Source organism: Choloepus didactylus, chromosome X (assembly GCF_015220235.1).
Source record: "Choloepus didactylus isolate mChoDid1 chromosome X, mChoDid1.pri, whole genome shotgun sequence".
Taxonomy (NCBI): Eukaryota; Metazoa; Chordata; class Mammalia; order Pilosa; family Megalonychidae; genus Choloepus; species Choloepus didactylus.
The window spans coordinates 101,830,056-101,902,144 of NC_051334.1; the positions used below are offsets into that span (position 1 = coordinate 101,830,056).

A 72,089-nucleotide genomic window follows, 5' to 3' on the forward strand; every position below is an offset into this window, starting at 1 on the left:
TTTTAAATCTGTGAATGAAACCAATGCAGGATAAAAATGGTTTGGGGATCTTAAGGTAACAACATGAACTACTTAATTATTCTGCATATTAAGTACACTAATAAAGTATTAAGGATAATGAATTTTTCATTATTTTGTATGTTTCCTAATTTTGAACAAATTCCATGAACTATTGCTAGAATTATATGTTTCCTTTCTTTTTGTGTTTGGAAATGAATCAAATAGGGTATATATACCTGAATGCACAGAGGTGAAATGATTAAATATTGGATTAAAAAAAACATCAGAAACATGATTTCTGACTTTTGCAAATACTTAAACATTGTGACTTGGTCTATTGTGTGACATTATGAAAAGTTAAATCCCTGAAAATATTATATTAGAAACTTTACAGAATATCAACACCTTTTTTGAGGCAACAAAAGGGCTTCTCAAGTTGAAAGCAATATGCAGCTCAGTGGTAGTCAACCTTCTGTCCTTCATCCATATACAACTCTGAAAGTAAACTTAAACTGCACCATTTATTTCTGTGAATAGGTCAGTTTGTAGAAAAGAACAATCTGAAGTCATGCATTCTGTAGTGCTATTCCTCAGCTATTGAAAATTATGCTGTGGTTGCCTGCTTTTTGCCATTGCCATTGTGGACTGGCTCACAACATCAGAAAGTGCTGACTTTATTAAGTAAAGTTTTTTAGCGAGTGAGGGAGGAGGAAATTCTGGTTTGTCAAACTTAATAATTATCTAATACGCTATCATTTGATGATCATTTTTTCAAAGCATTATACACAATATAGAGTAGTTGACAATAAAGCTATAGCAACTATAATTTAAACTCTTACTTAATCATACAGAAGTTCCATATGGATCTCATTGATTGAAGGGAATCATTATGGATATCAATTATCCCTCTTCTGACAAAGTGGGGAAATTGTGTCAATAGAGATTTGCAGTAGATAGAATTATATGCAGGTAGTATTTAAAAAATTCACCCAAAAGTTTGGCAAATATCTCTTCCTTTATTCTATTTTTCAATTCTGAGGGAAAAGCAGGCAGCAAAGCTTTGTTGTGGAAAAAGATAGTAGTATTTCAGTCATACAAAAGCTAGAAATGGAAAGTACCCTTTTTTCACATTCTAAACCTGAAATCCAGGAAAGAGTTTCTTCTTACATAATGAAACATATTATGTTTTATGAAAAGAAAATCTCTTTTTTTTCCTATAATTTCAATCAATCCATTCAAGACACCTATGTTGGTTTGGAGCTTTTTGTACCCCATAGAAACATGTTCTTAAATTTAATACATTACTGTGGGTTTGAACTCATGGTAAGTAAGACATTTTGATGACATTACTTCAGTTAAGGTGTGGGCCAGCCAAATCAGGATGGATCTTAATCCTGTTACTGGAGTTGAGTGAAATTCAGACAGAGGAAGAAAAAGCCCCAGGAAGCAAGAAGCTGAACATCAACAGAACATAGAAGAGAAGAAAGAGACCAGGAGACACTGCTATGTGCCTTCCCATGTGACAGGCTAAGAACCAAAGGTCACCAGCAGCCAGCCTCAGAATGCAACAGTCTTCAGAAGGAAAGAAAGCATTGCCTTGATGATATCTTGATTTGGACTTTTCCCAGCATCAAACCTTGAACAAACAAATTCCCGTTTTTCAACCTGATCTATTCCATGGTGTTTGCTTTAGTAGTCTAGAAAACTAAAACAATCTCCTTCCCCACCACTACCCTTTCCCATTCCCTTCCCTCCGTCTCAGGTTGGGAATGTGAGAAATGAAGGATGATATCAACTTTTGTCTTTTTTAAACAATTTTTGTTGCAAAATATAATATGTATGAAGATAATTTATAAATTTCAAAGTACATTTTAACAAGAAGTTTTATAGCAAATTTCAAAGAATAGTATGTTACATTTCCACCATTTCTTGTATTTCCTTTTATCTGTTCTTATACACTAGAAACTAAAAGAAATATCTATATAATGATACAGTAGTCATAATCATTTTTAAAATCCTATCCAATCTGTTACAACTCCTCCCTCTCATTTGATCATTGGATCAATCTTAAGAGATATTTGGGCAATGACCATTATAACTTCTTCATGTTGAAAAAGGGTGTCAAGATTATGGAGTAGGGGGATGTAACCTGGTTGATATCCTTGGAGAAACTGGTACCACTGGGTTTCAGGGCTTATCTGGCATAGGGACTATCTGGAGCTTTTATGTTTCTGCAAAATAAACTAATGAGTGAAACTTTTCATAGAATCTCAGATGGGGACCTGCATATTCTTTAGGACTTTCAGGAATACTATTGACTGGGGCTTGACATACCACAGTAATTTGCAATATCTAGCTGAAGTGTGCATAAGAGTAACTTCCAGAATAGCCTTGTGACCCTATTTGAACTCTCTTAACCACTGAACCATTATTTTGTTACACCTATTTTCCCCCTTTTGTTCAAGGAGGCATTGCCAATCCCAAGATGCCAGGGGAATGCTCATTCCTGGGAGTAATGTCTCACATTACCTGGGAGACTTAAACCCCTGGGAGTCATGTCCAATGTAGGGGGAAGGGTACTGAGTTTATTTGCAGAGTTTGGTTTAGAGAGAGAGAGGCCACATCTGAGCAACAAAAGTTTTCTGGCAGTGGCTTGTTAGGCCTAATTATAGGTAGGCTGACTTCCCCATTCCAGAAATAAGTTTCATAAGAGCAAATGGTGAGATCATGGGCTTGACTTATTAAATTGGGAGTCCCTAATTCTTGAGACAGTATCAAGGATTTCCCAGGTGGGAAGTTTAATGGTTCCATATTTTTTAATCCATTGCCTCAAGGGATTTTGCTAATATATATTTATATATTATATATATTTATATATATATATTTATTATCTGCCCAACATGCTCTGGAATGTATCAGGGTATTATATTATGCTATACAGAATTACAAAATTCCATTCCTTATTCTGGGCTTCATGTGTTTAGGTTATTTAAATGAACTGGCCAAACGCGTTAAGTTAGATTGTGTACTATAAAAAAATTAAATTTTGGAAAAATTAAGCATGTCTTTGGTCTCACACAGAAGGTGAAGTTTTAAATTACAGACAATATCATCCTTTACCCTATATGCTGATTTACCTTGGTCCCAATCAGATCTGCTTCACTCATATCTGCATTTGAAGTCTCATCCCTCTGCAGCTTCTTTAACAATTGCTCTGTGGAGTAATGCTTACTTTCAGGGCTGCAGCACTCTTACTCTGAGTCTGAGGTGTCAGCTGGTGCCCATTGATCCAGGAAACTACCTGGTTACATACAAAGAGCACAACATCTCAAAGTTTAGAAATAGCACTTAAAACTCAGGAAAAAATGTGACTGCTCTAACAGCTTACCATCTAGGCCCTAATAGTCTTATAAGCATTTTCTAAATAAGACTGTGCAATATTTGTCCTTTTGTTTCTGGCTTATTTCACTCAACTTAATGTCCTCAAGGCTCATTCACCTTGTTGCATGCCTCACAACTTCATTCCTTTCATTAGCCATACAGTATTCCATCATACTTATATACCACAGTTCACCCTTCTGCTCATTAATTGATGTACTCTTCAGCCACCTCCATTAATCGGCTATCATGTATAATGCCACCATAAACATTGGCAAGAAAATGTCTATTCAAGCCCCAGCTTTCAGTTCTTCTGATATATTCCTAGTAACATGATTGATTAATCATATGGTGACCCTATATTTAGCCTCCTGTGGATCTGCTGTTTAACCATCCAAAGTGGCTGCACCAATCTGCTGCCTTTCCAACATTGACTAGGTATAATTATCTCTCCACATTGGTTCTAGAACATGAATCTATCTGTTTATTGTTTTTTGAATCTGCAGATCTTGTGATATTTTCATACAGCATAGATTCCAAAATAAACAACTGATATCCATAGTATCCTCACTTAGTTTTACAATCTTCATTACTTTCAATTTTAGGCAATTTTCATTGCTCTAAAGAGAAAAATAACAGATAGACACAACGAAACCTAAGGGAAAATAGAAAATACCCTATAAATCATATTGTCCCCCAATTATTTACCCTTAGGATTGGTGTAGAATGAGTGAGGTATTTCTGTTAAATACAGTCCAGATTATGTAATAGGTAATTTTAACCATTTACCAATCTATAATTAACTCTTTGTACAAGTGTAATATCTTTGAAGTAGTTCATGCAAGAACATATTTATATTTCTAGAGCTAATCAGTGAGATACATGACTGTAAACAACCTGCTTCAATCTTATTCACCTTAAATGCAGTACTATTACTTAAAACCCCAATAATGAACTACCATCACTTCTATCAATTCCCATACATTTAAGTTCAACCTCATTAAGAAGGCTGTACATATTAAGTAACAACTCCCTCTTCTCTAGCTTCTGTCTATATCTAGGTCCCCTATGTTCTACAATTTAAGACTCTAAGTTGATATTTTCTAGCTGGTTCATATTAGTTCATATATCTATGTTATATGAATATCATGCAATATTTGCCCTTTTGTGTCTGGCATATTTCACTCAGCATTATGTCATCAAGGTTCATCAATATTGTTGCATGCATCAGTACATCATTCTTTCCTACTGCTGCATAATATTCCATCATAACCATATACCACATTTTGTTTATCCACTCCTCTGTTGATAGGCACTTAGACTGTTTCCATCTTTTAGCAATTGTCAATAATGCTGCTATGAACATTGGTGTGCAAATGTCTATACATGTCACTGCTTTCAGATCTTCTGGGTTTATAACAAGTAGTGGACTTTTCAGGTCATAGGACAACTCAATATTTAGTTTTTTGAGGAAACACCAAACTGTCCTCTGCATTGGCCATAACAATAAACATTCCCACAGGCACTGAATAATTGTTCCAATTTCTCCACATCCTTTCCAACATTTTTAGTTTCCTGTTTGTTTAATGGAAGCCATCCTTATAGGTGTTAGATGATACCTCATTCTGGTTTTGATCTGCATTTCCCTAATATCTTTTATCCTTTTGTATTTCCTCACAGGAAAAATGTCTATTCATATAATTTGCCCATTTTATAATTGGGTTGTTTGTTGTTTGGTCATTGAGTTGTAGGATTTTTTTTTTATGTACTGGATATCAAACCCTTATCAGATATATGGTTTCCAAATATTCTCTCCCATTGAATTGTCTGCCTCTTCACCTTTTTGACAAAATCCTTTGAGGCACAGAAGCATTTGGTTTTGAGGAGTTCCCATTTATCTATTTTTTTTTCATTGCATGTGCTTTGGGTGTAAGATCCAAGAAGAATCCTCCTATTACTAAGTCTTGAAGATGTTTCCCTATATTTTTCTTTAGGAGTTTTATTGTACTGGTTCTTATATTTAGGTCTTTGATACACTTTGAGTTAATTTTTGTACAGGATTTGATGTAGTGGTTCTCTTCCATTCTTTTGGATATGGATATACAATTCCCCCAGTCCCATTTATTGAAGAGAGTATTCTGACCCAGTTCTGGGATTTGGAAGCCTTGTCAAAAATCAATTGAACATAGATTTGAGGGTCTATTTCTGAACTCTCTATTTGATTCCATTGATCAATAGCCTATCTTTGTGTCAGTACCATGTAGTTTTGACCACTGTGGCTTTATAATAAGCTTTGAAGTCAGAAAGTTAAGTCCTCCAACTTAATTTCTCAATTTTAGAATTTTTTGGAAATTTTAGGTCTCTTTCCCTTCCAAAAAACTTGAGAGCCAGGCTTTTCAAGTCTGCTAAGTAGGTTGTATGATATTTTATTGGGCTTTTGTTGAATCTTTAGATAAATTTGGGTAGAATTTACATCTTAACAACATTTAGCTTCCCTAGCCATGAACATGGAATATCTTTCAACTTTCTTAGGTCTCTTTGATTTCTTTTGGTAACATTTTGTAGTTTTTGGTGTAGAGGTCCTTTGCATACTTGGTTAAGTTTATTCCTAGACAACAACTCTTCTAGTTGTTATTGTGAATGGACATTTTTTCTTAATTGCCTCCTTTGTTAGGTCATTAATAGTGTATAGAAACATTTCTGACTTCTGTGCATTAATCTTGTATCCCACCTGTTCTGGTTTGTTAATGCTGCCATTATGCAAAATACCAGAAATGGATTGGCTTTTATAAAGGGGTTATATTTGTTTACAAATTTACAGCTCCACAGCCATAAATGGTCCAAACCAAGGCATAAACATGAGTAAACCTTCACTGGAGAAAAGACATTTGCATCTGGAAATCCTCTGTTAGCTTGGAAGGCACATGGCTGGTGTCTACTTGCTACCAGGTTGCATTTCAAAATGACACTCCAAAATGTCTCTAGGCTTAAGTTCTTGGGGCAAACTCTGGGCTAGCATTACCAAAGCATCAGCAAAATTCTGCTTTCAACAGCCACCCCCAAAATGTCTCTCTAAGTTGCAGCACTGAGCTCCTTCTGTTTGTGAACTCTTTTATAGGACTCCAGTGATTAAATGAAGACCCAAGCTGAATGGGCAGGCCACATCCCCATGGAAACAATCTAATAAAAGGTATTACCCACAACTGGGTGGATCACATCTCCATGGAAACAACCTATTTGAAAGATTCCAACCTGATCAACACTAGTACATATGAAATCACAAGAATAAATTAAAGAACATGGCATTTTGGGGGACATAATACATCCAAGCTAGCTCATTGCCACTTTGCAGTATTTGTTTACTAGCTCAGTACCTTTGAAATGCATTTCTCAAGGTTTTCCAAATATAAGATCATGCCATCTGCAAATAATGAGAGTTTTACTTTGTTCTTTCTGATTATGATGCCTTTTCTTTTTTCTTGCCTAATTGCTCTAGCTAGAAATCCTAGAACAATGCTGAATAATAGTGGTAACAGTGGGCATCCTTATCTCATTCCTGATCTTAGGGGGAAAGCTTTCAGTCTCTCCCCTTTGTATATAAAGCTGGTTGTAGATTTTTCATATATCATCTTTAACATATTGAGGAAGCTTCCTTCAATTCCTGCCTCTTTGTGATTTTTTGTGTGTTCTTCTCAATTTTATTGAGATATATTCATATACCATACAATCATCAAAAGTGTACAATTAATTGTTCACAGTACCATCATATAGTTGTTCATTCATTACCCCAATCTATTTTTTTGAACATTTTACTTGTACCAGAAAAAGTGAAAGTAAGAATAAAAAATAAAAGTAAAGAAGATCCAAAACACTCCCTTCCCACCCTATTTTTCATTTAGTTTTTGTCCCCATTTTTCTACTCATCCATCCATACACTGAATAAAGGGAGTGTGATCCATAAGGCTTTCACAATCACACTGTCACCTCTTGTAAGCTACATTGCTATTTAATCATCTTCAAGAGTCAAGGCTACTGGGTTGCAGTGTGATTGTTTCAGGTATTTACTTCTAGCTATTCCAATTCATTACAACCTAAAAAGGGTTATCTACATAGTGCATAAGAATGCCCAACAGAGTGACTTCTCAACTCCATTTGGAATGTCTCAGCCACTGACTCTTTTGTTTCATTTTGCATCCCCTTTTTGGTCAAGAAGATGTTCTCCATCCCATGATGTTGGGTCCAGATTCATCCCTGAGAGTCATATCCCATGTTGCCAGGGAGATTTACACCCTTGGGAGTCAGATCCCACATGGGGAGGGGGGGAAGGCAGTGAGTTAACCTGCCGAGTTGGCTTAGCTAGAGATAATGCCACATGTGAGCAAAAAAGAGGTACTCAGGGGAAGAATTTTAGGCGCAATTATAAGCAGGTTTAGCCTCTCCTTGGCAGTGACAAGATTCATAAGGGCAAGTCCTGTGACAGAGGGCTTGGCACATCAAACCGCCAGTCTTCAATGTGAGAACATCAGCAACAATCCAGGCGAGGAAACCCAACACCTCTGCATTTTCCTCCAGCTCCTCAGGGAAGCCCTGCATATATATTTTTATTCTCTGTCCAAATTACTTTGGGATGTGTCACTATTTCACACTAACCTATGCAAATCTACCAGGTCTTACTTCCTATTAAAAGTTTCATATAATTATGGTATTTGAATGAACTGTGTGAGTTAAATTGTTTAGGCAATATAGATCTTGCACCAACTAAACATCTCTTCCCTTGGATTCACATGGAATTTGAAGTTTTAGAATGCATTCAGTATTGTCCTTTACCCTTTGGCCTAGTCCTAACCACATCTGCTTTATTCATATATCTAGTTGAAGTCTGGATTCTGTTTCAGCTTTTGGAACAGTTGCTATATGTGCTAATACTGACACTCAAATCTGCCAAGTTCTAGCTCTGAGTATCAGGAGTCACACAAATACCCAAATTTCCAGCGATCAATCAGGGTATACAAAAAGGGATCAGCATCTTGCAATGGATAGCCATTACAATTAAGGAATAGATGTGACTGCTGCAAGAGGTTACACTCTAGGGACTGTTAAAATAAGCATTCCCCTGATAAGCTGTACTCTTAAGTTTCAATTCTGAGTTTATACATTGTAGTTAGTCAATATTGGTGAGGCATTATAGTGTTGGCCTTTGTTTCTGGCATAGTTCACTCAAAATACTGTCTACAGGTTCCACTCACATCTTCACAGCTTCAGTCCTTCTTGCAGTAGCTCAATATTTCCTTGTATGCACACACCACAGTTCGCCGTTCTGTTCTTCAGTTGATGTACACTTAGGCCACCTCCACTCATTGCAAATCATGTATACTAACTCCATAAACACCAGTGAGAAAATGTCCATTCATGCCCCTGCTCTCAGATCCTCCAAGTAAATGACCACTAATGAGGTTGCAGGACCATATGACAGCCACATACTTAGCTTCATGTAGAACCACCCCACTGTCCTCCAGAAAGTCTACCATTCTGATTCCTAACCAAAAGAAGTAAATATATACATCCCTTGTTCCATGTTTTCTCAAGCACTTTTATCCCTGTTTATAGTTTTCCATACAATTTTATAGAGCTATATTCACATACAATATAATTATCCACAGTATACAATCAGTTGTTCATAGTATAATAATAAATTTGTGCATTTATCACCACAGTCAGCACTTGAAAATATTGATTACTACAAAAAGTTTTTAAAAGAAATAATAAAAAGAAAAATAACATATCATACAATACATTATAATAGTAGGGTAAGACAACAACACCACTTCCAAGAAACCCATATCCCTCTCTTATATCGCACTCTCATACTTGTTTAGCTTTGGTATATTGACTTTGTTACATTTAATGGAAGCATATTACAATGTTACTGTTGACCATAGACTCCAGTTTGCATTGATTGCATTTTTCCCCACTACCATCCCCTTTCCAAAACTCTGAATGGTGAAATTCATTTGTTCTTCCACATGCAAGAACAGTTTTATATTTGTACATTTACTCACAATCATTGATCACTCCAGTTTTTGCTAAGTTAAACAGTCTGAGTCTTTATCTTCTATATTTACCTCAGGTGTCATGCATGTTCCTAGCCCACCTCTTTCAGCTTTATTGATGGACATATTTGTTCAGTGTAGTTGCAATATTGTGCTACTGTCACACATTATTATGCTATCTATTTCTGGATCTATTCAATCAATCCTGCTGAATATTCTGTGGTCCTTCTGCATCAAATGCCCAATCCCTACCCTCCTTCTATCTCCTGGTAGCCCATGTTATCAGCTTTTAACTCCCAAACTTTGATCATTAATGTTAGTTCATATTAGTGAGACCCTATAGTATTTGTTCTTTTGTTTCTGGCTACCTTCATTAAATAAAATTCCTCAAGGTTCATTCACATTATTATATGTTCCATGTCTTTGTTCTGTCTTACAGCTACATAATATTCCATCATGTGTATATACCACAGTTTGTTTATCCACTCATCCACTGATGGGCATTTGGGCTGTTTCCATGTCTTGGCAATCATGAATAATACTGCAATAAACATCAGTACACAAATGTCCATTTGTGTGTATAATTTTCAGTTCTTGTGAGTATATATCTAGCAATGGAATAGCTGGGTTATTTGACAAATCTATACTTAGCTTCCTGAGGAACATCCACAATGCCTTCCAGAATGGTTGCACCATTCTACATTCTCACTGTGTTAGCTATGGTTCTCTAGGGAAACAGAATCAATGAGAGGTGTCTCTGACTATCAGATTTTTAAAAGTGACTCACACAACTGTAGGTATGCATGAGTCCAAATACTGTAGAGCAGTCAGCAAACTGTCAACTCCAAGGAAGATGTCCAATGAACTCCTCAGGAAACAAACCAGCAACTTCGATGAACTCCTCAGGAAATGAACTTGGACCTTCAATGAACGTGTTCGATGAACTCCTCAGGAAATGAACAGGCAACTTCGAAGAACTCCTCAGGAAGTGCTTCACTGGGCAGCCGAAGAAGAAGTGAAGGTCCTCTAACTGTCATGCTTATAAGTCTTCAACTGATTAATTGGATTAAATCCAGCCAATTGCATTCTCTCATTGTGGAAGACATGCCCTTGGTGAGTCATCAGTCACAGCTGCAGTCAATTGACTGATGATTTAATAAACCAGCCTGTTGGTTTATTAACCAGCCACAAATGTCCTCACAGCAATTGTTAGGCCAGTGTTTGCTTGACCAGACAGCTGGGTACTATCATCTGGCCAAGTTGACACATGAACCGAACCATCACAGTCCACCCCTTGTCATCTTGGCAGTTATACACATCACCTAAAACCATACTTTATCTCTCAGTAGATAACAATAACAGATATATATTTTGCCTAACAATACTCTGCTGTGCAGCATACAACTGGAAATGCACTAAATCTCTCCAGAATAGGGTGCAAGTCCTTGAGTGACATTAGCTTTTAAAATTCATTTCCTTTAGCTTAAATACAGCAAAATGAACAGTATGGGTTATGCCATATGATAAGGGGATAAGAGAGAAGAAAGCAAAGATATTTGCTTTACAGACAAATACAACCATAATCATAATAAAACAAGGAGAAAAGATTCATGCCATCATAGTCCTCATTTCTGTAACTGGTCACATGGCTGTAGTTCATATTTATCACTACCTTCTTCCACTACCCATTCCATGCTCCCTTTACCCTCAGCAAGCACTTCAGCTAGCCGTGGTTCTTTGCCTGGTGGGGTGACCCAAACCTTCATTCCTGAAGTTTCTTGGCCATTGGTAGTCCTGCCTAGATTGGGTTGCTGCAGGTTTCCATTGACTTTAATCACAGGGCATTGTAATACTAAGAGACACCCAAGGGGATCTCCTGTATTCCAGGAATACTCTTCTTTACTTCCATTGTGTAGTTGCAGTTCTATTTCCCCTTGATAGGATCACCACCCCAGCCAGTACAGTAATCCCCTTCCTTGCCTGTTGATGCAAAGGCATAAGAAGGCCAAAGTGGCCAGGCGGCAGTCTTAACTTCCAGTTCAATGGGATTATTGTTGTGTTTCCTGGTGGAAACACTCCTCCTTTTGGAACCAAGACCTGTAGACCAGAAGGGCTTAAGCTTGCAGGGACAGGAAGAAAAAAATTACCTAGTGGATCACTAGGAGTGATAGTGAGTGGTGCCACTCCTGTTTCCACCCCTTGATTCCTGGACCCATGAATCCTGGCTATGGGAGAAACAGCACCATAAAGTGGATGCTGATTCAGAGAGTACACAGCTTCCTGGAGAACACTGCACCATCCCTGCAAGGTACTGCCATCTAATTGGCACCATAATTGAGTCTTCAATAGGCCATTCCACTGTTCCATCAACCCAGCTGCCTTTGGATGATGGGGAACATGGTAAGACCAGAGAATTCCATGAGCATGTGCCTATTCCCTCACTTCATTTGCTGTAATATGGGTTCCTTGGTCTGAAGCAATGCTGTGTGGAATACCATGATGGTGGATAAGGCATTCTGTAAGTCCATGGATTGTAGTTTTGGCAGAAGCTTGTTGTGCAGGGAAGGCAAACCCATATCCAGAGTATGTGTCCATTCCAGTAAGAACAAATTGCTGCCTCTTCCATGATGGAAGTGGTCCAATGTAATCAACCTGCCACCAGGAAGCAGACTGATCACCTCAGGGAATTGTGCCATATTGGGGACTGAGTGTGGGTCTCTGCTGTGAGCAGATTGAGTACTCAGCAGTGGCTGTAGCCAGGTCAGCCTTGGTGAGTGGAAGTCCATGTTGCTGAGTCCATGCATAACCTCCATCCATACCACCATGACCACTTTGTTCATAAGCCCATTGGACAATGACAGGAGTGACTGGGGAAAGAGGCTGATGAGTATCCACCAAATGGCTCATTTTATCCACTTGGTTATTAAAATCTTCTGCTGAAGTCATCCTCTGGTGGGCATTCACATGGGACACAGATATCTTCATGTTGTTTGCCCAGTCAGAAAAATCTATCCAAATACCCCTTCCCCAGACTTCTTTGTCACCAATCTTCTAATCATGTTCCTTCCAAGTCCCTGAACTTCCAGCCAAACCATTAGCAACAGCCCATGAATCAGTATACAAATGCACCTCTGGCCAGTTCTCTTTCCAAGCAAAGTGAACAACCAGGTGCACCGTTCAAATTTATGCCCACTGGGAGGATTTCCCCTCACCACTCTCCTTCAAGGACATCCCAGAAAGGGGCTGCAGTGCTACATCTTTCCACTTATGGGTAGTGCCTGCATATCATGCAGAACTGTCTGTAAACCAGGCCCAAGTTTTCTCTTCCTCAGTCAACTGATTGTAGGGAACTCCCCAAGATGCCATAAATGTGGGCTGGAAAATAGAAGGTATTGTGGCAGGAGTGGGGGCCATGGGCATTTGGGCAACTTCCTCATGGAACTAACTTATGCCTTCAGGACCTGCTTGAGCTCTATCTCATATATACCATTTCCATTTTATGATGGAGTGCTGCTGTGCACACCCAACTTTATGACTTGGTGGGTCAGGCAATACCCAGCACATGATAGGTAACTCAGGTCTCATGGTAACTTGGTGGCCCATGGTTAAGCATTCTGTCTCTACTATAACCCAGTAGCAGGCCAACAGCTGTTTCTCAAATGGAGAGTAGTTATCTGCAGAGGATGGTAAAGCTTTACTCGAAAATCCTAAGGGCCTGCATTGTGATTCTCCTATAGGAGCTTGCCAAAGGCTTCAAACAAACACCATCTCTATTTGCCATTGACACTTCCAGCACCATTGGGTCAGCTGGATCATATGGTCCAAGTGACAGAACAGCTTGCACAGCAGCCTGGACCTGTTGCAGAGCCTCATCTTCTTCTGGTCCCCACTGAAAACTAGAAGCTTTCTTGGTCACTCAGTAAATGGGCCAGAGTAGCACAACTAAATGAGGAATATGTTGTTGCCAAAATCCAAAGAGGCCAACTAAGCATTGTGCCTCTTTTTTGGTCATAGGAGGGGCCAGATGCAGCAGCTTATCCTTCACCTTAGAAGGAATATCTTGACAGGCCCCACACCACTGGACACCTAGAAATTTTACTGAGGTGGAAGGCCCCTGTATTTTTGTTGGATTTATCTCCCATCCTCTGCCACACAAATACCTTACCAACAAATCTAGAGTAGTTGCTACTTCTTGCTCACTAGGTCCAATCAACATGATATCATCAATATAATGGACCAGTGTGATGTCTTGTGGGAGAAGAAATGGTCAAGATCCCTGCAGACAATATTATGGCATAGGGCTGGAGGGTTGATATAACCCTGAGGTAGCACAGTGAATGTAAACTGCTGGCCTTGCCAGCTGAATGCAAACTGTTTCTGGTGGTCCTTACTGACAGCAATTGAGAAAAAAGCATTTGCCAGATCAATAGTTGCATACCAGGTACCAGGGGAAGTGTTTATTTGCTCAAGCAATGATACCACATCTGGAACAGTAGCTGCAATTGGAGTCACCACCTGGTTAAGCTTATGATAATCCACAGTCATCCTCCAAGACCCATCTGTTTTCTGCAAAATAGGAGAGTTGAAAGGGGATGTGGTGGGAATCACCACCCCTGCATCCTTCAAGTCCTTAAGAGTGATATTAATCTCTGCAATCCCTCCAGGAATCTGGTATTGCTTCTGGTTCACTATTTTGCTACGCAGGGGCAGTTCTAGTGGCTTCCACTTGGCCTTTCCCACCTTATATTCCTTCCACCATTATCCCACACCCTTAATATCTATTCCCACACATATTCCCCTAGTTTCTGTCTGTATAAGTTGGAAAACTCATAGAGTTCCTTTGGAGTATAGCATACCTCTTCATAGGTCACACTTTGTATCTCACCCTTTGGGGCCTGTTGGGACTTTAGCCTAGTTATAGGTCTTGAAGCAAAGATTGGTGGTGGGGGTGGGTCATGAAAAGAGTTAGAATTATCCCTCAAGCCATTTACCTCAGGACTTTCTGTTGCATTTTCATCTCTTAAAACAGGATTAATCTCTCCAGATAGAGGAGTGAGGGCTGCTTCCTCAGGGGAGGTGATTACAGGATTAGTAGGCACTGAAGGGTTAATCTCTTTAGGTGGGGGTTGGGTGGCAGGCTCCTTAGGACAGACTGAAGGTGGGGAAGCCATTTCCTCAGGGCATCCCTCTACAGGTAAATCTAACAATGACTCAGCAGAATCCAGGTTTCCAATGTCCTCACTGCCATTATTATCAATCCATATGTCCCCATCCCAAGTTTCCAGATCCCATTCTTTTCCAATCAATGCCTTTATTTTAATAGCAGACACCCTGGGAGGTTGAGATTTTAGTTTATATTGTAAATCTGCTACTCACACAATGAGAGTCTGTGTCTGGTTTTCAGAAACTTCCAGTCTGCAGGCACAGGAAATAAGATTTTCTTTAAGGGCACACATAGAAACCTTTACATCTGTCATATGGCATTTAAGTTTTGAATTTGAAACCTTTAGCTCATCCCTTTCTCTTACAACTTTATCCAAAGTATCTAAGAGCAGCCAGCCAACATCATTATACCTCTTAATACAGCAAAACTCTGTGAAGGTGCCAAAAACACTGTCACCCAGAGACTTGCTTCATACTAGAGTATGATTAGGAGAATCAAATGGTGCTATTTTGCTTATCTCCTTTGCCAACTCATGCCATGGACTGTCAGTGCCCTCTTGATTTTTAGAAATAGAGTCATTAGTGCCTTTGAATCTAATCAGGGTAGAAAACAAATTATAAAAGCCCATTTTAAGATTCTGTTTCTCAAGAACCACTCCCAGTACCAAGTTGTATTAGTTAGGGTTCTGTAGGGAAACAGAATCAATGAGAGGTGTCTCTGACTATCAGATTTGTAAAAGTGACTCACACAACTGTAGGTATGCATGAGTCCAAATTCTGTAGAGCATTCAGCAAACTGTCAACTCCAAGGAAGATGTCTGATGAACTCCTCAGGAAATGAACCAGCAACTTTGATGAACTCCTCAGGAAACAAACTGGCAACTTCAATGAACTCCTCAGGAAATGCTTCACTGGGCCGCTGAAGAAGAAGTGAAGGTCCTCTATCTGTCTCACTTATAAGTCTTCAACTGATTAATTGGATTAAATCCAGCAAATTGCATTCTCTCATTGTGGAAGACATGCCCTTTGATGAGTCATCAGTCACAGCTGCAGTCAATTGACTGATGATTTAATAAACCAGCCTGTTGGTTTATTAACCAGCCACAAACATCCTGGCAGCAATTGTTAGGCCAGTGTTTGCTTGATCAGACAGCTGGGTACTATCACTTGACAAAGTTGACACATTAACCTAACCATCATACCCACCAACAATGAATAACTGTGCCACTTTCTCCACATCCTCTCCAGCACTTGTAATTTCCTGTTTTTTTGAATGATGGCCATTCTGGTATTTATGAGATGATATCCCATTTTGGTTTTGATTTGCATTTCTCTAATAACCAGTGAAGTTGAGCATTTTTTCACATGTTTTTGAGCCATTTGTATTTACTCTTCAGGAAAGTGTCTGCCCATGACTTTTGCCCTTTGTTAAATTGGATTGTCTTTCTGTTGTTGAGTTGTAGGAACCATTTATATATTCAGGATATTAAACCCTTATCTGATATGAGGTTTCCAAATATCATCTCCCATTATGTAGGCTTCCTTTTTAATTTTCTGACAAAGTCATTTGATGTACCAAGTGTTTAATTTTCAGGAGATTCCATATGTCTATGTGTTCTTTGGTTGTAGGCACCTTAGATGTGGGGTCTAGTACACCACTTCCTATCAAAAGATCTTTAAGAAATTGCCCTACATTTTCTTCTAAGAGTCTTGTGGTCTTAGCAATAATGTTTAGGTCCCTGACCCATTTCAAGTTAATTTTTGTATAAGGTGTGAGATATGAGTCCTCTTTCATTCTTTTGGAAATGGATATCCAGTTCTCCAAACACCATTTATTGAAGAGGCTGCTCTGTCCCAGTTGCTTTGGCTTGACAGCCTTATCAAAAATCAATTGTAGATGTGACGGTCTATTTCTGGATATTCAATTTGATTCCATTGGTCAGTATGTCTGTCCTTATGCCAGTACAATGCTGTTTTGAGCAATGTAGCTTTGTAATATGCTTCAAAGTCAGGTAGTGTTAGACCTTCCACTTTGTTCCTCTTTCTCATGATATTTTTGGCTACACAGGGCAACTTGCCCTTCCAAATAAATGTGGTTATTGTTTTTACTATTTCTGAAAAGTAATTTTTTGGGATTTTAATTTGTATTTCATTGAATCTATAAATCAGATTAGGTAAAATTGCCCTCTTAATTGTATTTAGTCTTCCAATCCATGAACATGTTCTTCCATTTTTTAAGGTCCTGTTCAATTTCTTTTAGCAGTTTCTTGTAGTTCTCTGTGTAATGTTCTTTTGTGTCATTGGTTGAGTTTATTCCTAAATATTTGACTCTTTTGGTTGCTATTGTAAATGGAAATTTTTTCTTGATTTCCTCCTCTTTTTGCACATTCCACGTGTATAGGAACACTACAGATTTTTGTGTGTTGATCTTGTAGCCTGACACTTTGCTGTATTCATTGACTAGTTCTAGTAGCTTGGCTGTAGATTTTTCTGGATTTTCTACATATAAAATCATGTCATCTGTAAACAGTGAAAGTTTTACTTCTTCCTTTCCAATTTTGATATATTTTATTTCTTTTTCTTGCCTAATTGCTCTAACTAGCACTTCCAGTACAATGTTCAATAACAATGGTGACAGTGGGCATCCCTGTCTTGTTCCTGATCTTAGAGGGAAAGCTCTCAGTCTTTTCCCATTGAGTATGATGTTTGCTGTGTGTTTTTCACATATTGCTTTTATCATATTGAGAAAGTTCCCTTCTATTCCCCTCCTCTGAAGTGTTTTCAACAAGAAAGGTTGTTGAATTTTGTCAAAGGACTTTTCTGCATTGACTGAGATGATCATGTGGTTCTTCCACCTTGATTTAATAATGTGGTGTATTACATTACTATATTTTCTTGTGTTGGACCAGCCTTGCATACCCAGAGTAAATCACACCTGATTTTAGTGTATAATTATTTTAATGTGTTGCTGGATTTTATTTTTTAGTATTTTCTTGAGGATTTTTGAATCTATATTCATTAAAGATATTGGTCTATAATTTTCTTTTTTTGTAGTATCTTAGTCTGATTTTGATATTAGGTTGATGTTGGCTTCATAGAATGAGTTAGGTAGCTTTCCTTCTTCAATTTTTTGAGGAGTTTGAGCAGGATTGATACTAGCTATTTTTTTGAATGCTTGGTGGAATTCACATGTGAAGCCACCTGGTTCTGGACTTTTCCTTTATGGGAGCTTTTTGCTAACTGACTCAATCTTTATTCTTGTGATTGGTTTATTGAGGTCTTCTATTTCTTCTTGTGTCAGTGCTGGTTGTTTATGCTTTTCTAGGAAGTTGTCCATTTCATCTAAGTTGTCTAGCTTATTACCATATGGTTGCTCATAATATCTTCTAATTATCTCCTTTATTTCTGTAGGGTCAGTAGTTATATCTCCTTTCCCACTTCTGATTGTATTTATTTGCATCTGTGCTCTCTCTCTCTCTCTCTCTCTCTCTCTCTCTCTCTCTCTCTCTCTCTCTCTCTCTCTCTCTCTCTCTCTCTCTCTCTCTCTGTCTGTCTCTCTCTCTCTCTCTCTCTCTTGTTAGCCTAGCTAGCAGTCCATCAAATTTATTGATTTTATCAAAGAACCTAGTTCTGGTTTTGTTGATTTTCTCTATTGTTTTCCTGTTCTCAATTTCATTTATTTCTGCTCTCATCTTTGTTATTTCTTCCCTTCTGTTTGCTTTGGCATTAGTTTGCTGTTCTTTCTCTAGTTTCTCAAGGTGAACAGTTAATTCCTCAATTTTTGCTCTCTCTTTTGTTTTAATATAGGCATTTAGGGAAATAATTTTCCCTCTCAGCACCACCTTTGCTGCATCCCACAAGTTTTGAAATGTTGTGTTTTCATTGTCATTTGCCTCCAGGTATTTACTAATTTCTCTTGTAATTTCTACCTTTACCTACTGGTTTTCTAAGATGGTGATGTTTAGTCTCCACATAATTGTGAATTTTACAATCTTCTGAGTGATTTTTTCCAACTTCATTCTGTTATGGTCTGAGAATTTTTTTTATAATATCAATATTTTTAATTGTGTTGAGACTTGCTTTGTGACCTAACCTGCAGCTCCCTCACCAGTGTGAGGAGGTATGTAGCCTTTCATTCTTCAGTGACCCTGACCCTGTTGGGGGCATGGCTGACTGAAGCTGGTTTCTGAAATCCAGCCTCTGGGGTCTGAGTACCCGAAAGGATGGCTGCCCCTGGAGCTGGGCCATGCCCCCCTGTTCTTGGGGAAGTTAATGGTTTTCAGCAAATTTTCTCTGCCACAAGACTTACTGCTTTGTCTCTCAGAGCTATCTTAGCTCTGCTCCTGCCTGGGCCCATATGGCATATCTTTGAGGTTTTCTGTAATGAGCAACTTAGAATAGTTATTTAAAAAAAGAGAGAAAAAGATTATAAAAAAGAAAAAAGAGGCCCCAGTATAGACTATTTAAAGAAAAGTCCTTTAATTCAGTACTTGCAGTTTTGATGGGCTATTGAAATGCAAAAAGACAAAGAGTTGGAGGCAATTGCGGAGCAATCAAGAAACCATAAATCTGACTTTTCAGAGAATGGCACCACCCCCCTGGGTTTGCTTATGTGTCTGATTCTGTTTGAGCCCAGCTGTTCTCCATATTATGTTCACCCTGAACTCCAAAATTCTCTGTTTTTATCTTTGTTTTACTTTGCTGTTTTTGCTAGTCCTCTCTCTCTCTGCTGGGCTGACTGCCCCCAGATTCTCCTTTGTCTGTCTCAATTTATCTATGGTTGGAGGTTTTGTTCTGCAGTGTGAGTTTGCTAATCAGTTCTGTAACTGCCATTCCCCCTCCTGGTTCCCAGTACCTATGGCCCCTCCTCCCTCAGAATTGTGCCTGGAAGGGAGAGGCATAGGCCCCCTGGCCATGAGAACTTACAGATTTTACTGATCTCAGCTGGTCCACACATTCATGAGTTTTGTATGTGTGTCTGAACTCAAATTCCTCTGAGTTGTCTGGTCCACAGAGTTCCTGGCTATCTACTAGCTGCCCCAGAGGAGTAACTAAAACCCACACCTCACCACTCTGTCATCTTGCCCCACTTGCTCTAGCATATTTTAATATGGTGTATGGTAACTTTTATTTCCATAAGGTCTGCTATTTTTCTATTTACTCTTTCAAATTCTTTATACTTTTCTAGTATCATCTTAATATCCTTTATGTCTTTATCCAACCCAGAGAAATTACATGGGAGATATATATGTACATCTTTATTTTTTCAAAATTCTGTATCTTCTCAGGCTTTTTATTTGATCATTTGGCTTAGCCAAATCATCTTGCATCTTCATGTGCTTTGTGATTTCCTCCTGGTTTTCCTTCATTTGGTAATCTTGATAAGGTTTTTTGAAAGTTGATTTCCCTCACTTATCTAAGATTCTGTAGTAGATTTGACTTGTATTGAAGGTCTCCTTTGGATCTTGGTTTATCAGTAATTCCAGTTCATACCAGGGAAAGATCATCTCAAGGGTGAATCATGTTGCATTAAGTCTATTTGGAAATCTGCAGAAAACTTAGCAGAACTGTATTTTGTCAGAGTGCACTTTCCCTGTCTTCCTATTAGATGGTACTCTTAGTCCACCTCTTCCCCTCTAGCTCACTTTTTCCCAGCTGTGGCTGCCACCTGGGTGGTGTCCAGGCCAGGTGAAGATCCTGTCAATGTGGCAGGTCTCTCTGCATACTGGAGACCACCAGCCCTGGGAGTGGGCTTATGCATGGTGCACCTTGGCAGAGAACCTGCTTGAGGGCACAATGTGTATGGAAATTCCCCTGCTTCTGAGTTTGACAACCTCATGCTGTGGGTCTGAGAATTTCACTTTCCCCAGCCCTCAGCCAGCTCAGAAGCACCCTGCTTTTCATCAGCCCACAAAATCACCACCTGCTCTACAGGCATGGGTCTCTGTGTTGTGGGAGGAGCTCCTGCCATTTCAATGTAGCTCTCTCCCTTGTCCCCATCTCTCCACCCATGCATGCCACTGTCAGGCTCCGTAGAGGAAAGATATAGGCAGCAGATTCCAAAGTGTCCCCCTCACCTGTTATTTGTCAGATTGGCTCTGCTGTATTCTGCTTCCCCTCTCCTCCTGAGGTGAGGGCCCCACAATCTTCCCTAAAGCCAGACAACCACAGTGGTTTGACTCAGGGTTAAGGATGGGCACTGCACACTGCATCAAGGTCTCTGTGTGTGACTAAGACAAGTCTGTTTGTTCTCAGATTACCACATGGGAGCTCCTGGCTGTGGGACTGTGAAGGGTATTCTCCCCTGCTGGTTGCAGAGATGGGAGTGCAGGAGTGCACAGTTCCTCATTCACCTGATCCTCCTGAATTGCAGCAGCCAGCTCCAGAGGTGGTCACAATTAAATAAAGTCTCCCCATCTGTCTTAGTTTGCTAATGCTGCAGAATGCAAAACACCAGAGATGGATTGGCTTTTATAAAACGGGGATTTATTTCGCTACACAGTTACAGTCTTAAGACCACAAAGCGTCCAAGGCAACACATCAGCAATCGGGTACCCTCACCGGAGGATGGCCAATGGCCTCCGGAAAACCTCTGTTAGCTAGGAAGGCAGCTGGCATCTGCTCCAAAGCTCCGGCCTCAAAACGGCTTTCTCCCAGGACGTTCCTCTCCAGCAAGCTTGCTTCTCTTCAAAACATCACTCCCAGCTGCACTCTCTTTCCTCTCTTTGAGTCAGCTCATTTATATAGCTCCACCGACCAAGGCCCACCCCGAATGGGTGGGGCCACGCCTCCATGGGAACATCTCATCAAAATTATTGCCCACAGCTGGGTGGGGCACATTCCAAGCAAATCCAACCATCACCAAAACGCCTGCCCCACACAAAACCACAAAGATAATGGCATTTGGGGGACACAATACACTCAAACCGGCACATTCCACCCCCTGGAACCCAAAATGACATTATCTTTCCAAATACAAAATATATTCATTCCATCACAATATCACAAAAACTTAAATCATTTCAGTAACAAAAGTTAAGTACAAAATCCCATCAAAATCAGTTTAGGCTTGGTCAGTTCTAAGGCATAATTCCCCTCTAGCTGTGGATCTGTGAACCTAGAACAAGTTATGTGCTTCCAATATACAAAGGAGAGACATTCATAGGATAAACATTTACATTGCCATAAGGAGAAACAGTAAGGAAAACAGGGTTAACAGGAGCAAAACAGTTCTTAAAACCCACAGGACAAAGTCCATTAGATTTCAAAGTCCGAGAGTCATTTACAGAACAATGTTGCATCCTTGGGGCTTGAGGGAGTGGGAGCCTAACCCTTCCCAAGGGCCTTTTCTGCAGCCCGTTCCTCTCCAAACACTTAGGTGAGTGCTCCAACATTTCCACACATTGGGGAGACCACCTTCTCGGCCCCACCCTCCTCAAACATCGGGGCAGCTCCCGGATTCCCTTCCATCTCCGGGGCAAACGCTCAACCCCTTCAGAACAGTGTGGTGGCAGCCAGGCTCTCCCCAATTCCCTGGGAATGTGCTCCACCCTCTTTGGGGCTTGGGGTGGCAGGACATTTCCTGAGCAAGGAGGCGGAAGGCCCGCCCTCGACCTCCAGGGCAAACTCACCCTTTCCCTGCGTGTGGGCTGCTCCGCTCTCTCAGCCCTAGACCTCCTGACTCCAGACCTCAACCTCCATGGCTCTGTCTTTGAAGAGATTTTTCCTTTAATTTTTTCCTTGTCTGTCTCCTCCAGTCCAGACCGGCAATGGCTCTGTCTATAAAGATCTCGCAAAAATTCCGTTGGCTTTGCATGAAGCATGCAGGGGTCAAAGCCATCAGACAATAGGACTTTCCACAAATCCTTTCTGCTTAACTCCTTATCCAATCTTGGCTTGTCCTCAGGTTGGGCTGTAGCTTCTGGGATTCTACCCACTGGAAGCCCGTAATTTTCCAAGCCATCAACTTCTGGTTTCTTTGAACCCAAAAGTTCAGTTCTAAGTTTATCTCTCTCTACTCGCATTTTACTATAAACTGCAAGGAGAAGCCAGGATACGTCCTCCACACGTAGTCTGGAGATCTCCTCAACTAAGTATTCCAAGTTGTTGCTTCCAGATTCTTCCTTCCGTCTGACACCAGGACTCAATTTTGCCAAATTCTCTGCCACTTTAAAACAAGGATCGCCTTTCTTCCAGTTTACAACACATTCATCATTTCTGTTCAAGTCCTCATCAGAAGTATCTTTAGAGTCCATATTTCCACAAACAGTCTCTTTAAAGCAGTTTTGGCCTTTTCTATCAAGCTCCTCACAACTCTTCCAGAAATTCCCCCTTATCCATTTAAAAAGCCGTTCCAACATGTTTGGTATTTGCAAACTCAGCAGCAAAAGCACCCCACTTCTCTGGTACCAAAATCTGTCTTAGTTTGCTAATGCTGCAGAATGCAAAACACCAGAGATGGATTGGCTTTTATAAAACGGGGATTTATTTCGCTACACAGTTACAGTCTTAAGACCACAAAGCGTCCAAGGCAACACATCAGCAATCGGGTACCCTCACCGGAGGATGGCCAATGGCCTCCGGAAAACCTCTGTTAGCTAGGAAGGCAGCTGGCATCTGCTCCAAAGCTCCGGCCTCAAAACGGCTTTCTCCCAGGACGTTCCTCTCCAGCAAGCTTGCTTCTCTTCAAAACATCACTCCCAGCTGCACTCTCTTTCCTCTCTTTGAGTCAGCTCATTTATATAGCTCCACCGACCAAGGCCCACCCCGAATGGGTGGGGCCACGCCTCCATGGGAACATCTCATCAAAATTATTGCCCACAGCTGGGTGGGGCACATTCCAAGCAAATCCAACCATCACCAAAACGCCTGCCCCACACAAAACCACAAAGATAATGGCATTTGGGGGACACAGTACACTCAAACCGGCACACCATCCTTCCATCCTTTCAATCATAATGCCTTTGCTTTTACATCCAGGTCATCCCTATATATTGTGGAAGTCCCTCTCTGGCTGCTCACACCCCAGAACTTCTATCTTGCTTGTCTACTGCCTTCTCTCTAGTGAGTCCATGGTGAAGAATTTATCTCTGCATCTCATATTCCACCATATTCCCAATGATTTGATTTCCAAAATTTTAAATTAGCTCTACCTTTACTCAATAAATATGGATATTGTATGCTTTAAGCTAATTTCAAAACTCACAGTAGAGACAGAAACCCTGGCATGCACTGCCAGGTGCAGCATGCAGCTCATTGAAGAGGAAGTTTCCTAGGAGAGCAGAGTGAAGACCACCTTTATCAGATAGAGCACCTGGTCTTCTGGGCTCCCCTCCTGGAGCATAGTTGTTTTCCAGCTCTCTAAGGTCAGTCTCTAAAAGTCTCTGTAAATTTTTTTAATTAATTTTTTCCTTTCCTTCAGCTGCACCTCCTCTCCCCTGGGAGCAACCTCAGGGTAGTTTGCTGCTTGTCTATGTTTGTAGCTTGTCTTCAGCAGTCCACATACATTAATTGAAACCCCAGTTGGCTGTACTGAGCTATATTTGCTCACTCCAAGAATGCTGCTTTCTACCACAGCTCAGCCTGCTGTGGGGGGAAGGGCTCCAAGCATGGTTCCACAGTTTTTACTTACAGATTTTATGCTGCAGTCTCAGCTTTTCCACCCAATCCAGGTTAGTGTATGATGTGTGGACAATCACAGTTGTCCCTCCAGCAGTTGCTCCATATTATTTACTAGTTGTCCCTCGTTGTTTATTAGTTGTTTCAGGGGACTAACTAAATTCCACACCTCTCTATGCCATCATCTTAGCTTCTCTCCCACCCTCTGGATTTTGATGATGTCTGTAGTGCTCCTAGAGAGTTATTATGTCTTGATTATTAAACAGATTCTGGCTGAGGCCACACAAAGGAATGGTAGATAACCATTTTCTTCAGATATTTGGATTTCAGCCCCAAATTTTCACCAATTTCCATATCAGTTGAGCAAGGCATAATAATGGTTGCTCCTGATTGTACATCTCCTAGTGATATATTTGGTTTTGCAAATTGGAAGTTAAACTGAACCTTTGTCCTGAAATTGGGTGGGTGGTGTTTTGGGCAGATGTTATGAGAAAGGTCATTCTGGAATGCAAATGGAGTGAAACAGGATAACCAATTTCAACAAGTTGAGTAAGTGTACCATCAACTACATTAGGTTTAGGAGAAATTCCACTTCTGATTGTGTTGCTGCTAGAATGTCCAGGGTAGTGGTAGAAGAGCCCAATACATGATGCTTTCTTTCTAGCTGATTTTCATTTAGTTCTTTATTTAACCACATGATTAAATTTTATTATTTTCAGAAGATGTTTGCTCTCTTCAAGTTTTTAAAATCTAGTTTCTAATTGGTCTTCTAATTTGCATACCACTTGCTTTTTAATTCAGAAAGACTGTCCAACATCCTTTAATTTTGTGTGATTCTTTAGCAACTTTTCTCATTTCTTAGTTAAAAAAGTTTCTTTCTGTATAGTAGCTGTATTATTCAGTTTTAACTTACCCATTAAGGTAAGTTAGAGGAACTTCTTTTTAACATTTTATTATTGTAGAATATAACATATATGCACAGAAGTGATAGCTTTCCAAGTACAATGTAACATGAAGATAGAGTGCAAATTTCAAAGAATATTATAAGTTACAGTTTCATAGGTTCAGTTTTTTCCTTATTATGAAATATAGCATATATGCAAAAATAATATCTTTCAAAGTATGGTATAACAAGTAGATATACAGGAAATTTCAAAGTTGTTATGAGTTATAGTACCATAGTTTCTGTTATTTCCTTATTGTGATATTTAACATGCATAAAAAAGGTTGTAGTTTTCAGGAAATTACAATTTAACAAGTAGCTATAGAACAAATTTCAAAGGATGATATGTGCTACAGTTCCACCATTTCAATTCCTTCCTTCCAGCTATTCTAATACCATAGCAACCAAGAAAAAGAAAATTATGTAAAGATTTATTACTCATAATCCCCTGTTAAATTCCATCTTGTATTTTGCTACCCCTTCCTCTAGTTTAATCACTTCCCTGATCTTCATGGATGTCTAGGCAGTGACCATCCTAACCTGTTCTTTTGAAAAGCGTTGTCCACTTTATGAGCAAAGGGAACACATCTAGTTGATGTTTTTGAAGGGGCTATTGCCTTTGAGTTCTGGGACTTAGCTGGCATAGGAGCTCTCTGAAGGATTTAAGTTTCTGAAGAATGAACTTAGTGAGTGAAACCTTTATAGTCTCAAATAGGGATCTTGGCATTCTTTAAGGTTTTCAGGACCACTGTTATCTTGGGCTTATCATATTGTGGTCATTTGGTATATGTAGATGAAGCTTGCATAGGGGTAATTTCCAGGACAGCCTCTTGACTCTATTAGAATTCTCTTAGCCATTAAAGCCTTACTTTGTTGCCTTTCTTTTCCCCATTTTGGTCAAAAAGGCATTTTCAATCCCTTAATGCCAGGGTCAGGCTCATTCCTGGAATCCATGTCTCACATTGCCAAGAGGGCTTATTCATCTTGGGGGTCCTGTCCAACATTGGGGAGAGGGTGATGAATTTATTTGCAGTTATGATTAGAGAAAGTTCACATTTGAGTAACAAAAGAGGTTCTCTGGAGGTGACTCCTAGTCATAATTACAGGTGGGCTTATCCTCCCCTTTAAACCCATGTTTCACCTGAGTAAGCCTCAATATTGAGGGCTTGACTTATAAATAGGGGGTTCTTAAATTCACACAGCATATGTTATGTCCACAATAATCCATCCTTATCTCACCTTATCATCACTTACTTGTACAATCCACATCACTCTACATTTTAAACAATTCTCATGACCCCAAAAACCCATAGCTCTTGTCAACCTTTAATTATTTGTCCCTAGTATTTGTGTATTACTAGTATGGTATTCCTATTAATTATAGTCCCTAGTATGCAACATGTAAATTTTTCCCATATACCCTTCTGTTGTCAACTCTCTGTGCTAGTGTCATATCTTAGAAATATATCATTCAAGCACCTATCCATATTTGTGGTGCTGATCTGTGGGAAACCTGCCTTTAAACAACCCCTATCAATCTTGTTCACATTCAGTACAACTCTGATATTTATAATCCCATTAACAAAAAGTCATCACCCCTCTTCATCACCATACCTTTGAGTTCACCATCATTAACATAAATGAACATATTAAATTATCATTGCCCCTCAGTAGCTACTATCAATCACTAGGTCCACAATATTCTATAGTATAAGACATTGATTTTGTGTTGCTCAGATAGTTCATAGAAGTGGTAACATACAATATCTCTCCTATTGTGTCTCATTTATTTCACTCAGAATTATATCTTCAAGGTTCATCTATGTTGCCATAATATTCAGGACTTGTTGCTTCTTACTGCTGCATAGTATCCCATCACATGTATATACCACATATTGTTTATCTACTCATCTGTTGAAGGACACTTAGATTGTTTCCATCTGCTAGAAATTGTGAACAATGCTGCTATGAACATCAGTGTATAAATGTTTGTTTGTGTCACTGCTTTCAAATCCTCTGGGTATATACTGAGAAGTGGAATTGTGATATCATAGGGTAATTCAGTAAATAGTTTTCTGATAAACCACAAAGCTGTCTTCAGAAAGGCTGTACCATTATACAGTTCTACCAGCAGTGAATAAGAGTTCCAAATTCTCCACATCCTCTCCAGCATTTGTAGTTTCCTGTTTGTTTGATGGCAGCCATTCTTATTGGTGTGAGATGATATCTCATTGTGGTCTTGATTTACATCCCCCAGTAGCTCATGAAGATGAACATTTTTTCATGTGTTTTTTTTTAACTATTTGTATTTCCTCCTTGCAGAAATGTCTTTTTATATATTTTTCCAATTTCATAATTGGGCTGTTGTACTATCATCATTGAGTTGTAGGATTTCTTTATATATGCAAGATATCAGAATTGTATCAGATAAATAGTTGTCAAATATTTTCTCCCATTGCTTTGGTGGCCTCTTCACCTTTTTGAAAAATTCCTTTGAGGTACAGAAGCTTTTGATTTTGAGGAGTTCCCATTTACCTATTTTTTTCTTTCATTGCTTCTGTTTTGGGTGTGAGGTCTAAGAAGCAAGCTCCTAATACTAGGTCTTGAAGATGTTTGTTTACGTTATCTCCCAGAAGTTTTATGGTACTGTCTCTTATATTGAGGTCTTTGATCCATTTTAACTTGATTTTTGTATGTGGTGTGAGGTAGGGGTCCTCTTTTTTTTTTTTTTTTTTTTTTGGTTATGGCTATCCAGTTCTCACAACCCCATTTGTTGAAGATACTGTTCTGTCCCAGTTCAGTGATTTGGGGGTCTTATCAAAAATCAGCTGACTGTATATCTGGGGGTCTATCTCTAAACTCTCAATACAATTCCATTGCTCAATATGTATCTTTATGCCAATACCATGCTGCTTTGAATACTGTAGCTTTACAGCAGGCTTCAAAATCTGGAAGTGTAAGTCCTCCCACTTAATTCTTCTTTTTAAGGATATTTTTGGCAATTTGATGCCCCTTTCCCTTCCAAATAAATTTGATAACTAGCATTTCCAAGTCTACAAAATAGATTGTTGGAATTATGATTGGAATTGTGTTGAATCTGTAGATCAGTTGGGTAGAATTGATGTATTAACAATGTTTAGTCTTCCTACCCATAAGCATGGAATATTTTTCAACCTACTTAGGTCCTTTTTTATTACCTTTAAGTAAAATTTTGTAATTTTCTATGTAGAGGTCTTTTATAGCATTGGTTAAGTTTAATTCTAGGTACTTGATATTTTAATTGCTATTGTGAATGGAATTTTTAAATTGTCTGTTTGGTTTGGTCGTTACTAGTGTATAGGAACATTACTGATTTATGTGCATTAATCTTATATCCCACAACTCTGCTGAATTTGTTTTTTAGTTCAAGTAGCTTTGTGGTTGAATTCTCAGGAAATTCCAAATATAAGATCATGTCATCTGCAAATAATGACAGTTTTAATTCTTCACTTCCAATTTGGATGCCTTTTATATGTTTGTCTTGGTGACTTGCTCTGGCTAGAACTTCTAGCACAATGTTGAATAATAGAGGTGACAGTGGGCATCTGTGTCTCATTCCTGATCTTAGGGGGAAGGCTTTCAGCCTCTCACCATTGAGTACTATGCTGGCTGTAGGTTTTTCCTATATGCCCTTTATTATATTGAAGAAGTTTTCTTTAATTCCTACCTTTTGAAGTGTTTTTATCAAAAATGGATGCCTCCCTATAATTGTGCCTAACAGCCTCCTACCAAATGCCTCTTTATTGCTCAAATGTGGCCCTCTCTCTCTAGCTAAGCCAACATGAAAGGTGAAATTACTGCCCTCCCCCCTACATGGGAACAGATATCCAGGGGAGTGAATCTCCCTGGCAACATGGAATATGACTCCCAGGGAGGAATGTAGACCCGGCATTGTGGGATGGAGAACATCTACTTGACCAAAAGGGAGAAGTGAAAGGAAATGAAATAAGCTTCAGTGGCAGAGAGATTCCAAAAGGAGCCAAGAGGTCACTCTGGTGGGCACTCTTATGCACAATATAGACAACCCTTTTTAGGTTCTAATAAATTGAAGTATCTGGTGGTAGATACCTGAAACTATCAAACTACCACCCAGAACCCATGAATCTTGAAGATGATTGTATAAAAATGTAGCTTATGAGGGGTGACAATGTGATTGGGAAAGCCATATGGACCACACTCCCCTTTGTCTAGTTTATGAATGGATGAGTAGAAAAATGGGGGAAGAAAAAAACAAACAAAGGCACCCAGTGTTCTTTCTTTACTTTAATTGCCCTTTTTCACTTTAGCTATTATTCTTGTTAATTTTGTGTGTGTGGTAATGAAGGTGTCAGGGATTGATTTCGGGGATAAATGCACAGCTATGTAATGGTACTGTGAACAATTGAATGTACAATTTGTTTTGTATGACTGCATGGTATGTGAATATATCTCAATAAAATGAATTAAAAAAGGGATGCTGGTATGGTATGTTGCGCAGGGGCAGCTGGGAATATGGCGGGTGTGGGTTTAACTGCGTTGGCAGCTTGGGTCCCTTGGAGGATCTCGGGATGGATGGCCGTCTCCCTCGCTCCCCACTGTGGCCTCCGTGTGCCGCGGTGGCTCCCAGCTTGCAGACAGAAGATATCACTTTCTTTCCTTAGTCGACCAGACCTTCCAAACCTGGCTTACAAGTGCCTAAAAGGCAAAAATCCAGGAGTTATCTTCATCCCTGGCTATCTGTCTCATATGAATGGTACAAAAGCCTTGGCTGTTGAGGAATTTTGCAAATCTCTAGGTCACGCCTTTATAAGGTTTGATTACTCAGGAGTTGGAAGTTCAGATGGTAACTTAAAAGAATGCACAATAGGGAAATGGAGAAAAGATGTTCTTTCTGTAATTGATGACTTAGCTGAAGGACCACAGATACTAGTTGGATCTAGCCTAGGTGGTTGGCTTATGCTTCATGCTGCAATTGCCCGGCCAGAAAAAGTTGTTGCTCTTGTTGGTGTAGCTACAGCTGCAGATGATCTGGTGACACAGTTTAATCAGCTTTCTGTTGAGGTAAAAAAGGAAGTAGAGATGAAAGGCGAGTGGTTAATGCCATCAAAATACGCTGAAGAAGGAGCTTATCACATCCAGTACAGGTTCATTAAAGAAGCTGAGCATCACTGCTTGTTACATAGCCCTATTCCTGTGAACTGCCCTGTGAGATTGCTCCATGGCATGAAGGATGACATTGTCCCTTGGCATACATCCATACACGTTGCTGACCGAGTAATCAGCACAGATGTTGATGTCATCCTTCGAAAACATAGCGATCACCGAATGAAAGAAAAAGCGGACATTCAACTTCTTGTTTACACTATTGATGACTTAATTGATAAGCTTTCAACATTAGTTTGAATTGTGTCATGGCATAAAGGTATACTTCATTGTGTAGTTGACTAGAATCACATTTTTAGCTCCTCTGTAGACTGATACATCCCAAAGATTGAGAGAGAAAAAATGAAAAGCCCTGATACGTTAGAAGGTTTTTTCCTCTTACCTCTACTTTGTAAATATCATAGGAGTATTTACTTAATGATGTATTTGCACAAATGGTACAAATTGTGAAGAAAGTACCAGCTGCTGTTTTGAAAATTTTCTCCTTCCTTCAATCCTTGATTTTTTTTCATTAAAATGTGTCCTATTTTTTAAGTCAAGAGATGCTTACCTTTCTTGTGCTTATGCCAAATGTCAGCTCTTAAGCATATTCTTCTACTTAGAATTATTCAAGAAACCTTGAACAATTTTTTTTTGGTACCATTATATATGGAGATTTGTAAGATTATTACTTCTGATTTAAAAAAGCAACTCACAAAATATAGCAAGTGTTTATTGAAATAAATGTGCAATGATTAGAGAATGTTTGAAGCATAATAAAGTTAAAAAATAAGGGTGTTACTTTATATAAAAAAAAAGGGATGCTAATTTTTTTCAAGTGCTTTTCAACATCTACTGAGATGATAATTTGATTTTCCCTTTTGATTTGTTAATATGTTGATTTTCTTATGTTGAAGAACTCTTGCATGCCTGGAATGAACCCCACTTGGTCATGGTGTATAATTATTTTAATGTGCCTTTAGACTCAATTTGCAAGTATTTGTTTAAGGATTCTTGCATCTATATTCATTAGGGATACTGGCCTATAGTTTTCCTTTTCTGTAGTGTCCTTATCTGGTTTCAGTGTCAGAGTCATATTATATTCATAAAATGAGTTAGGTAGTGTTCCTTTTTCTTCAATTTTTTGAAAGAGTTTGAGAAGGAATGCTGTCAATTCTTCTTGGAAAGTTTGGTAAAATTACCCTGTGGAGCCATCTGGCCCTGGACTTTTATTTGTGGGTAGATTTTTGATGACTGATTGGATCTCTTTGTTTGTGATTGCTTTGCTGAAGTCTTCTGTTTCTTCTTGGGTCAGTCTAGGTTGCTCATGTGTTTCTATGAAATTTTCCATTTCCTCTAAATTGTCTAGCATTTTGGCATACAATTGTTCATTTCTGATTCTGATTATTTGTGTATTCTCCCTTTTTGACTTTGTCATTCTAGTAAAGGGTCTGTCAATATTGTTGATAATCTCAAAGAACCAAGTTTTGGTTTTATTTATTCTCTCTTATGTTTTTTGTTCTCCAGCACATTTATTTCTGCTTTAATATGTTATTTATTTTCATCTACTTGCTTTAGAGCTAGTTTGATGATCATTCTCTAGCCTATTCAGTTGTTCAGTTTGTTCTTTAGTGTATTAGGGTTCTCTAGGGAAACAGAATCAACAAGAGATATGTAAATAAAAGATTTTATAAATGTGTCTCATGCAACTGTGGGGATGCACAAGCCCAAATTCCATAGGGCAGGCAGCAAACTGGCAACTCCAATGAAGGAGTTTGGAGAAATTCTAAGGCAGCAAACTGGAATCTCTGATGAACTCTTCAGGAAATACTTCACTTGTTAGCTGAAGAAGAAGTGAAGGTCCTTTGTCTTGCTTAAAAGTCTTCAACTGATTGGATAAAATTCAGCTGATTGCATTCTCTCATTGTGGAAGACATGCCTTTCATTGATGAGATCAGTCACAGCTGCAGCCAATTGCCTGATGATTTAATTAACCAGCTTTCTGGTTTATTAACTAGCCACAAATGTCCCTGCAGTAACATTTAGGCCAGTGCTTCCTTGACCAGACACTTGGGTAACATCACCTGGCCAAATTGACACATGAACATAACCATCACATTCCACCCCTTGTCAACTTGACAGTTATACACATCACCTTAAACCATACTTTATCCATAAGTAAAGAACAATAACTGGCATATATTTCATCTAACAATATTCCACTGTCCTGTGTACAACTGGAAACACACTAAATCTCTCCAGAATATGGTGCAAGTCCTTGGGTGACATTAACTCTTTTTTTTTATATAATAAATTTTATTTTGAAATAAGTTGAATCTTACAGGAACAGTTGTAAAAACAGTACAAACCCCCTACATAGAATTCCATCATACCCTGACCCCCCTCCCCCGATACGCTGATCCATCACCTTTAAGATCCTGTCACACCACTCTTTCTTTCCCTCTCTCCCTCCCTCCCTCCCTCCCTAACACCCATCATCTATTGCTCTATCTTCTGAACATATGGGAGCAAGCTGCACATATCTTTGAACAGGGAACATAATTCACATATACCTTTCCCATGGACAAGAACATTATTTTATGCAATCTCATTAAATGCAGCTAAGAAGTTCAAGAAATTCAACATTGATATAAAGCTTACATTCTATATTTCCTTTTTTTTTTTCCTTGTGTCCCAGCTGTGTCCCTTTGAGCCTCCTCTCCTCCGGCCTCAGATCCCGTCCAGGATCGTCCTTGGCATTTAATTGTCATCTATTTAGACTGTCTTACTTTTTTTTCAATTTTGGAAAGATATATATAGCCTAAATCTTCCTATTCCACCCCTCCCTAGCACTCCCTTAGTGGGATTAATCACATTTAGAATGTTGCAATGCTATCAACTTCTGACCATCCATTTCTAGAAGTTTCCCTTCACCCCAAACCAAAACCCCTACTCTCATTTCTTAACTCCCCATTGCCCCTTCCCCCACTTCTTGGAATCCCTACTCTACTTTTCATCTCTTTGGTCATATTCTTTGATACTTTCTTTGTGTTTACCATGGGGCTTAAATTTAACCTCTTAAATCTACAACAATCTTGTTTTTCTTTGACGCCAACTTAACTTCAATAGGACACGTAAACTGTGTTCCTATACTCCTCCATTCCCCCACCTTTATGTAGTTCTTGTCAAGAATTACGTATTTTACATTGAGTCCAAAACCACAAATTTATCATTACAGTTTATGTATTTTAGATCCTGTAGGAAGTAAGTAGTGGAGTTATAAATCAACCGTACAGTAGTATTGGTCTTTATATCTACCATGTGATTGTTACTGGAAATCTTTATTTCTTCATGTGGTTTCAGTCAATCATTTAGTGTCCCTTCCTTTCAGCCTGCTTAGGACTGATCTACTGGTGATGAAGTTCCTCAGGTTTTGATTGTCCAGGAATGTTTTCATCTCCACCTCATTTTTAACTTTCAGGTGTTTGTGAATTCTCCAAGTCTCTGATGGTTATTGACTTCTAGTTGTATTCCATTGTGGGCAGAGAATGTTCTTTGAACAAATTCATTTTTACATTTTTTATTTTATTGAGGCTTGTTTTTATGTCCCTGCATACAGTCCATTCTGGAGAAAGATCCGTGATCACTAGTGAAGAACGTGTGTCCCAGTGACCTGGGATGTTATATTCTATATATGTCTGTTAAAAGTCTCTATATCTCTCTTTCATTTCTTTGTTTCTCTGTCAGTAGGGCTCACTTTAGTATCTGAAGTAGGGCAGGTCTTTTATTAGCAAACTCTCTCAGCATTTGTTTGTCTGTGAAAAATTTAAGCTCTCCCTCAAATTTGAAGGAGAGTTTTGCTGGAAAAAGTATTCTTGGTTGGAAATTTTCCTCTCTCAGAATTTTAAATATGTCATGCCACTGCCTTCTCACCTCCATGGTGGCTGCTGAGTAGTCATTACTTAGCCTTCATTGTTTCCTTTGTATGTGGTGAATTGCTTTTCTCTTGCTGCTTTCAGAACTTGCTCCTTCTCTTCAGTATTTGACAGTCTGATCAGAATATGTCTTGGAGTGGGTTTGTTTGAATTTATTCTATTTGGAGTTTGCTGGGCATTTATGCTTTGTGTATTTATATTGTGTAGAAAGTTTGGGACCTTTTCCCCACCAATTTCTTTGAATACTCTTTCTAGACCTTTACCCTTCTCTTCCCCTTCTGAGACACTAATGAGTCTTAAGTTTGGACATTTTATTTTATCTATCATATCCCTGAGATCCATTTCAATTTTTTCAATTTTTTCCCCATTCTTTCTTTTGTCTTTCATTTTCTGTTCTGTGCTCCTCGAGGAGGTTGAGTTGTTGTTTAACTTCCTCTAATCTTGTATTATGAGTATCCAGAGTCTTTTTAATTTGGCCTACAGTTTCTTTAATTTCCATAAGATCTTCTATTTTTTTATTTACTCTTGCAATATCTTCTTTATGCTCTTCTAGGGTCTTTTTTATATCTTTCATATTCTGTGCCATGCTCTTCTTCAAGTCTTTTATATCCTGTGTCATGCTCTCTTTGCCTGTCTGTAGTTCTTTGATTAATTCTGCCAGGAACTGGGTGTCTTCAGATCTTTTGATTTGGGTGTTTGGGTTTGGGTTCTCCATGTCGTCTGGTTTTATCATATGCTTTAAGATTTTCTGTTATTTTTGGCCTCTTGGCATTTGCTTTACTTGATCTTTAATTTGTTAGAATTGCAGTTTGGTGACATACACTTTCTCTAACTAACCAGCAGATGGCCTCCGTGAGTCACTTATTCCCCTCAAGTCAGTTCTCCCCAACTTTGTGTTATGTGGGGATCTGATTCTTTTGGGGTCCAATTGGTGCACTGAATTTGGGTGTGTTGTCAGTGCTGTCTGCCCTCAATGAGGGGTGTGTGCCTGAGTGGTTAGGGAAGAAGGGCAGGTTTAACAATCAAACCTCCCAGGTGTTCCCAGAGATTTAAGGCTGTTCTCTGCCACTGACACAAAAGTCCTTGGTATTGGCGTAGGTTCCCTAGAATTTCCAGCGGTTTCCCCCTCCCTGCTGTGCTTTTCCAGGACCTCTGTTGAGGGGGGGAGGGCCGTGCCATGTCACAAGTGAGCACCGGCCTCCAGGGAAGCCCTGGGCTGCTGGGCTGTGTAGGGGCGTTCCCAGCCCACTTCAAAGATGGTTGAATGGGACGCGTTAACTTCCCCCTTTCTGCACAGCTCCACTCTCCCAGCTCCAGGACAATCATCTGTGGGTGTATTCAAGGCCACTGTCCATGGCCGATATTGTGTCATGTGAGTGGTGCTGCAGGAAAGACTCCCTGTCAGGCTGGGTTTCTTGTCTCGGTTCTGTGCTTTGTGTTCGGCCCTGGGCAGGAGCAGCCCTGCCCGCTGGGGAGACGGCTGCGAGACTGGGCTTCTCAGCTCAGCTCCATGCTGTGTGCTCGGCCCCGGGCAGGAGCAGCCTCGCCCACTGGGGTGAAGGCCATGAGGCTGGGCCACTGGGCTCGGCTCTGCACTGCGTGCTTGGCCCTGGGCAGGAGCAGCCCTGCTTGCTGGGGTGACGGCTGTGAGGCTGGGCCTCTCGGCTCGGGTCTGTGCTGGGTGCTCGGCCCTGGGCAGGAGTAGCCCCGCCCGCTGGGGTGATGGCTGCAAGGCTGGGTTTCTCCCCTTTGTTTCCCTGGACCCGAGACAATCTGCAGTGGGTGTGGGAAGGGGTATCCTCTACCCCAGACACCGAGGCATTAGTCCAGACCACTCCCGTCTTATCTGCAGCTGTTCCCAGGCTTCTCTCTTTAAAAAAAAAAAAAAAAAAAAAAACGCCAGCCCAGCGTCTTCCCCCCACTGCAGCATGGCCAACGGATCAGCCTACTCACTCACTCATTTCAGAATGCAGACTCCTGGTTTCACCAAATGCACATTCCCTGTGGCTTTAGCAGAACTTGTCTGGCTGGTGCTACTTTGGAAGTGGTGTTCTGGGTCCTTTCTGGTTTTTTATCTAGTGTTTTTCATGGAGGTGTTTTTTCTCTGTCTCACCTAGTCGCCATCTTAGGTTCCTCTCCGGTGACATTAACTGTTAAAATTGATTTCCTTTAACTTAAATACTGTCAAATGAATGATAAAATTTATGTCATATGATAAGGGGTAAGATAGGAAAGCAAATATATTTGCTTTATGTGCAAATACAAACATACTCATAACAAAACAAGGAAGAAATATTCATGCCATCATACTCCTCATTTCTGTAACTGGCCACATGGTCATAGGTCATATTTATCACTACCTTCTTCCTCTACCCATTAAATGTTCCCTTTACCCTCAGCAAGCAATTTAGCTGGCCATGGTTCTTTGCCTAGTGGGGTAACCCAAACCTTCATTCCTGGAGTTTCTTGGCCATTTTATTCCTGCCTGGATTGGGTTGTTGCAGTTTTCCATTGATTTAATCACAGGGCATGGTAGTACTAAAAGATACCCTAGGGGATCTCCTGTATTCCAGGAAAACTTTTCTTTTCCTCCATTGTGTAGTTGCAGTGTTATTTCCCCTTGATAGTCAGGAAAAATCAGGCCACCCAGTACAGGAATCCTTATCCTTGCCTGTTGATTCAGAGGCGTAAGAAGCCTAAAGTGGCCAGGTGGTAGTCTTAACTTTCAGTTCAATGGAATTATTGTTGTGTTTCCTGGTGGAAGCATTCATCCTTTTGTAACAAAAAGACTTGAAGACAAGGAAAGCTTAAGCTTGCAGGGACAAGAAGCAAAAATTTTCCTGGTGGATCACTAGGAGTGACAGTGATTGGTGCCACTCCTGTTTCCACCCCTTGATTCCTGGACCTGTGAATCCTGGCTATGGGAGAAAGAGCACCATATAGTGGATGCTGATTCAGAGCATACGCAGCCTTCTGGAGAACACTACCCCAGCCCTGCAAGGTATTGCCACCTAGTTTGTGCCATAATTGAGTCTTCAACAGGCCATTCCAAAGTTCTATCAACCCAGCTGCCTCTGGATGATGAGGAACATGGTAAAACCAGAGAATTCCATTAGGATATGCCCATTCCCTCACTTCATCTGCTGTAATATGGGTTCCTTGTTCAGAAGCAATGTTGTGTGGAATACCATGATGATGGATAAGGCATACTGTAAGTCCATGGATGGTAGTTTTGGCAGAAGCATGTCATGCAGGGAAGGCAAACCCTTATCTGGGGGTATGTATCTATTCCAGTAAGAACAAATCACTGCCCCTTCCATGATGGGAGTCTTCAAATATAATAAACTTGCCACCAGGTAGCAGACTGATCACCTCAGGGAATGGTGCCATATTGGGGGCTGAGTGTGGGTCTCTGCTGTGAGCAGATTGGCCACTCAGCAGTGGCTGCAGCCAGGTCAGAGTTGGTGAGTGGAAGTCCATGTTGGTTGCTGAGCCAATGCATAACCTCCATCCCTACTATCATGGCCACTTTGATCATGAGCCCATTGGGCAATGACAGAAGTTGCTGGGGAAAGATGCTGATTGGTATTCACCAAATGGGTCATCTTATTCACTTGATTATCAAAATCTTCTGCTGAAGTCACCCTCTGATGAGCATTCACATGGGACACAAATATCTTCATGTTTTTTGCCCACTCACAAAAGTCTATCCACATGTCTTCTCCAGATTTCTTTTTCACCAATTTTCCAATCAGGTCCCTTCCAAGTCACTGACCATCCAGCCAAACCATTGGCAACAGCTCATGAATAAGTATACACATGCACCTCTGGCCAGTTGTTCTTCCAAGCAAAGTGAACAACTATGTGAACTGCTCAATATTCCACCCACTGGGAGGATTTCCCTTCACAACTTTCCTTCACGGGCATCCTAGAAATGGGCTACAGTGCTGCAGCTGTCCACTTTCACATGGTGCCTGTATATTATGCAGACCCATCTATAAACCAGTCCCCAGTTTTCTCTTTCTCAGTCAACTGATTGTAAAGAACTCCCCAAGGTGCCATAGCTGTGGGATGGGAAAGAGAAGGTAATGTGGTAGGAGTGGGGGCCATAAGCATTTGGGCCACTTCCTCATGTAACTTACTTGTGCCTTCAGGACCTGCTAGAGCTCTATCTTATGTATACCATTTTCATTTTATGATGAAGTACTGCTGTGCACACCCAACTTTATGGCTTGGCATATCAGAAAATACATAGCTCCTGATAGGTAACTCAGGTCTCATGGTAACTTTGTAGCCAATGGTTTAATGTTCTGTCTCTCCTATGGCCCAATAGGAGGACAAAATATTTTTCTCAAATGGAGAGTACTTATCTGCAATGGATGGTAAGGCTTTACTCCAAAATCCTAAGAGCCTGCATTGTGATTCTCCAATAGGAGCCTGCCAAAGGCTCCAAACAGCATCTTTATTTACCACTTCCAGCACCATTGGATCAGCTGGATCATATGGTGCAAGTGGCAGAGTAGCTTGTACGGCAGCCTGGACCTGTTGCAGTGCCTCATCTTTTTCCAGTCACCGCTCAAAACTGCAAGATTTCCTGGTTACTTGATAAATGGGCCAGAGTAGTATGTTCAAATGAGGAATATGTTGTCTCCAAAATCCAAAGAGGACAACTAAGCATTGTGCCTCTTTTTTGTTCATAGAAGGGGCCAGATGCAACAGCTTATCCTCCCCCATTAGAAGGGATATCTTGACATGCCCCACACCACTGGACACCTAGAAATTTTACTGAGGTGGAAGGCCCCTGTATTTTGTGGGATTTATCTCCCATCATCTGACATATAAATACCTTACTAACAAATCTAGACTAGTTGCTACTTCTTGCTCACTAGGTTTAATCAACATATCATCAATGTAATGCACCAGTGTGATGTCTTGTGGGAGGCAGAAATGATAAAGATCCCTTCAGACAATGTTATGAAATAGGACTGCAGAGTTGATATACCCCTGAGGTGGCACAATGAGTGTATATTGCTGGCCTTGCCAGCTGAATGCAAACTGTTTCTGGTGGTCCTTACTAACAGCTATTGAGGATAAAGCATTTGCCTGATCAATAGCTGCATACAGGGTACCAGTGGATGTACTGATTTTCTCAAGCAAAGATACCACATCTGGAATAGCAGCTGCAAATGGAGTTACCACCTGGTTAAGCTTACAATAATCCACAGTCATCCTCCAAGACCCATCTGTTTTCTGCACAGGCCAAATAGGAGAGTAGAATGGGGATGTGTTGGGAATCACCACCCCTGTATCCTTCATGTCCTTAAGAGTGACATTAATCTCTGCAATCCCTCCAGGAATCCAGTGTTGCTTCTGGTTAAATATTTTGCTTGGCAGGGGCAGTTCTAGCAGCTTCCACTTGGCCTTTCCCACCATAATAGCCCTCACTCTGAGTCAGGGAACCAATATGAGGATACTGCCAGTTGCTGTGTATGCCTACTCCAATTAGACATTCCAGAACTGGGAAAATAATCACAGAATGGATCTGGGGACCTAGTGGATCCTGTGCAAGATGGACCTGAGCTAAGACTACATCAGTCTCCTTACCTCCATAAGCCCCAACTCTGACTGGTGGACCAGAGTGATGTTTTGGGGTTCCTGGAATTAATGTCACTTCTGAACCAGTGTCTAATAATCCCCAACATTTATGATCATTTCCTCTTCCCCAATGCACAGTTTCCCTGGTAAGGGGTCATAAGCCCCCTGGGAAAGGCTGGGAGGAAGATTAACATGTAAATTTTTGGCAGTGTAACAGGATCCTTCTCAAGGGTACCTGGCATTCCCTTCATTCAAGGGGCTCTGGATCTGTAAACTGCCTCAAGTCTGGAAATTGATTAAGGAGCCATGACTCTGTATTTCTGTAATTCAAGGTAGACTTTTCTTCACTTGACTTAGAATTCATCTGCTTATACAGCTCAAACAAGAATTTAGGAGACTGCCCATCTATTTTACTGCTAGGTACTCCATTATCTACCAGCGAATACCATAAGTCTCTGTGAGTCAGATTATTTTGAATGCTGCCTTGAGCCTGTTTTCCATTATGGTAGCCATATCCACCTTGTCTTTGATGATTAACTGCTGCCACGTGGCTTCTGCCTACTGGGGAGCCAATTATCCCCAATTTGTTTAAGGGTGGCAGCTCAGTGACAGCATTTATTCCAGTAATATATGACCTACACACAGAGAAGGGTGACTACAGAGCTCTTCAGGGATGGCAGAGCTAGTATCACAAATTTATTCCACAGAGTCCTGGTAAAAGGTGTGTCCTCTGGACATGCCAGGGATGTGTGAGCAGGTCTTCCATGATAATCCACTCTAACATTCCAATCTCTCTAAGCCTTTGAATCCCCTCCTCTACATTACACCAGGGCAGTTATGGCATTTCAACCTCAGGTAATGTCAGCCACCTTTTGATCCACATTTCAGCCATCTATAGAAACAAACTGTTACCGCCCTTTCAAACCCATCAACCTATGATATTGAATGCAGAATCTTTGCTTAGTGAGCCCATATCTGTAAATTCAGCCTGATCCAACTTTATATTCCTTCAACCATTATCCCATACCCTTAATATCCATTCCCACACATATTCCTCTGATTTCTGTCTGTATAAGTTGGAAAACTCCTTTATTTCTTTTGGAATATTCCAAACTTTCTCATGGGTCACACTTTGTACCTTACCCTTCAAGGCCTGTTTGGACTTTAGTCTAGTTATAGGTCTTGAAGCAAAAACTGGTGGTTGGGGAGGGTCATGAAGAGAATTAGAAGTATCCCTCAAGCCATTTAACTCAGGACATTCTGTGGCAGTTTCATGTCATGAAACAGGATTAATCTCTGCAGACAGAGGAGTGAGGGCTGCTTCCCCAGGGGAAGTGAATACAGGTTTAGGAGGCACTAAAACTTTTTAGGTGCAAGTTGAATGGCAGACTCCTCAGGGCAATCTGGAGGTCTGGAAGCTGTTTCCCCAAAGCCAGGTGGAGATTGGTTAGCTGTCTCCTAATGGCAGACTGGAAGTTGTGGGACTGTTTCCTCAGGACAGATCATTACAGGTATATCTAACAAATACTCAGCAGTATCTAGAGTGCCAATGTCCTCACTGCCATTATTATCAATCTATATGTCTCCATTCCAAGTTTCAGAATCCCATTCTTTTCCAATCACTGTCTTTAATTTAACAGAAGACACCCTGTGATGTTGAGATTTTAATTTAAATTGTAAATCTTCAATTGCACAATGAGACTCTGGGTCTTGTTTTCAGAATCTCAAGTCTCCAGCCATAGGAAATAAGATTTTTTCAGGACACACATCTGTCATATGGTACTTAAGTTTCAAATTTGAATCTTTTAGCACATCCCTTTCTCTTATAACTTTATCCAGTATATCTAAGAGCAACCAGCCAACACCATTATACCTCTTAACTCTGCAAAACTGTGTTAAGGTGTCAAAAACACTGTCACCCATAGCATTTCTTCATACAAGAGTATGATTAGGAGAATCAAACTGTGATATTTTGCATACCTCCATTGCCAACTCTTGCTATTGGCTGTCAGTGCCATCTTGATTATTGGAAATGGAGTCACTAGTGCCTTTGAGTCTAATCAGAGTAGAAAACCAATTGTAAAAGACTATTATAAGATTCTGTTTCTCAAGAACCACTCCTGGTACCAAGTTGTATTAGTTAGGGTTCTGTAGGTAAATAAAATCAACAAGAGATATCTACATAAAAGGTTTTATAAATGTGTCTCATGCAACTGTGGGTATGCACAAGTCCAAATTCCATAGGGTAGGCAGCAAGTTGGCAAATCCAATGAAGATGTTCAATGAACTCAGGTAGTGAACTGGCAACTCGGATGAACTCCTCAGGGAATGCTTCACTGGCTAGCTGAAGAAGGAAAGGTTCTTTATCTTTTACACTTAAAAGCCTTCCACTGATTGAATTAAATACAGCTGATTGCATTCTCTCATTGTGGAAGACACACCCTTTCTTGATGTAATCAGTCAATGCTGCAGCCAATAGACCGATGATTTAGTTAACCAGCCTTCTGGTTTATTAACCAGACAAATGTCCTTGCAGTAACACAGGCCAGTGCTCGCTTGACCAGACACCTGGGTACCATCAGCTGGCCAATTTGACACATGAACATAACCATCACATTTAGTTCATGCTCTTTCTTCCTTTTTGATAAATGAATTTATAGAAATAAATTTCCCTCTCAAAACTCTCTTCATTGCATCCCATGGGCTTTTACATGTTGTGTTTTCATTTTCATTAATCTCTAGATATTTACCAGTTTCTTTTGCAATTTCTTCTTTGACCCACTGTTTTTTAGGAACGTGTTGTTAAACCTCCATGTATTCATGAATGATCTGGTTCTTTGGTGTTGTTGATTTCTAGTTGCATTCCACCATGGTCAGAAAATGTGTTTTGAAAAATTCCAATCTTTTAAAATGTATTAAGACTTGTTTTGTGCTCCAGCATATGATCTGCCCTGGAAAACCTTCCTTGGGCACTAGAAAAGAATGCATATCCTGGTACTTTGGGATGTAACTATATATGTCTGTTAAGTCTAACTCATTTACATATTGTTTAGGTTTGCAATTTCCTTATTGTTGTCTGTCTAGTTGTTCTATCTATAGAAGAAAGTGTTGCTTTTTGAAATCTCCCACTATTATTGCAGACATATCAGTTGGTCCCTTCTTTTTAGCCAATGTTTGTCTCATGTGTTTTGGAGCACCTTGATTGGGTGCATAAACATTTATAATTGTTATTTCTTCTTGGTGAATTATTTATATATAGTGCACTTCTTTGTTTCATATGACATCTTTGCATTTAAAGTCTATTTAGTCTGGTATTAGTATAGGTACCCAGATTTTTTTTGATTGAAGTTTGAGTAGGGTATTTTTTCTATCTTTCACTCTCAGTTTCTTTGTGTCACAGGGTCTAAGATGACTCTCTTGTAGACAGCATGCTGATGGGTCACATTTTTTAATCCATTCTACCAGGCTGTATCTTTTAATTGGAGAGTATAATCCATTCATATTCAAAGTTATTACCACAAAGGGAGTTCTTGAACTAGCCATATTTCCTTTGGTTTTTAGTGGTTATATTTTTTCCCTCTCTTTTTTTTTCCTTTAAGTTATTCCTACTAATAACTCTTCAGTTATATGTTTCTTCCCCAGACTTCTCTCTCTTTTCTTTTTTCTCAGCTGGTAGAGCTTCCTTTGGTATTTCTTTGAGGCCAGGTCTCTTGTTAACAAATTACATCAACAATTGTTTGTCTTTGAAAATTTTAAACTCTTACTCAATATTGAATGAGTGCTTTGCTGGATAAAGGATTCTGGCTGACAATTTTTCTCTTTCAGAATCTTAAATATGTCATATCACTGCCTTTCCACCTCCATGGTGCTTGCTGTATAGTTGGCACCTAGTCTTAAGTTGTTTCTCTTGTATGTGGTGAATCACTTCTCTCTTGCTGCTTTCAGTAGTTTCCCTTCTCTTCAGCATTCAACAATTTAATCAGTATATGTCTCAGAGTAGGTTTATTTGCATTTATTCTATTAGGAGTTTGTTGGGCATCTTGGATTTTCATATTTATGTAATTTAGAAGGTTTGGGAAGTTTTCCTCAACTATGTCTTGAAACACTCTTCCTAGCCCTTTACCCTTCTCTTCTCCTTCTGGGACACCAATGATTCTTATATTTTTTCACTTCATGTTGCCCATCATTTCTCTGAGATCCTTTTCAATTTTTTCAATTTTTCCCATTTGTTCTTTTTTGTGCCTGCATTCATTTTCTCTGTCCTCAAATTTACTTATCCTTTGTTCTGCATCTTCAAAACTGATATTGTGTGTCTCTAGTATATTTTTAATTTGAGCCACAGTTTCTTTTATTTCTATTAGGTCTGCTATTTTTATTTACTCTTGCAAATTCTTCTTTATGCTCTTGTAGAATCTTATTTATGTCCTTTATTTCTTTAGCCATCTTGTTGAAGTTTTTTTGGAGATTTGTTTGTACTTCTTTAATTAATTGCTCCAAACTGTGTGTTTCTTGCAACTTTGTAATTTTTTTCATTTGGTTTGTCCATATCTTCTAGATCCTTCAAGTGCTTTGAAATTTTCTGTTGGCTGTGAAACATTTGCTCGTGTTGCTAGGGTTAATTTGAGAAGTGCAGAATTATTTGAGCATTTATATATAATTAAATTTGCTGGAGTGCAGTTTCCCAATCCTACCAGCAGCTGGAATACTTGAGGAACAACTTGCTGGAGTGCAGTTTCCCTAACCTACAAACAGGTTGTGCTGTGGAGGTACAGCTTGCATGAGTGCAGTTCCCCTTAGCCACCAGCAGGTAGTGCTCTCAAGTAGGTCTTCCCCAAACTTCTCCTCTGTGGTGGGCAGAGTTCAAACTGGGTGGGGAACCAATCAGTGCATCCATTCTCTCTGTGCACTGGGGAATGCCTGCCCTGGGGCTGCAATACAGGCCCTGAACAGGCAGGCAGGGAGTCTGATCAAGGGCACCCAAAGATGGAATGTGGGCCCTGCCTGCCTGTTCTCTGCCTGCCTTGTGTTCATGAGTCTCTGGGGTGTGGGAGGGGCTCTTGATCACCAGTATGTTGCCTCTCCATTCCCAGCTTCTCACTGTTGTGGGGAGAGCAAATGGTGCCCACTTTTCCCTCATGGAGAGCCCCACTGTCTGACTATGGAGGATCATTCCTAGAGTAACTTTTTGATAATATCATTTGTCTTAAGAATTTCTGCTGATAATTATTTTATTTTGGCTTCAAGTTTTCCTGATTGCACTTGATTTTCCCCTCCATTTTCTTCTAAAGCCACTTTTTATTCAAGGATTGCAACAAGTGCTTCTTTTGTTCTTAAACCAAGCTGTTCTAAAACAGCCACTTTTGTTTGTTGCTGATTAATATGCTTTTCTTTATCATGGTATTCAGTAACTAGTGTAGAGTTCTTTCTTTGCAAATAGATGATTTCTTGCTTAGCCCACCAGGGCTTCTCCTCAAAATACTGGAAAGTTTTGCTTTCAGTTCTCTGATAGTGGACTCTCCTTTATATTTCCTTTCAGTTGGGTTTTTATTAGTTATTTCTAACTCTGGCAATCTGTTTTCCAACTGGGGGATGTTTAATTGGTGGAGGATTTCTAAGTTTGTTTTTTTTTTTTTCTGCTGTAAATGCTGCTGTTGATATTTAACCTGTTTCTGCAAGGCTTTTTCCTTCTCTTTAGTCAGTTACTGAGAATGCTTGTTTGTCAAGGCTGCTTCATGTGATGTCCATTCATTCCATAACTTATCTAATTCATGGAATTTTTGGATAATATCTTTTGGGAGAGGTTCAGCTGCCTAGTAACATCATCTAGTGACAGTGTCAATGAAAATGTTTCTTTCTTACTACATTTCAATTTATTTCCAGATTATTTCCAGGTAAATGTTTTAGTGAAAGTTGTGTAAGGAGCTTAAAAGGATTTGTCTCTACCACACTTAAAAATGCAGATGAGCTATATAAAATGGCTGCTGAAGAAACTAAATGCACCTAAGGCCTTTGAATTTTTTTGCCATATTCTTGAGTACATTGCAGAAGATCTATATTTTTCTTTTATAAAGATAAGTTTATTTTTCCACTATGAACATATTTCTTTGATTGAAAATTTGAAGAAGAAAATCAATCCATAATTCAAAAGCCTCAAAAGCACCATTAGGATTTTGGCTTATTATCTACCAGACTTTAATTTTATGGGTGCATATGTATGCATGTGCATGCATGTGTGTTTGTGTGGGTTTTAAATGAGGCTTTCATAATGAAAACTTTTCCTTTAGATATAATTACATCATAAGAAAATTTCCCATATGGCTACAGCCTTCCTATATATAATCCCAATAACTATTTAATATTTTAATGTATTTTTATTGTAAACTTTAACATATATACATAGCAGTGATAAATTTCTGAGTACAATTTTACAAGTAAAGAACAAATTTGAAAAATGTTATGGGTTACAGTTCCACATTTTCAGTTAATTCCATTATTGTAAAATATAACATATATACAGAAAGGTATTAACTTTCAAAATACAGTTCAACAAGCAGATATATAAATAATTTCAAAATATGTTATGGGATACAGTTCCACTGTTTCAGTTCTTTCCTTATTGTGAAATACAGGATATATACAGAAAGGTGATAACTTTCAAAGCACAATTCAACAAATAGTTAAAGAACAAATTTCAAAGAATGGTAAAGGTTACAGTTCCACCACTTCAGATATTCCTTCTAGCTCTTCTAATACCCTAGTATCTAAATATATATATATTTATATAAAATTTCAGTAGTCATAATCCTTTGTTAAATCCTCTCTTGTCCCTTGCTACCTTTTCCTCTTGTTTAATCACATTCTCAATCTTCATGGGTGTCTAGGCAGTGACCACCCTAACTTGTTCATGTTGAAAAGGGGTGTTGAAATTATGGGGAAGTGGGCTGTATCTGACTGTTGTTCTTAAAGAGGCTGTTGCCTCTGCATTTTAGGACTTGGCTGGCATAGGAACACTATGGTAGATTTAAGTTTCTGAAAGAGAAAGCTTAGTGAATCTTTTATAGAATCTCAGATAAGGACCTAGGTATTTTGGGATTACTGTTGATAAGGCATGGCATACTGTGGCCATTTGGGTTATCTAGCTGGAGGTGCATAAGACAAATCTCCAGGATGGCCTCTTAACTCTATTCGAGATCTCTTAGCCACTGTAACCTTATTTTATTCCCTTTTTTTTCCACCTTTTGGTCAAGTAGGCATTTCCAATCCTTTGATGCCAGGGCCAGACTCATTTCTGGGAGTCATGTCCCATGTCACCAGGCAGATTCATTCCCCTAGGAGTCATGTCCCAAATGGGGGGCAAATTAATGAATTTATTTGCAGAGTTGGGCTTAGAGAGAGAAATGCCACATCTGTTCAACAAGGTCTCTGGAGCTGTCTCTTAAGGCTAATTATAGGAAACCTTAGTCTCCCATTTACAGCCCTGGATTTCACAAGAGCAACCCTCAAGATCAAGGGCCCAATTAATTAAGTAGGGGTTTACTAATTTCACATAACATACATTCTGTCCCATGATAAAAAGTTTCTCACATTATCTTCACTTAGTGGTACAATCATCACCCTCAATTTTAAACAATTATCATGACGTACAATATCCCAGAACTCTTATCAGCCATTAATTATCCATGTTTTGTATTAGCATAGTGCTGGTAAGATATTCATAATAAATATAGTCTATATTATGTAATGTGTAGTTTTTCCATATACCATTCTATTCTTAACTCTTTGCCCCAGTGTCATACCTTATAAGTATATCATCCTAACACTTATTTATATTTGTAGTGCTACTCAGTGAGTTACATGCTTTTAAACAACCACTTTTGGACATGTTCACCTTCAATGCAGTACTTTTATTTATAATACCATTAAAAAACCATAATCACATGGGTTCACTCCCATACCATTAAGTTCATCCTCATTATCATGTCTGTACATATTGTACTGTCATTCCCCCTTCACTAGATTCTATCTCTAGGTCCCCTATAATATACATTATAAGACAGTAATTTTACATTGTTCATGGAGTTCACATTAGTGGTAACACAGTATCTCTTCTTTTGTGACTGACTTATTTCACACAGCATTGTGTCTTCAAGGTTCATCCATGTTGTCATATGTTTCAAGACCTCATTCCATCTTACTGCTGCATAGTATTCCATCATATGTATATACCACATTTTATTTATCCACTCATCTCTTGAAGGACACTTGGATTGTTTCCATCTCTTGGCAATTGTGAACAATGAGCATTGGTGTGCAAATGACAATTCATGTCACTGCTTTCATATTTTCTCCATATATACTGAGAAGTGGAATTGCCAGATCATAGGATAACAGAATATCTAGTTTTCTGAGAAACCACCAAATTGTCTCCCACAGTGCCTGTACCATTCCTACCAACAGTGAATAATAGTACCAATTTATCCACATCCTCTCCAGCATTTGTAGTTTCCTGTTTGTTTAATGGCAGCCATTTTTATTGGTGTGAGATGATATATCAATGTCTTGATTTGCACTTCCTTAGAAGCTAGTAAATATAAACATTTTTCATGAGTTTTTAGTCACTTATATTTTCTCTTCAGAGAAATGTCCTTTTATAACTTTTGCCCATTTTATAATTGAGCCGTTTGTACTCTTGTCATTGAGTTATAGGATTTCTTTATATATGCAAGATATCAATCTTTTATCAGATACATGATTTCCAATTTTTTTCTCCCATTGCATTGGCTGCCTCTTACATTTTTGAAAAATTCCTTTCAGGTACAGAAGCTTTAGATTTTGAGGAGTTCCAATTTACCTATTTTTTTCTTTTGTTCCTTATGCTTCTGTTGTACAGTCTAAGAAGCCACCTCCTAATACTAGGTCTTGAAGATGTTTCCCTACACTATCTTCTAGAAGTTTTATGGTACTGTCTCTTATATTGAGGTCTTTGATCCACTTTGACTTAATTTTTTATATGGTGTGAGGTAGAGGTCTCTTTCATTTTTTGGATATGTATACCCAGTTCTTGAAGTCCCATTTGTTGAAGAGATTATTCTGTCCCAGTTCAGTGGATTTGGGAGCCTTATCAAAAATCAGTAAACTGTAGACCTGGGGGACTATTACCAAATTCTCAATTTGATTCCATTGGTCAATATGTCTATCTTTGTGCCAATACCATACTGTGTTGACTTTATAGTAGGCTTGAATTCAGGACTTGTAAGTCCTCCCATTTCAATTATTTTTTTTAAGAATATTTTTAGCAATTCAAGCCCTTTTCCCTTCCAAATAAATTTCATATAACTAGATTTTCCAAGTCTGCAAAGTAGTTTGCTGGAATTTTGATTCAAATTTTATTGAATCTGTGGATCAGTTTGGGTAGGATTGACATCTTCATGATGTTTAGCCTTCCTACCATAAACATGGAATATCTTTCCATTTCTTTAGGTCCCCTTTTATTTCTTTTAGTAAAGTTACACAATTTTTGTGTACAGGTCTTTTACATCCTTGGTTAAGTTTACTCCTAGGTACTTGGATTTTTAGTTGCTAATGTGAATGGAATCTTTTTCTTGAGTGTCTCTTCAGTTAGATCATTTCTAGTGTATAGGAACATTATTGAATTTTCACTTTAATCTTGTATCCTGCCCCTTTGCTGAATTTGATTATTTACTCAAGTAGCTATGTTGTTGATTTCTTGGGACTTTCCAAAGATGTGATCATATCATCTGCTAATAACAGCAGTTTTACCACTTCCTTTCCAATTTGGATGCTTTTTATTTCTTTGTCTTGCCAGATTGCTCTGCCTAGAAATTCTAGCACAATGTTGAATAATAGTGGTGACAGCATGCATCCTTGTCTCATTCCTAATCTTAGGGAGAAGGGTTTTAGTCTCTCACCATTGAGTACTGTGCTGGCTGCGGGTTTTTCATATATGACTTTTATCATATTCAGGAAGTTTCCTTCAATCCCAAATTTTTGAAGTGATTTTATCAAAAAAAGTATGCTGAATTTTGTCAAATGCTTTTTCAGCATCTATTGAGATGGCCATTTGATATTTCCCTTTCAATTTGTTAATATGTTGTATTACATTGTTTGAATTTTTTTTATGTTGAACCAACTTGCATGCCCCAAATGATTCCCACTTGGTTGTGCTGTGATTTTTTTTTTAATTTTATTTTGTAATAAATTCAAACTTACAAGAACAGTTACAAAAACAATAAAAACCCCATACACAGAACTCCAGCATGCCCTGACCCCCCTCCCCCGATACATGAATCCACCAACTTTAACATCCTGTCACACCACCATTTCTTTCTTTCCCTCCCTCCCTCCCTATCTATGATCCATCATCTATTGCTCTGTCTTCTGAACATATGAGAGCAAGCTGCACACATCCTTGAACAAACAATATAATTCACATATAAATTTCCCATGAACAGGAAAATTCTTTTATGAAATCCCATTAAGCACAGCTAAGAAGTTCAAGAAATTGAATATTGATACAAAGCTTGCATTCTATATGTCCTTCCTTTTTATTTTCTTATGTCTCATCTGTGTCCCTTTAAGCCTCCTCTCCTCCATTCTCAGATACCATCCAGGATCATCCTTGGCATTTAACTGTCATCTATTTAGACTGTCTTTTTTTTCAATTGTGGAAAAATATATACAGCCTAAATCTTCCCATTCCAACCCCTCCCTAGCATTCCATTAGTGGGATTAATCACATTTAGAATGTTGCAATCCTATCACCTTCCCACCATCCATTGCAAGAAATTTCCCTTCACCCCAAACAGAAACACTGCACTCATTTCTTAACTCCCCATTGCCCCTTCCCCCACTTCTCATAACCCATACTCTACTTTTCATCTCTATGGCCATATTCTCTGATACTTTCTTTGTTTTTACTGTGAAGCTTAAATTTAACCTCTTAAATCTATAACAATCTTGTTTTTCTTTGATACCAACTTAACTTCAATAGGACACATAAACTGTGCTCCTATACTCCTCCATTCCCCCACCTTTATGTAGTTCTTGTCAAAAATTACATATTTTACATTGAGTCCAAAACCACTAATTTATCATTACAGCTTATGTAATTTACATCCTGTGGGAAGAAAATAGTGGAGTTACAAATCAAAAATACAGTAGTATTGGTATTTATATTTACCATGGGATATTTACTGGAAATCTTTATTTCTTCATGTAGTTTTGGTCAATTGTTTAGTGTCCCTTCATTTCAGCCTGCTCAACTCCCTTTAGCTTTTCTTATAGGACTGATCTACTGGTGATGAAGTCCCTCAGCTTTTGATTATCTGGGAATGTTTTCATCTCTCTCTCATTTTTACCCTCCAGGTGTTTGTGAATTCTCCAAGTCTCTGATGGTTATTGACTTCTATTTGTATTCCATTGTGGTCAGAGAATGTGCTTTGAACAATTTCATTTTTTTTTTTAATTTCTTGAGGCTTGTTTTATGTCCCAATATATGGTCCATTCTGGAGAAAGATCCGTGGTCTCTAGAGAAGAATGTGTGTCCTGGTGACCTGGGATGTAATGTTCTATATATGTCTGTTAAATTTCTATCTCTCTCTCCTTCCTTTGTTTCTCTGTTGGTAGAGCTCCCTTTAGTATCTGAAGTAGGGCAGGTCTTTTATTAGCAAAATCTCTCAGCATTTGTTTGTCTGTGAAAAATTTAAGTTCTCCCTCAAATTTGAAGGAGAGTTTTGCTGGATAAAGTATTCTTGGTTGGAAATTTTTCTCTTTCAGAATTTTAAATATGTTATGCCACTGCCTTCTTGCCTCCATGGTGGCCACTGAGTAGTCACTACTTAGCCTTCATTGTTTCCTTTGTATGTGGTGAATTGCTTTTCTCTTGCTGCTTTCAGAACTTGCTCCTTCTCTTCAGTATTTGACAGTCTGATCAGAATATGTGTTGGAGTGGGTTTATTTGGATTTATTCTATTTGGAATTTGCTGGGCATTTATCCTTTGCATATTTATATTGTGTAGAAGGTTTGGGAAGATTTCCCCAACAATTTCTTTGAATACTCTTTCTAGACCTTTACCCTTCTCTTCCCCTTCTGGGACACCAATGAGTCTTAAATTTGGACGTTTTATTTTATGTATCATATCCCTGAGATCCATTTTGATTTTTTTTTAATTTTTTCCCCATTCTTTCTTTTGTTCTTTCATTTTCTGTTCTGTGGTGCTCGAGGATGCTGAGTCACTGTTTGAATTCCTCTAATCTTGTATTATGAGTATCTAGAGTCTTTTTAATTTGGCCAACAGTTTCTTTTATTTCCATAAGATCTTCTATTTTTTTATTTACTCTTGCAATTTCTTCTTTATGCTCTTCTAAGGTCTTCTTCATGTCCTTTATATCCTGTGCCATGCTCTTCTTCATGTCATTTATATCCTGTGTCATGCTCTCATTGTTTGTCTTTAGTTCTTTGATTAATTGCACCAAGTATTGTGTCCCTTCTGATCTTTTGATTTGGGTGTTTGTGTTTGGGTTCTCCATATTGGCTGGTTTTATCATATGCTTAAAATTTTCTGTTGCTTTTGGCCTCTTGGCATTTGCTTTACTTGATAGGATTCTTACAGGTTATAAAAAATATCAATCTCTAATTTGTCTGATCTACAGCTTGATGGCACACACTTTCTCTAACCAGCAGATGGCATCCACAAGTCATCTATTTCCATCAAGTCAGTTCTCCCCAACTTTGTCTTTGTGGTGTGTGGAGATCTGATTCTTGTGCAGTTCAATAGGTGCACTAAGTTTGGGGTTGTTGTTGGTGCTGTCCACCCTGAATGTGGGGCATGTTTCTGAGTGTTTAGGGATGCAGGGCAGCTTTAATAATCAAACCTCCCAGGTGTTCCTGGAGATTTAAGGCTGTTGCAAGAGTCTAAGTGTTCATTTCAGTCTTGCCACAGATTGTGTCTGCCACTGATCCACAAGTCTTGGGATTGGTGTAGGGTCCCTGGGATTTCTGAGTGGGTCCCCCTTCCCAGCCATGCTCTTCCAGGACCTCTGCTGAGGGAAGGTTTTGCCACATCACAAGTGCACACCAGCCTTCCAGGGAAGCCCTGGACCACTGGGCTGTGCAGGGGTGTTCCCAGCCTGATGTAAAAATGGTTGAATGGGGCATGTTAATTTCCCCCTTTTGGCACAGCTCCACCTTCCCAGCTCCGGGACAGTTAGCTGTGGGTACACTAAAGGCCACTGTCCATGGCTGATATTGTGGCATGTGCATGGCACTGTGGGAAACACTCCCCATCACACTGGGTTTCTTGGCAGGGCTCTGGGCTGTGGATCCAGCCCCAGGCAAGAGTGTCCCCAGCCTGCTGGGGAGATGTCTGCAAGGGGTCTGATTTATTTCTCCTTTTGGCTCCCCTCTGCCCCCCTGGCCCTGAGACAATCAGCAGTGGGTGTGGGATGGGCTATCCTCCATGCCAGATGCCAAGGCATTGGTATAACCAGCTCCTGCCATGCTTCACTGTGTGGTTCTCCCCATCATATCCATGGCCACTCCTGGGTTTTTTTTTTTTTTTAAAGAACTAGTCTGTCTTCAAATGCCAACCCATGGTTTCCCCACACTGTAGCATGGCCACCAGACTTTCAGCCAGCTCACTCACTCATTTCAGAATGCAGACTACTGGTTTCACCAAATGCATGGTCCCTGTGGATTTAGCAGACTTTGTCCAGCTGGTGCATCGCTGGAACTGGTATTCTGGGCCACTTTCTGGTTTTTATCTAGTATTTTTCATGAAGGTGTTTTTTTGCCCATCTCACCTAGCCACCATGTTAGGTTCCTCTGTGTGATTCTTTAATGTGTCTTTGGATTCAATTTGCAAGTACTTTTTGAGAATTTTTCATCTATATTCATTAGAGACTGGCCTGTAGTTTTCCTTTGTCATGGCATCTTTATTTGTTTTAGGCACTAGAGTGATGTTAGCTTCATAAAATAAGTGAAGTAGTGTTCCATTTTCTTCCATTTATTGAAAGATTTGAGCAGGATTGGTGTCAGTTCTTCATTGATGTTTGAAAAAATTCCCACTTTGATGTCATCTGGCCCTGGACTTTTATTTGTAGGATGCTCTTTGATGACTGATTGAATGACTTTACTTGTGATTAGTTAGATGAGGCCCTCTATTTCTTCTCAGGCCAGTCTAGGTTGTTCATGTGTTTCCAGGAAATTATCCATTTCCTCTAAATTCTGTATTTTGTTGGCATACTATTGTTCATAGTATCCTTTTATGATTTCTTTTTTAGTTTCTTAGGGATCCAGAGTAACGTCCTATCCCTCATTTATGACTTTGTTTTTTGTGTAGTCTCTCTTTTTGTCTTTGTCAATCTAGCTAAGTGTTTGTCAATCTTGTTGAGCTTCTCAAAGAACCAACTTTTGGTTTTTTTCATTCTCTCTACTGTTTTTTGTTTTCCTTTTCATTTATTTCTGCTTTAATCCTTGCTATTTCTTTTCCTCTACTTGCTTTAGGGTTGGTTTTATGATCATTCTCTAGCTTCTTCAGTTGTTCTGTTAGTTCTTTGATTTTAGCTCTTTCTTCTTTTATAATGTATGCACTTAGAGCTATAAATTTCCCCCTCAGCACCACCTTCACTGCATCCCATAGATTTTGGAATGTTGTTTTCTTGTTTTCATTCATCTCTACTTAGCAATTTCTCTTTAAATTTCTTCTTTGACCTCTGATTATTTAGGAGTTGGTTCCTTGACGTCCATATATTTGTGAATGTTCTGTCTCTCTGATGGTTATTTACTTCTAGTTGTATTACATTGTGGTCAGAGAATTTGCTTTGAATAATTTGAATCTTTTAAAAATTACTGAGGCATGTTTTATGCCACAGCATATGATCTATCCTGCAGAATGTTCCATGAGAACTAGAAAATAATGTATATCCTGGTAATTTGGGATGTAATACTTTCTATATGTCTGTTAAGTCTAATTCATTTATCACATTGTTTAGGTTTTCAATTTCTTATTGATCTTCTGTCTGGTTGTTCTAACTATTGATGGGAATGGTGTATCGAAGTATCCCACAAATATTGTAGAAATGTCTGTTGTTTCCTTCAGTTTTGTCAGTGTTTGTCCCATATACTTTGGATCACCTTGATTCAGTGCATAAACATTTATGGTTGTTAGTTTGTCTTTGTGAATTCTCTCTTTTATTAGTATACAGTGTTCTTGTTTGTCTCTTATGACATCTTTGCATTGAAAGTTTATTTTATCTGCTATTAGTATTGTTACCCCTGCTTTCTTTTGTCTAGAGCTTGTGTGGAATATTTTTTCCATACTTTCATTTCAATCTCTTTGTTTTGCTGGGTCTAAGATAAGTCTCTTGTAAACAGCATATTGATAGTTCATACTTTTTCATCCATTTTGCCAATCTATATCATTAATTGGGGACTTTAATCCATTCACAATCAATGTTATTACTGTGAAAACAGTTCTTGAATCAGCCATTTTATCCTTTGTTTTTTTTGTTGTTGTATCTATTTTTTCCCTCTGTTTCCTTTTAATTACCCTGACTAATACTCTTCAGTTCTGTGCCCTTCTCCCAGCCTCTCTCCTTTCTTTTTTCTCAGACAGTAGTGCTCCCTTTAGTATTTCTTGCAAGGTAGGTCTCTTGTTAACAAATTCTCTCAGTATTTGTTTGTGAAAATTTTAATCTCTCCCTCAATTCTTTTATTGAACATTTTGATGGGCAAAGAATTCTTGGCTGCAATTTTTCTCTTTCAGAATTTTAAATAGGTCATAGCACTGCCATTTCACCTCCATAGTGCCCACTGAGTAGTCAGTACTTAGTTTTATGTTGTTTCCCTTTTATGTGGTGAATTGCTTCTCTCTTGTTGGTTTCAGAAATTTCTCCTCTTCAGCATTTGACAATCTGAACAGGATATGTTTCAGAGTGGGTGTTTTTGATTTACTCTATTTAGACTTCATTGGACATCCTTTATTTTCATAGTTATATCATTTAGAAGGATTGGGAAGTTTTCTCCAACAATGCATTTGAATATTCTTCCTAACCCTTTACTCCTCTCTTCACTTTCAGCAACACCAATGACTCATATATTTGTGCACTTCATGTTGTCTATCATTTTCCTGAGATTAATTTCAAATTTTAGAATTTTTCACCATTTGTTCTTTTTTGCTTTTGCATGCTATCACTCTGTCCTCTTGTTTGCTAATTCTTTCCTCTGCATCTTCATATCTGCTGTTGTGTGTCTCAAGTTTATTTTCATTTAGATCAGCAGTATGTTTCATTTCCATTAGATCTGCTATTTTTCTAGTTACTCTTTCAAAATTTTTATGCTCTTCTAGGGTCTTCCTGATGTCCTTTATCTCCTTAGCCATCTCATTGAAATTCTTTTGGATATTTGTTTGTACTTATTTGATTAATGGCTCCAAGTTCTGTGTCTCCTCTGGCTTTTTAAATTGACCATTTTGGTTGTATGTATCTTCTGGTTTCTTCAAATGCTTTATGATTTTCTCATGTTTTTGGCCTCATGGCATTTGGTTATCTTGATAAGGTTATTTTATCAGGATCGTTTGATCATTTATCTATCATTTGGTAAAGCTAAAGCTTGTTCAAGTGCACTTTCCCTGTCCTACCAGTATATGGCATCCTTGAGACACCTTTTACCCACAAGCAAGCTCTCCCCTGATTTCATCTATGTGATGGATAGTGTCCAAACTTTGTGGAAATCCAATCAGGACACCACTTTTCTGTGTGCACTGGGGACTGACAGCCCTGTGGTAAGGGAGTGGGTCCTGCACAATTCAGCAGGGTGTCCACTCCAGGGCACAGTGGCCTTGGTAATTCCTGGGGCTGAGAGTGGACCACTCTGGGTCTGTGGAGCTCTGCATTTCACTTTCCAGCTCAAATGCACCACAGTCCCTGTCCATCATGCACCTGCAAGTCCCTGGTGTTGGGGAAGGGATCCTGGCACTTCCGTGCATTTCCCTTGCCTCCCAGCTGTGCACACCACTGGCTTCCATGAAGGAAGAGTGGTTGCAGTCATAAGTCCACAAATCCCAAGTTCTCTCACAGGAGCTCTCAGCTGTGTGGCTGTGAAGGTTTATCTCCCCAGCCAACTGCTGAGATGGGTGCATGGGGCTTAGAAAGCTACTCTCTCCATGCTTAGCAGATGGCTATAGCTGCCAGTCCCCAGAATAGGAACTCTTGGCCACAGAGCTGTGAGGGGTTATCTCCCCAGTCAACTGCTTAGGTGGGTGCACAGGGCATGGAAAACTGTCCCTTTCCTTGCTCATCTGCTGGCTCCAATATCCAATCCCCAGTATGGGAACTCTCAGCCATAAGGCTGTGAAGGGTTATCACCCCAGCCATCTTCTGAGAAGGGTTCATGAATCATGGAAGGCTGACCCCTCCATGCTTCTCAGCTGGCTCCAACCACCTGTTCCCAGTGATGTTCTGGGCTGAACATTCACACATTCAATATGTAGTCTCTTTGCCTCTCCAGCTATATCAAAACTATGTGGTGTAGAGATCCCTGTCCAGTCAGTGGCACCTGGAACTGCTGTTATGGAGCACTTTTGGTCCTTAATCTAGCATTTTTCACAGAGGAGAATTTTGCTTTGCCTGTCCTAACCCACCATCTTCCAGGAAGTCCAGAGACCTTGCTGAAATTTTCAACTTTGAAAATCTTCCTCAGATGTAACAAGGTTATACAGAATAATGGATCAGTATCATCAGCCATTCAGATAACTAAATCTTTTCTGTGAACTGGATTAGAAACTAATTGTAGTTCAATTGTTACTCTAACACTTACTTTTCTCACAGCCTTTACATTTCACTTGAAATCGAACACTCTTCTCACAGTCTACATTTCATTTGAAATGGATCCATTTGCTGGAACAAAACCTGGCTCATGATGGACTGTTGCCCTGGCTGGTGTGGAAAAGTCCAATAGGCCAGGCTCTCACTACTAACCTGAAAGGCATAGGGGACCTGGTAAAATTTGAGTTTGTCACTCTGCTTCCATGGAGGAGGCAAGGAGAGAGAAATAAGAGGGATGATGGAGGAGTTAAGGACTAACTCTATCCCAAGAGAATAATCTAATATAGCAACCTTTTTGTGAACTTGTTCCTACTATACCCATCAGAAATTAACAGACCGTAGTCATTTCTGGGCATTCCCAGAATGTTAAATTTACCCACAATAGCTTATCTGCTGTTATTGGTTATCATTCCTCCTTCCTTAATTACTCTCTATTACTAGTTCCCCTACATTCTACATTATAAACCATTTGTTTTACATTTTCTATGTTCACATTAGTGATAGCATGTAATATTTCTCTTTTTGTGCCTGGCTTATTTTGCTCAGAATTATGTCTTCAAGGTTCATCCATGTTGTCATGTTTCACGACATTGTTCCTTCTTACAGCCATGTAGTATTCCATCATGTGTATATACCACATTTTATTTACCCACTCATTTGTTGAAGGGCATTTGGGTTGTTTCCATCTTTTGGCAATTGTGAACAATGCAGCTGTGAACATTGGTGTGCAGATAACTGTTCGTGTCACTGCTTTCAAATCTTCCAGATATATACTGAGAAGTGCAATCACTGTATCAAAGGGTAACTCTATATCTAGCTTTCTAAGGAAGTGCCAGGCTGACTTCCAGAGTGGCTGAACAATTATACAGTCCCACCAACAATAAAAAAGAGTTCCAACTTCTCCATGTCCTCTCCAGCATTTGCAGTTTTCTGTTTGTTTCATGGCAGCCATTCTAATTGGTGTGAGATGGTATCTCACTGTGGTCTTAATTTGCATCTCTCTAATAGCTAGTGAAGCTGAACATTTTTTCATGTGTTTCTTGGCCATTTGTATTTCCTCTTCAGAGAACTGTCTTTTCATATCTTTTGCCCATTTTATAACTGGGCTGTCTGTACTATTGTCATTCAATTTTAGGATTTCTTTATATATGCAAGATATCAGTCTTTTGTCAGATACATGGTTTCCAAAAATTTTTTCCCATTGAGTTGGCTGCCTCTTCAACTTTTGACAAATTCCTTTGAGGTAGAGAAATTTCTAAGTTTGAGGAGATCCCATTTATCTATTATTTGTTTTGTTGCTTGTGCTTTGGGTGTAAAGTCTAGGAAGTGGCCACCTAATATAAGGTCTTGAAGATGTTTCCCTACATTATCTTTTAGGAGTTTTATGGTACTGTCTCTTATGTTGAGGTCTTTGATCCACTTTGAGTTAATTTTTGTGTAGGGTGTGAGGCAGAGGTCCTCCTTCATTCTTGTGGATATGGATATCCAACTCTCCTAGCTCCATTTGTTGAAAAGACTGTCATGTCCCAGTTCAGTGGCTTTGGGGGTCTTATCAATATTCAGTTGGCCATAGCTCTGGAGATCTATCTCCAAATTCTCAGTTTGATTCCATTGATCAGTATGTCTATCTTTGTGCCAGTACCATGCTGTTTTGACAACTGTGGCTTTATAATAAGCTTCAAAGTCAGAGAGTGTAATCCTCCTACTTTGTTTTTATTTTTTAAAGGGTTTTTAGCAATTTGAGGCATCTCCCCTTTCCAAATAAATTTGATAACTAGCTTTTCCAAGTCTGCAAATTGGTTGTTGAAATTTTGATAGGGATTGCATTGAATCTGTAGATGAGTTTGGGTAGAATTGACATCTTAATGACATTTAGCCTTCCTATCCATGAACATGGAATATTTTCCCATCTTTTAAGGTCCCCTTCTATTTCTTTTAGTATAGTTATGTAGTTTTCTTTGTAAAGGTCTTTTACATCTTTGGTTAAGTGTTTTCTTAGGTACTTGATTTTTTTAGTTGCTATTGAAAATGTTATGTTTTTCTTGAGTGTCTCTTCAATTTGTTCATTTCTAGTGTATAGAAACATTACTGACTTATTTGCATTAATCTTGTAACCTGCTACTTTGCTAAATTTGTTCATTAACTTTAGTAGCTGTATCATCAATTTCTCAGCATTTTCCAGCTATAGGATCATATTATCTGCAAACAATGACAGTTTTATTTCTTCCTTTCCAATTTGGATGCCTTTTATTTCTTTGTCTTGCCAGATTGCCCTGGCTAGCACTTCCAGCACAATGTTGAATACCAATGTTGACAGGGGACATACTTGTCTTTTTCCTCATCTTAGAGGGAAGGCTTTCAGTCTCCCACCATTGAATACTATGCTGGCTGTGGTTTTTTCATATATGCTCTTTATCCTATTGAGGAAGTTTCCTTCAATTCCTACCTTTTGATGTGCTTTTATCAGAAAGGATGTTTGATTTTGTCAAATGCTTTTTCAGAATCTATTGAAATGATCATTTGATTTTTCTCTTTTGATTTGTTAATGTGCTATAATACATTCATTGATTTTCTTATGTTGAAACATCCTTGCATGCCTGGAATGAACCCCACTTGGTCATGGTGTATGATTTCTTTAATGTATCTTTGGATTCAATTTGCAAGTATCTTGTTGAGAATTTTTGCATCTATATTCATTATGGAGATAGGTCTGTAGTTTCCTCTTTTGTAGCATCTTTGCCTGGTTTTGATATTAGATTGATGTTAGCTTCATAAAATGAGTTAGGTAGTCTTCCATTTTCTTTGATGTTCTGAAAGAGTTTAAGTATGATTCGTGTCAGTTCTTTTTGGAAAGTGTATTCATTGGGGTTCTCTAGGGAAACAGAATCAATGAGAGGTACCTAAGAATATAAAATTTATAAAAGTGACTCACACAACTGTGGATATGGACAAGTCCAAATTCTGTAGGGCAGTCAACAAACTGTCAACTCCAAGGAAGATGTCTGATGAACTCCTCAGGAAACATACCAGCAACTTTGATGAACTCCTCAGGAAATGAACTGGGATATTCAACGAATGTGTTCAAAGAACTCCTCATGAAACAAACTGACAATGTCAACGAACTCCTCAGGAAATGCTTTGCTAGTCAGCTGAAGAAGTGAATGTCCTCTATGTGTCTCACTTATAAGTCTTCAACTGATTAATTTGATTAAATCCAGCCAATTGCATTCTCTCATTGTGGAAGACACACCCTTTGGTGAGTCATCAGTCACAGCTGAAGCCAATTGACTGATAATTTAATAAACCAGCCTATTGGTTTATTAACCAGCCACAAACATCCTCAAAGTGATTGTTAGGCCAGTGTTTGCTTGACCAGACAGCTGGGTACTATCACCTGTCCAAGTTGACACATGAATGTGACCATCAAAGAGAGTATGATAGAATTCTCCTGTGAAGACATCTGACCCTGGGCATTTATTTGTGGGAAGCTTTTTGATGACTGATTGGATCTCTTTGTTTGTGATTGATTAGTTGAGGTCTTCTGTTTATTCTCTGGTCAGTCTAGACTGTTCATATGTTTCCAGGAAATTGTCCATTTCCTCTACATTATCCAGTTTGTTGGCATACAGTTGTTCATAGTATCCTCTTATAATTTGTTTTTTTTTTTAATTTCTTCGGGATCTGCAGTAATGTCACCTTTCTCATTCATTATTTTGTTTATATGGGTCTTCTCTCTTTTTGATTTTGTCAGTCTAGCTAGGGGCTTGTCAATCTTGTTGATCTTCTCAAAGAGCCAACTTTTGGTGTTATTTATTCTCTCTATTGATTTTTTGTTCTCTGTGTCATTTATTTCTGCTTTAATCCTTGTTATTTCTTTTCTTCTACTTTGTTTAGGATTGGTTTGCTGCTCATTTTCTAGCTTCTTCAGTTACTCCATTAGTTCTTTGATTTTAGCTCTTTCTTCCTTCTTAATGTATGCATTTAGTGCTACAAATTTCCCCCTCAGTACCACTTTTGCTGCATCCAATAGGTTTTGGTATGTTGTGTTCTCATTTTCATTCATCTCTATATATTTAGCAATTTCTCTTGCTATTTCTTCTTTAACCCACTGATTGTTTAGGAGTGTGTTGTTTAACCTCCAGGTAGTTGTGAATTTTCTAAGTGTCTGATGATTATTGACTTCTAATTGTATTCCATTGTGGTCAGAGAATGTGCTTTCAATAAATTCATTTTTTTTAAAATTTATTGAGGCTTGTTTTACATCCCTGCATATGACTCATTCTGGGAAAAGTTCCATGAGCACTAGAGAAGAATATGTATCCTAGTGATTTGAGACGTAATGTTCTATATATGTCTGTTAAATCCAATTCATTTATCAGATTGTTTAGGTTTTCAATTTCCTTATTGGTCTGTCTGGTTGATGTGGCTATAGGAGAGAGTGATGTGTCTACCTCAAATGGTGTGGAAACATCAATTGCTTCCTGTAGTTTTGCCTGTGACACATTGATTGGGTGCATAAACATTTATGATTGTTCTTTCTTCTTATTGATTTGCCCCTTTTATTAATATGTAGTGACCTTGTTTGTCTCTCATAATATCCTTGCATTTAAAGTCTATTTTATCTGAAATTAATATTGCTAATCCTGCTTTCTTTTGGCTGTAGCTTGCATGAAATTTTTTCCATCTTTTCACTTTCAATTTATTTGTGTCTCTGTGTCTAAGATGAGTCTCCTGTATGCAACATACTGATGGTTCACTTTTTCTGATACATTCTGCCTATCTACATCTTTTGATTAGGGAGTGTAATGCATTTACACCCAATGTTATTACTGTGAAGGCATTTCTTTAGTCAGCCATCTTATCCTTTGGTTTATGTTTGTCAGATATATTTTTCCCTCTCTCTCAATGTCCTTTAATGTACCCATACTGAATCTCTTTAGTGCTGAACCTTTCCCCATGTCTTTCTCTCCTTTCTTTGTTTCTCTGTCAATAGGGCTCCCTTTTGTATCTAAAGAAGGGCAGGTCTCTTTTTAGCAAATTCTCTCAGCATTTGTTTGTCTGTGAAAAATTTAAGCTCTCCCTCAAATTTGAAGGAGAGTTTTGCTGAATACAGAATTCTTGGTTGTCAATTTTTCTCTTTCAGAATTTTATATATGTCATGCCCCTGCCTTCTTGCCTCCATGGTGGCTGCTGAGTAGTCACTACTTAGTCTTATGCTGTTTCTTTTGTATGTGGTGATTTGCTTTTCTCTTGCTGCTTTCAGAACTTGCTCCTTCTCTTCAGTATTTTACAGTCTGATCAGATATGTCTTGGAGTGTGTTTATTTGTATTTATTCTATTTGGAGTTCTGTGGGCATTTATGATTTGTGTACTTATGATGTTTAGAAGATTTGGGAAGTTTTCCCCAACAATTTCTCTGAATACTCTTCCTAGACCTTTACCCTTCTCTTCCACTTCTGGAACACCAAAGAGTCTTATATTTGGATATTTTATATTATCTGTCATATCCCTGAGGTCCATTTTGATTTTTTTTCAATTTTTCCCCATTCTTTCTTTTGTTCTTTCATTTTCTGTTCTGTCATCCTCTAGGTCACTGATTCGCTGTTCATCTTCCTCTTGTCTTGTACTATGAGTATTCAGAATCTTTTTAATTTGGTCAACAGTTTCTTTTATTTCCAAAAGGTGATCTTTTTTTTAATTTACTCTTGCAGTTTCTTTTTTGTGCTCTTCTAGGGTCTTCTTCATGTCCTTTATATCCTGTGCCAAGCTCTTCTTCATGTCATTTATATCTTGTGCCTTGCTCTCATTGTTTGTCTTTAGTTCTTTGATTAATTACTCCAAGTACTGTGTCTCCTCTTATCTTTTGATTTGGGTGTTTGGGCTTGGGTTTTCCATACCATCTTGTTTTTTCATATGCTTTAAGATTTTCTGTTGTTTTTGGCCTCTTGGCATTTGCTTTACTTGATAGGGTTCTTTTAGGTTATGTAGGATTATTCAAAGATGAATCTCTGATTTGTTAGATCTACATCTTGGTGGTGAACATTTTAACTAACCAGCAGGTGGCATCCACAAGCCACCTATCCCCCTCAAGCCAGCTCTCCCCAACTTTGTATTTGTGGTGAGTGGGGCTGTGAGTCTTGTGGGGTCCAATTGGTGCACCAAGCTTGCATGTGTATTTGGTGTTGCCTGCCGTGCATATGGGGCATGTGTCTAAGTGGTTGAGGAGGGGGGTGGCTTTAATAATCAATTCTCCCTGGTGTTCCTGGAGATTTAAAGCTGCTGCAATAGTCTTATCCTTCAGTTCATTCTCACCACAGTTTGTCTCTGCTGCTGACCCATAAGTCCTTGGTATTGGTGTATGGTTCTTGGGACTTATGAATGTGTCTCTCTTCCAAGCCATGCACCCCTAATTCCTCTGCTGTGGGGACAACTGTGCTACATCACACATGAGCTCCATCCCGCAAGGGAGGTTCAGGGCTGCAGGGCTGTGTAGGGGCATTCCTGTCTGCTGATAGGATGGATGAATGGGGCATGTTAATTTCCCCCTTCTCACACAGCTCCACCTTCCCAGCTCTGTGACAATTAGCTGAGGATGTGGGAAAAGGTGTTGTCCACACCCAAAATTGTGGTGTGTGCATGTGTTGTTGGAAACCCTTCCCATCACACTGGGTTGTTTGGGGCAGCTCTGGGCTGTGGCACTGGCACTGGGCAGGAGTGTTCCAGCCCACTGGGAAGATGGCTGTAAAGGGACACCTCCCTTTCCTTGGGAAGTTGTGGTGTTTAGCTAATTTTCTCAGCACTGGACTTATTGCTTTGTGTCTCAGAGCTTTCTTAGCTCTGCTCTTGTCTGGGCCCAAATTGCAAGTCTTTGAGCTTTTCTGTAATGGGCTTCTTAGAGTAAATATTTTAGAGAAAGATAAAAAGATAAAAATAAAAAAGCAGGGCCTTCCTTGTGATCTAATGGGCTATTGAAATGCTAAGAAACAAGGAGATTAGAGACATTAAGGAATAATTAAGAAAGCAGAGAAACCATCTCTTCAGACAAGGAAACTTGCCCTCTGGATTTGCATATGAGATGGCTCTGTTTGAGCCCTGCCCTTCCTTGTTCTATGTTCAACAGAACTCCAAAAAGTCTCTATTTTTATTTTTTGGGATTTTTTTTTTTTGCTGTTTTTGCTAGCCCTATCACCTCTCCACTGAGCTGACTGCTCCTGGATACTTCAGTGTCTTGTATCAGTCTATCTATATTTGGAGTTTGGTTCAGCAGTGTGATGGTGAGGTTCATGTGTCAACTTGACCAGGTGATATTACCCAGCTATCTGGTCAAGCAAGCACTGGCCTAACGATTGCTGCAAGGATGTTTGTGGCTGGTTAATAAACCAACAGGCTGGTTTATTAAATCATCAGTCAATTGCAGCTGTGACTGATGACTCACAAAGGGCATGTCTTCCAAAATGAGAGAATGCAATTGGCTGGATTTAATCCTGAGGAGTTCATCAAACACGTTCATCAAAGATCCCAGTTCATTTCCCGAGGAGTTTATTGAAGTTGCCGGTTCATTCCCTGAGTAGTTCATTCTTCATCTTCCTTGGAGTTGACAGGTTGCTTACTGCTCTACAGAATTTGGACTCATGCATACCCACAGTTGTGTGAGTCACTTTTATAAATTTTATAGTCATAAGCACCTCTCATTGATTCTGTTTCCCTAGAGAACCCTAATACAACTTGGTACTGGGAGTGGTTCTTGAGAAACAGAATCTTAAAATGGGCTTTTACAATTTGTTTTCTACTCTGATTAGATTCAAAGGTACTAATAACTCTATTTCCAATAATACAGAGGGCACTGACAGTGCATGGCATGAGTTGGCAAAGGAGATACGCAAAATAGCACCATTTGATTCTCCTAATCATACTCTAGTATGAAGCAAGGCTCTGGGTGACAGTGTTTTTGACACCTTCACAGAGTTTTGCAGAATTAAGTGGTATAATGATGTTGGCTGGCTGCTCTTAGATACTTTGGATAAAGTTGTAAGAGAAAGGGATGAACTAAAGGCTTCAAATTCAAAACTTAAAAACCATATGACAGACATAAAGGTTTCTTTGTGTGCCCTGAAAGAAAATCTTATTTCCTGTGCCCACAGACTTGAAGATTCTGAAAACCAGAGGCAGACTCTCATTGTGCAAGTAGCAGATTTACAATGTAAACTAAAATCTCAACCTCTCAGGGTGTCTGCTGTTAAAGTAAAGGCATTGATAGGAAAAGAATGGGATCCAGAAACTTGGGATGGGGACATATGGATTGATAATAATGGCAGTGAAGACATTGGACCCTGGATTCTGCTGAGTTATTATTAGATTTACCTGTAGAGGGATGCCCTGAGGAAACAGCTTCCCCACATCCAATCTGCCCTAAGAAGCCTGCCATCCAACCCCCACCTAAAGAGATTAGCCCTTCAGTGCCTGCTAATCCTGTAATCACCTCTCCTGAGGAAGCAGCCCTCACTCCTCTGTCTGGAGAGATTAATCCTGTTTTAACAGATGAAAATGCAACAGAATGCCCTGAGGTGAATGGCTTGAGGGATAATTCTAACTCTTTTCATGATCCACCCCCACCACCAGTATTTGCTTCAAGACATATAACTAGACTAAAGTTCCAACAGGCTCCAAAGGGTGAGGTACAAAGTATGACCCATGAAGAATTACACTATATTCCAAAAGAACTGTATGAGTTTTCCAACTTATACAGACAGAAACCAGGGGAATATGTGTGGGAATAGTTATTAAGGGTGTGGAATAATGGTAAAAGGAATATAAGGCTGGATCGGGCTGAATTTACTGATATGGGCCCACTAAGCAGAGATTCTGCATTCAATGTTGTATCTTGAGGGGTTAGAAAGGGTGTTAACAGTTTGCTTCGGTGGTTGGTGGAAACATGGATCAAAACATGGCTGACATCACCAGGGGTTGAAATGCCAGAACTGCCCTGGTACAATGTGGAGGAGGGGATTCAAAGGCTTAGAGAGATTGTAATGTTAGAGTGGATTTATCATGGAAGACCTGCTCACACGTCCCTGGAATGTCAAGAGGACACACCTTTTACCAGGACTGTGAGGAATAAATTTGTGAGACTAGCTCCATCATCCCTGAAGAGCTCTGTAGTTGCCCTTCTCTGTAGGTCAGATATTACTGTAGGAACTGTTGTCATTAAGCTGGAATCCTTAAACACAATGGGGTAATTGGGTCCCAAGTTGGCAGAAGCCAAGTGGCTGCAGTTAAGCACCACAGACAAGGTGGGCATGGCTACCATAATGGAAAACAGGCTCAAAGCAGCAATCAAAATAATATGACTCACAGAGACTTATGGAGACTTATGGTGTAGGCTAGTGGATCATGGAGTACCAAGTAGTAAAACAGATGGGCAATTGACTAAATTCTTGTTTGAACTATATAGGCAGAAAAATTATAGGTCACATGAAAAAAATGTCTCCCTTGAATTACAAAAACAGAGAGTCACGGCCCCTTAATCAATTCCCAGACTTGAGACAGTTTACAGATCCAGAGCCCCTTGAATGAAGGGAATGCAAGTTATCACTGGGGAAGGACCCTGTTACACTGCCAAAAGTTTGTACTGTTAATCTTCCTCCCAGCCTTCCCCAGGGGGACCTACAGCCTTTAACCAGGGTAACTGTGCATTGGGGAAAAGGAAATGATCAGATATTTTGTGGATTATTAGACACTGGTTCAGAAGTGACATTAATTCCCAGAGACCCAAAACATCATTCTGGTCCACCAGTCAGAGTTGGGGCTTATGGAGGTAAGGTGATTGATGGAGTTTTAGCTCAGGTCCATCTCACAGTGGGTCCAGTGGGTCCCTGGAACCATTCTGTGGTTATTTCCCCAGTGCTGGAATACATAATTGGAATAGACATACTCAGAAACTGGCAGAATCCTCACACTGGTTTCCTGACTCCTGGAGGGAGTGAGGGCTATTATGGTGGGAAAGGCCAAGTGGAAGCCACAACTGCCCCTGCCTAGCAAGATAGTGAACTAGAAGCAATACAGGATTCCTGGAGGGATTGCAGAGATTAATGCCACTCTTAAGGACCTGAAGGATGCAGGGGTGGTGATTCCCACCACATCCCCTTTCAACTCTCCTATTTGGCCTGTGCAGACAACAGATGGGCCTTGGAGGATGACAGTGGATTATCATAAGCTTAACCAGGTGGTGACTCCAGTTGCAACTGCTGTTCCAGATGTGGTATCATTGCTTGAGCAAATCAACACATCCCCTGGTACCTGGTATGCAACTATTGATCTGGCAAATGCTTTTTTCTCAATTGCTGTCAGCAAGGACCACCAGAAACAGTTTCCATTCAGCTGGCAAGGCCAGCAGTTTACATTCATTGTGCTACCTCAAGGTTATATCAACTCTCCAGCCCTATGTCATAATATTGTCCACAGGGATGTTGATCATTTCTCCCTCCCACAGGACATCACACTGGTCCATTATATTGATGATATCATGTTGATTGGACCTAGTGAGCAAGAAGTAGCAACTACTCTAGATTTGTTGGTAAGGTATTTGTGTGTCAGAGGAAGGGAGATAAATCCAACAAAAATACAGGGGCCTTCCACCTCAGTAAAATTTCTAGGTGTCCAGTGGTCTGGGGTCTGTTGAGATATTCCTTCCAAGGTGAAGGATAAGCTGTTGCATCTGGCCCCTCCTATGACCAAAAAAGAGGCACAATACTTAGTTGGCCTCCTTGGATTTTGGAGACAACATATTCCTCATTTAGTTGTGCTACTCTGGCCCATTTACTGAGTGACCAAGAAAGCTTCTAGTTTTGAGTGGGGACCAGAACAAGATGAGGCTCTGTGACAGGTCCAGTGTGCTGTGCAAGCTGCTCTGCTGCTTGGACCATATGATCCATCTGACCCAATGGTGCTGGAAGTGTCAGTGGCAAACAGGGATGCTTTCTGGAGACTTTGGTGGGCTCCTATAGGAGAATCACAATGCAGGCCCTTAGGATTTCAGAGTAAAGTTTTACCATCCTCTGCAGATAACTACTCTCCATTTGAGAAACAGCTGTTGGCTTGCTACTGGGACTTAGTAGAGACAGAATGCTTAACCATTGGCCACCAAGTTACCATGAGACCTGAGTTATCTATCATGAGCTGGGTATTGTCTGACCCACCAAGCCATAAAGTTGGGTGTGCACAGCAGCACTCCATCATAAAATGGAAATGATATATACAAGATAGAGCTCAAGCAGGTCATGAAGGTACAAGTTACACGAGGAAGTGGCCCAAATGTCCATGGCCCCCACTCCTTCCACCTTACCTTCCCTTTCCCAGGTCACAGCTATGGCATCTTGGGGAGTTCCATACAATCAGTTGACTGAGGGAGAGAAAACTCGGGCCTGGTTTACAGATGGTTCTGCACAATATGCAGGCACCAGCTGATAGTGGACAACTGCAGCACTGCCACCCCTTTCTGGGATGGATGTCCCTGAAGGAGAGTGGTGAGGGAAAATCCTCCCAGTGGGCAGAACTTTGAGAACTGCACCTGATTGTTCACTTTGCTTGGAAGGAGAACTGGCCAGAGATGCATTTGTATACTGATTCCTGGGCTGTTGCTAATGGTTTGGCTGGATGGTCAGGGACTTGGAAGGAACATGATTGGAAGATTGGTGACAAAGAATTCTGGGGGAGGGATATGTGGATAGACTTTTCTGAGTGGGCAAAAAACATGAAGATATTTGTGTCCCATGTGAATGCTCACCCGAGGGTGACTTCAGCAGAAGAAAATTTTAATAACCAAGTGAATAAAATGACCCATTTAGTGGATACCTATCAGCCTCTTTCCCCAGCAACTCCTGTCATTGCCCAATGGGCTCATGACCAAAGTGTTCATGGCAGTAGGGATGGAGGTTATGCATGGGCTCAGCAATATGGACTTCCACTCACCAAAGCTTACCTGACCACAGCCACTGCTGAATGTCCAATCTGCCAGCAGCAGAGACCCACACTCAGTCCCTGATATGATGCCATTCCCCGAGGTGATCAGACTGCTACCTGGTGGCAGGCTGATTACACTGATTACACTGGACCACTTCCTTCATGGAAGGGGCAGCAATTTGTTCTTACTGGAATAGACACATACTCTGGATATGGGTTTGCCTTCCCTGCTTGACATGCTTCTGCCAAAACTACCATCCATGGACTTACAGAATGCCTTATCCACAATCATGGTATTCCACACAGCATTGCTTCAGACCAAGGAACCCACTCCACAGCAAATGAAGTGAGGGGATGGGCACATGCTCATGGAATTCTGTGGTCTTACCATGTTCCCCATCATCCAGAGGCAGCTGGGTTGAGAGAACGGTGGAATGGCCTGTTGAAGACTCAATTACAGTGCCAAGTAGGTGGCAATACCTTGCAGGGTTGCAGCAGTGTTCTCCAAGAGGCTGTGTATGCTCTGAATCAGCTTCCACTCTATGGTGCTGTTTCTCCCATAGCAGGATTCATGGGTCCAGGAATCAAGGGGTGGAAACAGGAGTGGCACCACTCACTATCACTCCTAGTGATGCACTAGGTAAATTTTTGCTTCCTGTCCCTGCAAGCTTAAGCTCTGCTGGTCTACAGGTCTTGGTTCCAAAAGGCAGAGTGCTTCCACCAGGAAACACAACAATAATCCCATTGAACTTGAGGTTAAGACTTCCACCTGGCAACTTTGGGCTTCTTATGCCTCTAAATCAATAGGCAAGGAAGGGGATTACTGCACTGGCTGGGGTGATTGATCCTGACTATCAAGGGGAAATAGAACTGCAACTACACAATGGAAGTAAAAAAGAGTATTCCTGGAATACAGGAGATCCCCTAGGGTGTCTCTTAGTACTACCATGCCCTGTGATTAAAGTCAATGGAAACCTGCAACAACTCAATCCAGGCAGGACTACCAATGGCCAAGAAACTTCAGGAATGAAGGTTTGGGTCACCCCACCAGGCAAAGAACCACGGCCAGCTGAAGTGCTTGCTGAGGGTAAAGGGAACATGGAATGCATAGTGGAAGAAGGTAGTGATAAATATGAACTACGGCCATGTGACCAGTTACAGAAATGAGGACTATGATGGCATGAATATTTCCTCCTTGTTTTGTTATGATTATGTTTGTATTTGTCTGTAAAGCAAATATCTTTGCTTTCTCCTCTGTCTTAACCCCTTATCATATGGCATAACCCATACTGTTCATTTTGCTGTATTTAAGCTAAAGGAAATCAATTTTAAGAGCTAATGTCACTCAAGGACTTGCACCCTATTCTGGAGAGATTTATTGTTTTTCCAGTTGTATGCTGCACAGTGGAGTATTGTTAGGCAAAATATGTTATTGTTATCTACTTAGAGTTACAGTACGGTTTTAGGTGATGTGTATAATTGCCAAGTTGACAAGGTGTGGACTGTGAGGGTATAGGTTCATGTGTCAACTTGGCCAGGTGATACTACGTAGCTGTCTGTTGAAGCAAACACTGGCCTAACAATTGCTGTGAGGATGTTTGTGGCTGGTTAATAAACCAACAGGCTGGTTTATTAAATCATCAGTCAATTGACTACAGCTGTGACTGATGACTCATGAAAGGGTGTGTCTTCCACAGTGAGAGAATGCAATTGGCTGGATTTAATCCAATTAATCAGTTGAAGACTTATAAGAAAGAAAGTTAGAGGACCTTCACTTCTTCTTCCACTGCCCAGCAAAGAATTTCCTGAGGAGTTCATCGAAGTTGCTGGTTCATTTCCTGAGGAGTTCATTGGATGTCTTCCTTGGAGTTGACAGTTTGCTTACTGCTCTACAGAATTTGGACTCATGCATACCCACAGTTGTGTGAGTCACTTTTATAAATTTTATAGTCATAGACACCTCTCATTGATTCTGTTTCCCTAGAGAACCCTAACTAATACAAGCAGTCTGAGTTCAATAACAGCCACAACTGCAGTTCTCCCTCCTTGTTCTCAGCAGTGATGGCCCCACCTCCCACAGGACTGAACCTTGCAGAGAGGGGCATGGGTCCCCTGGCTTTGAGAACTTACAGATTTTGCTTATCTCAACTGTTCCACACACTCATGAGTGTTGTATGAAGTATGCCCAAAGTCAAATTGCTCTGCAGTGTCTGGTCCATTCAGTTCCTTGCTTTCTACCTACTTCCCTGGAGGAGTAACTGAAACCTACACCTCACCACTCTGCCGTATTACCCCTGCAGTATTTTTTTTTTAAGAATGAAGGGAAATAATATTTATTGAGAGCCTATTTTGTGACAAGGACTTTACAAATTTCTTCCTGAAGGTAGGTACTTTTAACTCTGTTTGCAAGTGAAAAATGGGGTTTTAGGAACGTTGAGTTACCTA

The 72,089-nt window shown here is 39.6% G+C and overlaps 1 protein-coding gene and 1 pseudogene across 1 annotated transcript; one reads left to right on the forward strand and one right to left on the reverse strand.

Moving 5' to 3' along the window:
• Positions 1–24,395: 24,395 nt before the first annotated feature.
• Positions 24,396–57,779, reverse strand: LOC119522285 (annotated as a pseudogene).
• Positions 29,661–30,630, forward strand: LOC119523293 (mycophenolic acid acyl-glucuronide esterase, mitochondrial-like). The gene has a single exon (XM_037822055.1). It carries the CDS (start codon positions 29,683–29,685, stop codon positions 30,571–30,573), a length of 891 nt encoding a protein of 296 aa, XP_037677983.1. The 5' UTR covers positions 29,661–29,682; the 3' UTR covers positions 30,574–30,630.
• Positions 57,780–72,089: the final 14,310 nt, after the last annotated feature.

Excerpts from the sequence above, each read along its gene's own strand:
- LOC119523293 (XM_037822055.1), top strand. The coding sequence starts at position 29,683 with ATGGCGGGTGTGGGTTTAACTGCGTTGGCAGCTTGGGTCCCTTGGAGG.